Source organism: Ahaetulla prasina, chromosome 1, assembly GCF_028640845.1.
Source record: "Ahaetulla prasina isolate Xishuangbanna chromosome 1, ASM2864084v1, whole genome shotgun sequence".
Lineage (NCBI taxonomy): Eukaryota > Metazoa > Chordata > Lepidosauria > Squamata > Colubridae > Ahaetulla > Ahaetulla prasina.
In genome coordinates this window covers 305,905,684-305,977,772 of record NC_080539.1, presented here as the reverse complement: position 1 = coordinate 305,977,772, position 72,089 = coordinate 305,905,684, and the positions used below count along the sequence as shown (strand labels likewise).

Here is a 72,089-nt window from a genome sequence, read left to right as displayed (position 1 = left end):
AAAACCGGTTGCGGAAAGCTGCCTTGCCTGCCACCCAAATAGATATTGTTCGTTTCGCCAAACGTGAACTGTAAGTATTATATGGCTTAGGTCCTTTGGATTGTAGGAAGTTAGCACTCACCCCTCTCCTAGAAGAATGAAATATTTTAGAAAATATTTAAAAAGGCAGAATATTATATTTTCCTGGATGAGAAATGGAGAAACATATTTTAAAGACAAAGCAGCTTCTCACCTCCACACACCTTTGACAATGGGCCATTAAGGCCTCAGCCAAGCTCACTCATTCCCCCCCCCATACCTTTGTAAATGGACCATCATCTGCAACACAATAGGACTCATCTAGCAACAGAAACTCACCACATGGCAAGGCTCAAACAAGCTTGAGAGACAACCTACAAATTTAGCTAAGACTCCCAGACCACCAGGGAGTTTGACAACCAATCAGGTTGTCATTTCTTATACAGGAACAGGAAATGCTAAGGTGGGGTCCAACAGCATCTTGGTCTCTTTCCTCTTTGGTTCTTCACCCAATATCTTGAAGCATGTGATCGCCTTTACTGTTCAGGAACTCAAACCATGTGATCCTGTCCACCATTAAACCATGCAGTCTCCATGTTTCCAGTGTCTTTTTCCCCACTTGGAACTGAACCCAGAAGGACATTTATTTCTTCCAACAGGATTTTGCACGGAACCATTATTTTGCCTCTTTACCCATCTGGTACTGACAGTTTCTGCAACCAGTATCTATCCAATCCTCCAGGTCCACCATCTCTGAAATTGATTGCAGTTACTGTCTGTTTGATGGATTAATCTATACAGTTTTCTATATTCAGGTACTAGTTTAGGGCACAAGCTACTCTTTGGAGTGTGAATGCCTATGACCCTTGAAACAGGCTCCCAAATATTATTTATTTATTTTATATGCCACCCATCTCACTTTCAAGACCAAACCTTCCAACTTTCTCTGTAGCACCTGGAGGCACTGCTCTCTCATTCAGCATCTTGTTACCTCTGCTGCTTCTTCCTCTTATTTCTTCTCCTTAAAATCTCCAGTGATTATTTTGAAAAAGCAGATCACTGTTTTTTGAGCTTACTGAGTCTATTAAATTCTATTAAATTAAATGCCAAGATATGCATTCATTAAATGCCAAGACACATTCCAGACTGATACCAAGTGGAACCCTTCATGTCATTTGAAAAAATGGGATTATCACAATCTTTCCTTATATATCTTCTATAGACAAATAAATATATTTCACACACACACACATATAAACAGAAAACATTTCTAAAGAGAAAAGAAACATGTCACTGAAATTGCCTCACACCATACTGATGAGTGGAAAGACATACTTTAAATGTGGATTAGTTTCTTAAAGGTTCTTCCATACTTTAGACAGGTTGCTATCAGTACTTCTTTCAAAAACACCAAAAACAAAATGGTCAATTGTAGTATTTGCATAAGGCATGAAGGAAGGAAAATAAGAAGCCATTAGTAATATTTATTCTATCTCATACATATACACAGTCAGTGGTGAGATTCAAGTAATTTAACAACCGGTTCTCTGCCCTAATGATTTCTTCCAACAACCAGTTTGCCAAACTGCTCAGACAGTTAACAACCGGTTCTCCCGAAGTGGTGCAAACTGGCTGAATCCCACCACTGTACACAGTGTAGTTTAACATTATGCAAATGAAAATAAACACGGTGCCACTCTTTTTTAAAGAATAGAATCGAATTTTTTTTATTGGACACACAAGGAATTTGTCTTGGTGCATATGCTCTCAGTGTACATAAAATAAAAGATCATGGCAAATGGTAATGGCAAATTTAGGTAATGTTGTCTCCCTGCTGATATTTATTCCTGAAATTATAACTTCTCAGTCTCTTATTTGCAGACCATGACATTCTCTTTATAGTTGAATGTAATATTTGTTTATGATCTGGAAATGCTAAATGGGGACTTTAGGACCACATTTTAACTCTGAGGTCAGAGGTCGCTTCCTGCTGTCCTATGTAATAACTCTCTTGATCACTCATTTTGAAAGAGTTTAGAAACAAAAAGATTCCATAAGAATCATTTGGGCAGAATATACTTGCCTCAACACAATGAAAAAAGGCAAAAACACATGAATAAAACAAAAACACAAAGAATTTTGTTGAAACAGTAATAGTACAATCCTGTTTAGTCATAGTTAAGTCACCTGGGGTCAAATAGGCTTTATTTTCCAGTAAATGTGCATAGAATCAGAGTTGAATACATTAATGAAAAAAGAACCCAAAAGAACCCAAAGAAGTATTTGTTTTTATTTCTACAATCCAAGAATCTCTGGCATATAATTTATTTTTACAATCCAAGAATCTCTGGCACATAACTGCTATGCCCTGAATAATATTTGAGGATTTACTTTGTTCCACATTTTAAACAAGCCAACTTAATCTGCACCTCCTAGATTGATATGCAAATTAAAATACAATTATCTTTCTAATTTTTTTCTTCCTTTATATTTCCATAACATTCTCAGCTCAAAAGTTAAACTAAAATGAAAATGAAATTAGGTTTCATAAACTAGACAATAATAAGCTGGACATTAATATTCATTGAGGAAAAAAACATTAAGCAGTATATGTTTATTTACTTTCAAGTTAGATTCTTACAGAAAGAAAATGGAATAAGCATATGCAAAACTAGAGGTCCCCTGAAAAGAGGCAGATCTATCCATCTTTAGTCCTGACTCACTCTTTGGGAGTTATTAAAATTAAGATGACTGGATACATGGGGTCATGACTGTTATAACACCTACAGAAGATCTTTCAAGGTGTCTGCTTATTAGAAAACAAATCTTAAGGGAACACCACAGAAATGCATTGCAAAATTCCATGGTAAAATACTTCCTTGTGTACTCAGATATCTGTCATCCCTTCCTTTGCCTCTCTTTACTTTACTGCTTACTTGAGTGTGACTCATTATTATCTACTGAAGTCTGTAATTCGTCTCCCAATCCCTTTCCTGTGCCACCTCTATGTCTTCACTTATGTCCTCCACACCTCTTCCTTTTGCCCTAGTGATTTGAGAGCCACCACACACACCAAGGTAATTAATCTGGTGGGTGGAAGCAGTAGAGCTGCAAAACAAGAAAGCAGTATATTTTTCATCTCTCCTTTAAAAGCAAAGCTGAAGACGTACAAAAGGGTGACTAGACAAAAAAAACTCCAACAGGGTGGAATTATATATATATATTTAAAATATTAATGTTTATTGAAGAATTTTATATCATAGTAAAAAAAATACATTTTAAAAAAATACACAAAAGTGAAAGGAAAGAAAAAGGAAAAAAAGTATTAAAAATGGCTGCTGACCTTCTTTACAGCAATTACAAATCGGTTTATCATCTTTCCTCCTGCTTTATAGTTACATCATGATTTTTTTCTTCCCATATTTTACCATTTTTGATAATCAAATCCATAAATCACTAGTTCGTTTTTTTATATTTTCAACAACAATCTATAAATCTATAAAGCTTTCCAGTTAGTAATAGATGTACTCATTGTCTTTTCCCCAAACAAGTCAATTTTGCCATTTTTGCAGATTCTATCATCTTCACTTACCATTCCTTCACTGTCGGTATTTCCAAACTTTTCCATCTCTCTGCATATAATAACCTTGCTGGAGTTACCATATGTATTGTAAAAACAGACTTCCAAGGGTCGAGTGATATCTAAGTTGGAAGGAATCATTAGAGAGCAGAAGGGAATATATGAGGTCAGGTATGAATGCATTCCATGAAAAATTACTAGTTAGAGAGTGTCTTTCAGATTAGCTGGTATGATGAACATTTGTAAAAATAAAATAGGATACATAAAATATTTTTATTGTTTTAATGTCTTTTAAATTAAACTGTTTTAACTGTTTTAGAATTTTAGAATTATAAACCACTCAGCGTTGCTTAGTTGAGTTGTGCAGCTATCGAAATCAAATGAATGAATGAATGAATTAATGTTTTTGTGGATTGCATTCAGTATGTCAGAAGAATGCTGGTTGCACTTGCTACAAAAGGTTAAAAGGGACTTTAAACTTTACATTTCATGATGCTGCGAGATTGTTGCCAATCTGCCATTAGACAGGTCCGTGTGCCTTAAGAAATGATGCTCTTTGACCTGTAAACTCTTTTGGGAAAGATCAGTGACTCCATGGTGGCATCTGTTCTGTGCTGCCTTGCATTCCATTGTTGGGACAACTTCGCCTTTTTTCAGTAGAAGTGCAATAACAGAAACTGATGTCAAAGCAAATTAAATAAGCAAATGGATTTCAAAACAGTGTTACACTTATGCAACTTCTGGAACTATGGAACTATGAGAAAGTTGGTATCTTGTAAAACTTGAATGCAACTGCGATAGTTATATGGGTAGTTCTGAATTGCCTCCACAATTGAGCCCAAAATTTATACTGAGACATTTGTTAAGTGAGCTTTGCCCCATTTTATGACCTTTCTTGCCACAATTCTGAAGTGAATGATTGTAGTTAAGTTAGTAACATGGTTGTTGAGTGAATATGGCTTCCCGATTGACTTTGCTTGTCAGAAGGTCACAAAAGGTGATCACATGACTCTGGGGCACTGCAACCATCATAAATGTGAACCAGTTGCCAAGCATCTGAATTTTGATCACGTGACCATGGGGATGCTGCAATGGCCGTAAGTGTGAAAAATGGTCATAAATCACTTTTTTTGGTGCCGTGGTAATTTTGAACAGTCACTAAATGAACTGTTGTAAGTGGAGGGCTACCTATACAATGGGTTTGCACCCTTTAGCATCCATATCAGGAGAAACAGCTAGCATATCCATAATGCTTTATTTTTTTGTGGTACGTAGGTTCATGTATCTTTGTTCTTTTCTATGTAACTTGGTTTCTTTTCACACTCTAGACTGGATTTGGACATTATAGATACCATAATCAGATTTTTTAAAAAGATTTGGCTTAGTTTTACATGTCTTGCTTTTTTCTTTTTTTGAAAAAAGTTTTTTATTTTTTTTTTAAAATAGAAAATCATTTTTGAACAGGATATCAGTCAGGTACATCATTAAACATATTTCAAATTTCACCCCCCCGTAGTATTATATCCAATATGTTTCCTTCTCCCTCTTAAAATTATTATTATTTGCACATATCTATCAAAAACTTCTGTTCCATTCCCCCCATTCTGAAATCAATATTTAAATCAAGTCTAGTCCCCATATTTTAAACCCCTTTTTACCCTACCCTCCTTCATTCCAAATATAACAGTAATTTTAATTTCATCAAGACAATTGTTATTACATAGCCCACTACCCAAGAAACGCAACAAAAAAAATCAACATAAAGTTTCTCTTACATACCATTTCAGTTTCAATTTCATGTTTAACTTAGTTCTCTTAATTCCCCAAGACATCATTAGTAATTATTATATTAATTATCTCTTAAGTTTCACAAATCTCAACTTGTTCTGTATTGCTTTTAAATCAGAGGTCAACCATCTAACTAAAAAAAAACCTTTGTTAAAGCTGCCTTGCCGTTTTACATGTCTTGCTTGATACTATGAATAAATTGAACACACTATGGTTAAAAAAAATGGCTTGGTACAAGGGTGGGTAAGCCTTTCACAGTTATGTTAATTTGTTTTTGGGATGCTTGAGTGGGATAAGGCAACAACACAGTAATCTCACTAGAGTAAGAATATGCATTGATTTAAAAAAACCTTTGTTAAAGCTGCCTTGCCGTTTTACATGTCTTGCTTGATACTATGAATAAATTGAACACACTATGGTTAAAAAAAATGGCTTGGTACAAGGGTGGGTAAGCCTTTCACAGTTATGTTAATTTGTTTTTGGGATGCTTGAGTGGGATAAGGCAATGACACAGTAATCTCACTAGAGTAAGAATATGCATTGATTTAAAAAAACCTTTCTTGTTAATTTTTGGAGTGTTAACACTTTTTTTAGAGACGTACAGTAGTTCATCTGTTTACCTGTTGGTTTTGCAAAAAAAAAACAACCTGCTGGAAATTTGGACCATTGTTGTTTGAGATTTAATGGTAGCAGTCCTTAGGGACCACAAAATAGCACTAGAAGGCATGTGCTTCAGCACACAATGGAAGAACTCAGCCAGGAACAACTAGATGAATCCCTCCTTGTTGGGATAAGAAAAGAGGCACTTTTTAGCCATTCAGAAAACCTCCTAATGGATGCAATCAGCCAATCTAAGTCTCTGTTATTAGAAATAAGATGAAGCTGGTGATTGTCATAGTATTCCTAATAATACTATGACACCAGCTCCAACTTATCTTGACCAAGCTGACATAATCTAATAATGGGAATGAAAGACCTGCAGTTTCCTGGATGTTGTCAGACTGCAATTCCAGATAACTCAGGGTAACTTGCAGGATACTGATAGCTCAGCATCTGGAAAAGTATTGGTTCCTTATCTTGTCTTTAATAATGCAAAATGTTTAGCACATTCCACAAAAGTAATCATTCTGATGCTATAATACTGAAAGCAGACATTTCTTTCAAAGAGGAACATGACACATAAGTTAGCTAGTCAATTTATAGTGACAAATTCATGTGTGGTCTTACCTTTGAAAACCATGTTTTTCCCCCGTTCGCAGTTCATGAACAGTGGAATGTCTCACATTCTAGTCAAGACTTGTCTGGAGATTTCTAATTCCTGAAAGTGAATAACCACTCTTATTGTAAGAAGGTGGTTTGCAAAAGAAATCAATATCCCTAGGAAGTGCCCAAGAGTCCTGTGGCTTAATACTATTCTCCAGAATGATGACAATGAGAAATTTATGAGGTTTTTCCAGGTTTAACATCCATTTAACAATTGTCTCAGTTAGTCTGTATTTTATCATGCTATTAATATCACGTCAGACTTTGTTGAAATAAAGTACTCTTTGTCCGTGACATTTCTCTGATTTATTAATCTAGTAAATCTGTCAAAGAAGATAAGGCTAGATTGGCATGAACTAGCTTGTGACCATTTTGGCTTTGTTAGTTGTTGCATTCCTATCAAAGTGCTCATGAACATGCTGTTTAATAATCCGCTTGAGGATCTTGCCCAGTGGAGATGCCAGACTGAGAATTCTGTAATTTCCCAGATCCTCTTCCTTCCTTCCTTCCTTCCTTTCTTCTGAAGAAAGTTAGCATCCTCACCCCTCAGAAGACTGAAATATTTTAGGAAATATTAAAAAGGCAGAATATTATATTTCCCTGGATGAGAAAAGGAGAAACATATTTTAAAGACAAAGCAGCTCCCTGCAGCTCCCTGCCCCCCACCTCCAGCTCCAGGGTGAGACATGGCCCTCAGGACATGATAGGATTAGCCTTCTATCCATCTAGCAAAAGAACTCACCACATGGCACTTGAGGAGATTACATCACCCAGCAAGATTCAACCAAGCCTGGGACTCAAGGCAACCTACAAAGTTACCCCTGCATGGCCCCATGTAAGTCTGATAACCAATCAGAGTACATTTCTTACAGAGGAACAGGAAGCTCCAAGGCAGGGCCCAAGAGAGGGTATAAATCTCTCTCTTTCACCCATGTGTTCATTTTGCCCAGGACCACCTCCTCTCCACCATTAAACTATCTTTCCAAATAGCCTCCGTGTTTCCAGTATCTTTCTCCCCATTTGGAACTGAACCCAGATGGACATTTCTTCCAACACTTCTCTCCTCTTTTTTTTTTTTTTTTGAGAAAAAGAATATTGTTCTCCTTTGGACTTTTGGAATCTTGCCAGTTTTTTAGGATTTCTCAAAGATTACAGTTAGCAGTTTTATGATCACATTCACTAGCCCTTTCGGTGGGCAGAGGTGGGTTTCAGCAGCTTCTGACCAGTTCTAGAGAACCGGTAGTGGAAATTTTGAGTAGCTCGGAGAACCAGTAGTAAAAATTCTGATTGGCCCCACCCCCATCTATTCTCTGCCTCCCAATTCCCAGCTGATTGGGAGAAAATGGGGATTTTTGCAGTAACCTTCCTCTGGAGTGGGGTGGGAATGGAGATTTTACAGTATCCTTCCCCTGCCATGCCCCCCCAAGGCACACACCCCAAGCTATGTCACATACCCCAAGCCACACCCACGGAACCAGTAGTAAAAATAACTGAAACCCACCACTGACCCTGAGATATAATTTGTCTGACCTTGAAGACTTGAATTCATTTACATTAGGTAGGCTTTCTCTCAGATTGTTAGTCCTGAGTTGCAGCTCTCTCCTAGATCTCATGCAAAGGATGGTCAGCTATGAACTATTTTTTTTTCTGAGACAAATGAAAATAAGTTGAAGCATTTGGCCTTCTTACTGACACTTGTTTTCCTTTCACTCCTTTCTGCTAAACTACAGCTTCTTTTCCTTTCACTTTTGAAGTACATAAAAAAGCTTTTATCGCTATTGTTTTGGTATAACCTTGAATTTATTCTGAGCTTTAGCCTTTCTGACACAATTGCTACAGTTTTTGGCAGTTGCCTCGTACCCTTCTTTGCTTATACAATCCTCCTTCCATTTCTCATACATGTCCTTTCTTTATTCCTTTTCATCGTTTTATAAAGATATCTATATCCACACTGAATCTTCAGAATCTTCCATTTTCCTTTCTAGCAGCTTTGCCAGTGTTGGTGGAAGCAGTTCTCTGTGGTTCTCTCTTCTTACACCCTCAATGAAATGATTGAGGAAAGGCAACCTGAGCTCTCCCTTCCTTCACCTCCCTGCCCAAAGGGTCACAATTTTCAGTGGCTTTCAAGAGTCTCAGCAGCCTTTCTGCCCTTGCCTTGCTTCTTACTAGATCTGTGATTTTGGTTCCTCTCAGCAGCACATTTTCCACCACCATAACATGTACTTTCTCCCTAAAAGTGGTTCCTGGGTTTTTTTGACTCACGTGGCCTTCTTGAGTGTCTTCCAGAGGTGGGTTTCACATAATTTTACCACCGGTTCACATGCACTGAAAATCTGAATGCATGCGCGCACCTTTCACACATGCGCTCGGCCTTCCGTGCATGCACTTTGTTCACGCACGTGGCTTGCATGCATGCACGTGGCTTAGAAAACGTAGCTAAATAGGATGGCATACTGCCAGGATGGTGGGCGAGTGCAGGTTGCCACTACCGGTTCATCCGAACTGGTCTAAACCAGCTGAATACCACCACTGATGTCTTCCACAAGTTCTGTGAATCCAGGTTTAGCAAGTCTCGGTCTGGTGATTTTGAGTTATGTTCTAGACTAGAGCAAGAGACTGGTACTTGTTGCTAAGTTCTGTTTGCACTGAGCACTTCCTGGTTTCTCTTTTTTTCTTTAGGTCATAAGCTTCCCTTGTCTTCCTCTTTTGGTTCACTTCTCTTTTCTGCTCTTCCCAAGGAGCAGAGAACTTCTCCTTCACTTCACTTCTCCTTTTCAGGCAGAAGGATACATATTCCTCATACCTTGCAGATTACTAAGAACTTTTGCTATCGGTGATGATTGGAATTATTTGGAATTTCTCCCACACAGCCTACTGCAAATTCCCAGAAAGCTGTTCTTTTCCCCTCCCCCAACCTCCTAATCATATTCACTGCTTTTTTGGAAGAGCTCTAATTTCATCTATTTATAATATGAAATACTTGACTATTGTGTATTTGATGTTTCAAAGAGTTTCCTCAATATTTTGAGGAATAACTCTTCAAAAGAGTTTCTTCAATATTTTCAATTCTCTTTCCTTGAATTGTTGAATAAATACAATAAATACAACTAATTTGCTTGCTTTTGTCCATAAATCTGGGATACAACAATGTTCAACAAAAGAATGATTATATCTTTGCCAATAGTATGCAGATAATCTATCTTGGCTATTAATTTTCAAACTTTATATGGAGCCAATATAAGTTTTTATTGGAGGAATACACAGTGCAATCCTGCCAGTGCTCTTCCAACCTTTCTTCCAATCAATATGTTGGCAAGATTGTGACTACATTGTTCTGGTCAGAGGGCAAAAAAATGACTTATTTCTGAATTTTTCCAAGGACTTTTTTTTTTGTCAAAAGAAGTAGTAATTTGATCACAGATTATGTTTTGGGAAGCACAGCTATACTATTAATTATTTATAGTTAGTTATTTAGATAATTATTTTACTATGTAGCTTTAGACAATATGGTTTGCAGCAAGAAAACGGTTAAAAGTGATTTAATGGCTTAGTGCAGTGGTGTCAAACTCGATTTGTCGAAGACAGGACAAATTCCTGTCGAAGACTACTTCAGCTTCAATCACAACAATACACGAGCACACAATAGATTTAAGCTTAATGTTAACCGCTCCAATTTGATTGTAGAAAATATGACTTCAGTAACAGAGTTGTTAATGCCTGGAATGCACTACCTGACTCTGTGGCCTCTTCCCAAAATCCCCAAAGCTTTAACCAAAGACTATCTACTGTTGTCCTCACCCCAATTTCATTGAGGGTTGCATCAGGGTTGTGTTTGACCTCAGCAGGCCAGAGTGGGCATGGCCAGGGTGGGTGTAGCCAGCTCAACGTCACTTGTGTTGGATGTGGTGGTGGTGGCCCAAGCACTCTGCCAGCGAAAATGGCCTCTTGCAACCCTCTGCCAGCGAAAACGGAGCTCGGGAGTGCCATCAAGCTCTGGTTTTGGCTACAATGGCATCCTGCAACCCTCTGTCAGTAAAAACAGAGCTCAGGAGGGCCGCATGCAGCCCTCCCAAGCTCCATTTTTGCTGGCAGAGGCACCATGGGTCGGTCCTTCATTGTTTCCAGGGTGGCCCCATGGGCTAGATCTAAGCATCCTGTGGGCCGGATCCAGCCCCCGGGCCTTGAGTTTAACACCCCTGGCTTAGTGTTATGTCCGAAACAAAACATGGCTTGTAGAAGGTGAGAATCAGTTTAACTTAGATCACAGGTTAATCCTGTCACCAGTGGAAGAGGGAGAGAATCATGTGTGTCCCTCAACTCTTTGGAGACAGTATACATCTAATAGAAAATAAATAAGCAATTACCTCATTTAGTGCAATCATTTTTCCCTTTTATACTGGGAGGAAATATGTCGGATCCATATTCCTAATTACAATGTGTTTCGTGTTTCCCTGAAAATAAGATCCTGTCTTATATTTTTTGAACCCTGAAATAAGTGCTTGGTCTTATTGCCATGAACTCAAAAGCCCGACTGGGCTTATTATCAGAGGATGTCTTATTTTTGGGGGAAACGGGGTACTTGCCCCTTTCTTATTCAGTTGAGCTGGTATTGAAATGAATTAGATAAAAACATAATAATAGCACTGACTTTTTTTTTAATGGTGCCACTAAAGACCAGGACATGTATTTTATGTCTCTGGCATCACCTATTAAATAATTCAGTTAATTGAAAAAGATTCATGCTTTGTGGAGAGAAATTGTCAAGCACATCCAACACAAGAAACCTGTAGATCTCCAGGTACTGACAAGCTATAATTCTTTCTATGCTTCATTACTGGTCATGCTGATTGGAGATAGTGGAGGAAGTAGAGCAGCCTATCTGGAGGGACACAGCATGAGAAAGTACTGACTATTGACCAACATGAATGTGGTAAGACAATCTGGTATTTCCTATATGCCAGAAAAATTATAATGTGAGAGAGACACTTCATGCTTACTAAGAGCATCAGAAACATTTATCATAAAATTTTATTTAATTATCTTGGCTGACTTCATTCATTATGGACACTGCAATGTGTTTGTTTGATTTTTTTTTTTGGTTAGTATGTTGTGCAAACTCAACCATTGTTGTTTTTAAACCGTGGTTTGCAGTTTTGTATATATTATAAGCCATGAATAAATGGGTCATAGCTCAGTGCCATATGAGAAAGCAGTCCTCGTTGCTGAAATCTCTCAGACAAGCAAGCGTTTTAAAATAGTCCTGATTCACTTACTACCAAACAATAGAGACTGTGCAACAAGCACTAGAAAAACAATAGCTTTATTTGAACAACACACATGAGCTGGCCACTAGTCATTCAGGTCACTGGGAAATCAAGGGTCCCTTTCACGTTTCAGGGAATACCTGCCAATTTCAATTTACCACCTTCTCTGATGAAAATCAGGAATGAAACAGAAGCTGGATTATCTCCTTGGCTCTTTCCCATAGAAAATGTCTTTCAAGCTTCTATTGACCTCCAAAGGCACCATCTACTGCAGCTTTGGGGAACAAAAGAGCAACTTACAGAGAGGGATTCTGGTGAGAATAACAGCATAGTAAAGCAAACCAATCCCTGATCATCACAGTCTCTGCTTTTATCAAATCAAGATCAGCATAAGTCCCTGCTTATATACTCCCATATTCTCTTCAGTATTAATCTTAAAAAAAAAATCAGAATAACTCACGTGCGAATTCTACAGATATCCATAGATATATTGTAATAGTTTTGGAAGGATTTGCAACAAGAATGAATGGTGAAGTTAAGGTTCATTTGCCTAATCCTTTCTAAAGAAAAAATAATGTAAACTCAAAAACTTTGTATTTAGCATTTCTTAAGAAGGTTGTGATGTTATATATCAATTAAATAGCAATGTAATACTATAATATTACTGTTAAATAAATATATCACTTGAAAAAGATATCTAATTAATGATTTTAAAAACCTGTATGTTGAAGAGGGGGAGGGAAATCCTATGTTAAATTCTCTAGAATAGACATAACATAACATAACATAACATCAGAGTTGGAAGGGACCTTGGAGGCCTTCTAGTCCAACCCCCTGCCCAGGCAGGAAACCCTACACCATCTCAGTCAGATGGTTATCCAACATTTTCTTAAAAATTTCCAGTGTTCCAGTGTTCCACATGTTAAATCATATTGCACAGTTTTACTTCTCTATTGGCACAAAGCTGATTCAAAGGCTGAGAATTATACAATTTCACTAAGTCATTATTTTGTGTCTAAGACAGAGGTTCCTAATCTGTAGGCCATAGCCCACTAGTGGGCCGCAAGTGAATTGCAAATGGGCCACAGAAATGGCTGGCAAGCGCACATGTGCATCCTTACTTGCATGAGCAGGCATGCATGCAGTCTCCATTTGTGTGAGAGGCAGGCGCGCATGCAGGCCACTCAGTGGTGGGATTCAAATAATTTAACAACCGGTTCTCTGCTCTAATGATTTCTTCCAACAACCAGTTTGCCAAACTGCTCAGAAAGTTAACAACCGGTTCTCCCGAAGTGGTGCGAACCGGCTGAATCCCACCACTGATCCAACTCACATAAACGGAGCTGTATGCTTCTGTGCTTGCCAGCTGCTCACATGGAACCATTCCCTCTCCCTCGCCCCTCCTCCCGCCGGTCCACAAAGCCAAAAACATTGGGGAACTTTGTTCTAAGATAAAAGCATTCTTTGACTGAGAATATGATCATTTTTGGGGTTGTTGTCCAAATGCAATATATTCAAATTTCTTCATAGAATGAAAGATTCCAAAATATTAGAATGTAATTTAGCAAAACATTTACATTTCAACCCTTCATTGCCTCTGAAAAAGCTGACTCACTAGAGTAATGGGATTTAAAGTTAGGATTTAAAGTTTAAAAAACAGTTAGGATTTAAAGTTAACATGCCTACATCATATAGTATGTATCAAAGTTCCTTCAAAATTACTACATCTCCTATCTAGAGGTGATGAGTTGTAATAATTCATATGGGCTCATATAGGATACTTCAATTCTCTATTCCAAAATTCTTATACACTATCTATGTTTAAAATTAAAAAGAATTACTGTATGGTTAGTTTAGTTTCAATAAAGACCTTCATCAACGAATCTGACACTTTTGATGATGGAATCAAATCCAAACAGCATAGATAACAAATGTTTAACTAGAAGTAAATGACATTTGCTTTGTAGAATCTCCATTTTTAAAAAGATCATTACTTAAAAGATGATCAAGGAATATGATTCTGAGTTCATTTTTTTTTAAAAAGTTATTACCAGCAATTTTAAAATAAGAATTCCTAGACAGTGTCAATTCTCATGAAAAGAAAACCAATTTATATCTCCTACCTATCCTATAAGTCCAGATATGTCTAAGTGCTGGAAAAGTAACCAATTTTCTTGTATGATTAGTACTTGAGAAGTCTGCAAAGGTATTAGATAATAACTTTTAAGGGAAGCCCACAAGACACACATAACTCCTACCATTTCCATTCCAGTGCATGATTGTTAGTGAATAAACCAATGAGATTGTTTAAAATAAGAAAAATAAAACAACCATAAAAGAGGAATTTATCAATTTATTTAAGATATTTAAAGAATCAACCATAAACCTAGCATTCAAATATGTATTGGTTTTGAAGCAAAATTATTTACACAAGTCTCAGTATTCTCTTTCATCTTAAATCTTTTGGAGTGTTTTTATTGATTAAACTGGCTATTTTCCTAGGAAAAATAATCCTCAAGTATTTAATAGCTTCTGGATAAAAAACCTAATTCATTTCTTTTACTCCTTTGAGCCTTCTTATTGTATACCGAGCAGAATATTTACCATGTAACTGTATTAATGTGGTGAGATTGTTGACAGTCATTAAAAAAGCAACAGTATTATCTTTGTTTAATAAATTTTATATTAAAAGCCCACTAAATACATTCCTTTAATTTTACAAGTACAAAACTAAAATAATAAATTACAATCCAAGTAAATTTTATGGGAGCAGTAAAATTCTGCAATCAATGAATCAAAAACTTGATTTGAACCACATCAAAAGCTTATTCTTATTTCTTCTTCTTCTTCTTCTTCTTCTTCTTCTTCTTCTTCTTCTTCTTCTTCTTCTTCTTCTTCTTCTTCTTCTTCTTCTTCTTCTTCTTCTTCTTCTTCTTATTATTATTATTATTATTATTATTATTATTATTATTATTATTATTTGTCATAACAACAATATATACAAGCGTTGCATAAAGGGTTATAAATATATGAATGTATATATGAGGAGAAATGAGGTACTAAAAACGTATATATACATAGGGGAAGAAACAGTAGGACAGGAACGGTAGGCACGTTTGTGCTCTTATGCACGCCCCTTTAGAGTCCTCTTAGGAAAGTGGTGAGGTCAACCGTGGACAGTTTTTGAGTGAAACCTTTGGGGTTATGAGAAGAAACCACAGAGTCAGGTAATGCATTCCAAGTATATACAATTCTGTTACAGAAATCGTGTTTTCTGCAATCTAAACTGGAACAGTTGACATTGAGTTTGAATCTGTTTGTAGCTCTTGTGATATTGTTATTGAAACTAAAAAAGTCATTGACAGGAAGGACATTACAACGGATGATTCTATATGCTAAACCCAGATCCAGTCGAAGGCGACGAAGTTCCAAGTTTTCTAGACCCAAGATATCAAGTCTGGTGGAATAAGGTATTTTATTAGTTTCAGAGGAATGGAGAATTCTTCTCGTAAAATACCTTTGGACACGCTCAACTGTGTTGATGTCAGATATATGGTAAGGGTTCCAGACAGGAGAGCAGTAATCAAGAATTGGCCTAACAAATGTTTTATATGCTCTGGTTAGTAGCGTGGTGTTTTTTGAAAAGAAGCTACGTAAAATTAAGTTGACAACTCTTAGAGCCTTCTTAGCTATGTAGTTGCAGTGGGCTTTGGAACTTAAATCGTTAGATGTAAAAACTCCAAGGTCCTTGACAGGGTGGGGGTCATCTGCGAGGCAATGTCCATCAAGCATGTACTTTGTGATTGGGTTCTTTCTTCCAATGTGCAAGACTGAGCATTTACTGGTTGAAATTTGTAGTTGCCAAATTTTAGACCAGGCAGATAGATGATCAAGGTCCTTTTGAATTGTGGATGCATTGTCAGTGGTGTTGAAAAGTTTGACATCATCAGCAAAGAGAACACAGTTACTTGAGATATGAATACAAAGATCATTTATGTATATTATAAAGAGAGTAGGTCCAAGAACGCTGCCTTGAGGAACACCACTCTTGACAGGAACAGGATTTGAAAGAGCATTACCAATTTTAACTATTTGTTGTCTGTTTGACAAAAAAGCAGATATCCAGTGGTGTAAGGGTCCTGAAATGCCATAGGATTTTAATTTTAGGAGAAGTTTATCATGTACTACTGAGTCAAAAGCTTTGCAGAAGTCTATGTATATTGCATCTATTGATTTAATAATAATAATAATAATAATAATAATAATATTTTAATTTGTATACCGCCCTTCTCCCGAAGGACTCAGGGCGGTGAACAGGCAGATAAAATATAAATACACACAATAATTTAAAACAACCCTTAAAAAACTGATTTAAATGCCCAAAACGTTAAAAACATACTCCCCTGTAAAATAACACAATTTTAAAAACCCATCTAATAAAAATAAAAATCAGGCTAGTCCAGCCATATGAAATAAATAAGTTTTAAGTTCGCGGCGAAAGGTCCTAAGGTCAGGTAATTGTCGGAGTCCGAGGGGAAGTTCGTTCCACAGGGTGAGCTCCACAGAAGGCCCTCCCCTGGGGCCGCCAGTCGACACTGTTTGGCTGGCGGCACCTGAGGAGTCCCTCTCTGTGGGGCGTGCGGACGATGGGAGATAGAAGCCGGCAGTGGCGGTCCCGTAGATAGCCGGTCCTAAGCCATGGGCGCTTTAAAGGTGGTAACCAATACCTTGAAGCGCACCGGAAAACCACAGGTAGCCAGTGCAGTCTGCGCGGGATAGGTGTTATGTGGGAGCTCGAGACGCTCCCTCAATAACCCAGCGCAGCGTTCTGAACTAGCTGAAGTCTCCGGGTGCTCTTCAAGGGGAGCCCCATGTAGAGAGCATTGCAGTAGTCCAGGCGAGAGGTAACAAGGGCATGAGTGACTGTGCATAAGGCATCCCGGTCCAGGAAGGGCCGCAACTGGCGGATCAGGCAAACCTGATAAAATGCTCTCCTGGAGACGGTCGCCAAATGGTCTTCAAAGGACAACCGGCCATCCAGGAGCACGCCCAAGTTGCGTACCTTCTCCATCGGGGCCAATGATTCACCCCCGACAGACAGCCGCATCTGCAGCTGACTGTACCGAGGTGCCGGCATCCACAGCCACTCCGTCTTGGAGGGATTAAGTTTGAGCCTGTTTATTTACCTAGATCAAGATTAGTAGTCCATAGGTTTTTACAGTAGAGAAGTTGTAGATTGCATGATAATTTTTTCCTGAAGCCAAATTGTTTATTTGAGAGAAGGTTGTGCATTTCTAAGTGTAAGGTAATGGATTGGTTGATGATGGATTCCATAACCTTGCAGGCGACGCAACATAGGGAGATAGGTCTATAATTATCAACTAAGCTGGGGTCGCCTTTTTTGAAAACTGGAATGACTGTGGCTAGCGACCAGAGACTGGGAAGGGAACTGGTTCTAAAGGCTATATTAAAGATTATACTTAGGGGTTCTGCTAGATTACTAGAGAGTTTTTTTAAAAAGTAAGCACAAAGACCATCAGGTCCAATGGATAGAGATGGCTTCAATTTACTTAGAGCTTTACCAACATTTTCTTCTGTAAAATCAACATTTGTTAAGTTGTCATGCTCATTGATTGTACAAGTTGGGAATGTGGGATGAGTGCCATCACTGTTGACAAAAACTGATGCAAAGAATTTATTAAAGAGGTTTGCTCTAGATTCTTCATCATTGTATTCATTGCCATCAGGATCTTTTAGAGGTGGCATGCGTCTAGAGTTTTTAAGCTTGTTGTTGACAAAATTATAGAAGGCACGACTGGAATTTGTGCGCAGATCTTCTTCTTGCTTGGTGTGGTAATTTGTGCATTCAGTTTTTATTTGGTTGCATATAGTTCTGTAGCGTTTTTTAAAATTAGCTACATAGCCCTTTTTGTTTCTTTTCCAGAGGGATCTTTTTTTAGATTGAAGCTTTTTTATTGATATGGGTAGTTTGCTTTTCCTAATCTTGATGGTAGTTAGTGGTACGTATAGTTCGATGACTCTGCAGATTTCGAGTAGGAAAACTCTATAGTGGTCTTCAGCAGTTATACAGGTTGAGAACAGATTTTGCCAGTCTAGAAATGAAAGATCATTGTTTATAAAGTCATAATTGGCTTTTTTGAAGTTGTAAATGGGAATGCTATTGATATGATGGTTTAAGTCACAACGTATATTAAGATGGAAGTCAATCATGCAATGATCACTGTTGGAAAAGGGTTCTCTTATTTGTAGTCCATAAATGGTATTGTTATTGTTGCAGAAGATGAGATCAAGGCAGTTGTTTAGTCTTGTATTATTGGTTACAAGTTGTTCAAGACCTAGGTTAGTAACAGCGTTGTATATTGTTGTGTGGATTGGATCAATTGTACTTTCGTTTGTTATCCAGTTGATGAGAGGTAAATTTAGGTCACCCAGGAAGATGAGTGGATATGGGCAAGAGGCAGCCCAAGTTAGTAATGAGGTTAAAATATTAGCATGAGTAATATCGTAGTCGGGGGCTCTGTAGCATAGAATGAATCGAAGTGCGGTATTAGATGATAGATCACATACAATAGTTTCAGGAAGAGAAAGTTTATGGGCAACAAAATTCTGCATCTAGCAACACCAACACTAGGGATTCATGTGCATCAGCGGCAGGGGTGAAATCTATTTACATTCCTTACCGGTTTGGAAGTACATGCATGCGTGTGCATCACATGCTCGCACAGACCTTCTGCGCATGCACAGAAGGTAAAAAATACATTACTTCCTGGTTAAAACCAGGAAGTAATGACACTTGGGCAGGATCCGGTCTGAACCAGGAGCATTTCACTCCTGATCAGCGAACATCAGCTGAGTGTGTAAAATGCCATTGTATCAACAAATCTTATATTAGGTGAAGGTTGATGCTTTTTTTGTGAAACCAGATTGTAGAAGACAGATTATTGTAGGTAATATCTTCTAGCCAATGCAGCTTTAAGAACCTTGGCTCCAATATTTAATAAAGATATCAGGCAATAATTGTAAAGTTGGTAGGAATCTTGCTAATCTTCTAAATTACTATAATAGAGACTTCAAAGCATGACAAGATGTCTGAAATATCTCCAAAAATATAGGAGGTACTTTCTCCTTAATTTTTTTATACTGTTCTGCAGTTCTTCCATGTGATGCAGGAATCTTTCCAGATTTCATTTTATTGATAGAATCATAAATTTCTTGTAAAGCTAATGGTGCAGCCAGCCTGCTTTAGTAATATCGTTGTTTGTTTTTTTTAAAGAATTTATCAGTTTACTTTCTATATCTACTTACATCTATAGAATATACATTTCTATAGAAATAAAAATGTAAATTAATTTTGGACTTTGTTCCTGAGCTTTTTTTTAACTTTGTTTCCAACAAAACACCAAAAAGCTGGTAATTTAATCAAATGGCTTCTGTTGCTTTTAGTATATTGGAAAGATAATAATGCCTTGCAAACATAGGAAGGAACTGGCTCCTTTCTCTCTTCTTCTACAGTATAGATTGCTTAGCCTTTTCCAGTCTCAGCTTCTGAAGAGGGGAGTAAAACTTCAAGTGAAAGATTATTTGTTCCCTATGCAAGATGGAAATTTTGGATGCTACACCAACTCAGATGGGAGACAACACAAAAAGCTACAGCTTACTTCAGAAATTTCATCATGATGTGGTTCCTCATTCAATTTTGAGGTTTTTGTTACTTTAAATTGGCTGAATCATCATTTTTCAGTTTTTCATGATGGACTTGAAACGATCAGAAGAAGATTGAGTGAGATCAAAAAGCAATTAAAAGAACTAAAACCTAAAAGAATAAAACAAAAAATTAAACAAAAATTAACTCCAGCATTTCAATACTTGAAAGGTACTGGTAGCTTAAAGATATCTTGTCAAAGAAGAACATATCCAAGATCAAGAAAACAGGGAGAAAATTGTTTACTCAGATTCTCTTATGTACAACACAACAAACCTTTACCAGAAGCTTTCAAAAGTATTTTTGGATTTGTTTCAGATAGATGTTGCTGGATCTATGCAGGTAGCTTATTGAGATACAATTCTTCACAATCCATTGATCTTGTTAATTTTTTTCACGAAGTTTATTGAGGCAACATACTGCAAGCAGCTAGAATGGCAACATATTTGGACTGTGAGGCAAAGAAATGAGCTATTTCCAGATTTATCTTTCACAAAGATACAGAAGTATAGAGAATTCCACTAAGATCCTCAAATGGCCAAACAAGGGATTAAAAACATTGCTTTTATTTCTAACAGTATTTGGCTTATGGATACAAACTGGGAAGGGGAAATTTAATTAATCAAAATGGCTGTTAATTATAAACAACAGATGGTTATGATGTAGAAAAGCCACAATAGTTCAATCAAAAATGATTCAGTGGGATGGAGGATTAGTTATGTGTTTAATTCCTCTTTCCCATTCTGGATTCTTATTACATGTCTTCTAGAAGTTATTCATTGCCAAAAGGACCCTTTGTGTCATTGAAAGGGAGAGCTAAATCCTTTTATCTTTTGACATCAACTCCACTGATTAAATTGTTTTTTTCCACAAGAAACAAAGTTATGAATAAAAGAAACTTTTAGCAAAAAAGCCTCAATATGAATAGACTTCTATGTAAAAATTCAAAATATGACAAAGGAATGGCAATTTTAGTGAAAACGTCTTCTAGCATGGAAGATTTTTACAATAGATTTTTAGATTCTAAAGATCACTATAGAATTATTGTCACATATGGAAACCACCTTTGATGGAAAATGCTTATAGCCCAACTAAAGATACTTTACGTTGTTTTTGCTTATGGGGTGTGTGTAAAAATAGGTTTGAAAGTACTTTAACTTAGTATTAAAGCCATTATTAGATGGAATAAGATTTCTAAAAAGAAAATGTATCATGAAAGTTGCAATGCTGTCTATAACACATTCAGCGGCATAATTTGGTGATATAGGGCAATTATTAATTCCAACAGACAATTTTTTTTAAATTTATCTCACTTGGCAGTTATTCAAGACAGGATGCTTGTTTAATATCCCATTTGAGAAATATAAAACAGTATCCGTCCAATTTTAATTTCTCATCATGTCCTGGTTTAGCATAATTGAATTTGGGGGGAAATTGTATTGGTGGGAGGTGATATTTTACTGCTTTATGATATTTTACTATTTCTTTCCTGGAAGATTTGAATTTGTAACCTAACAAGAGAAACAACATATAAATATGATTTTTTCAAACAAATAAAATGTAATCTATCAGGGACAGTTTCAAGTATATTTAAACAATTCATTTGTGATAAGATAATATTGTAGCTGATGTATCTGGTGGAAAAAGATGCATGGATCACAATATAGAAAATTTGAATTAGAAATAAAAGAAATGCGGAAATAAAAGAAATTAGAAATAAAAGAAATGCGGAAATAAAAGAAATGAGTTTGTTTTTCATAAAACAAACTCAGGTAGTTTATAACACTTTTAGATCTGCTACATTGAAGTTAGAGCATCTGTCTGCCCTGGACCCAGATTTTTTTAAAGATTTGTCCATTTCTAGGGATACATCCATCAGTTAATGACAAGGGCAATCTGTACAATTCATTACAAATTTTTTGTATATTCTTTAAAGACCTTTCCCATACACTCTTATATTTCATACAATTGGGTCATTGGTTATTGTGGCTATGATTATCACTTTTAGTTTTATGATTTTAACGTTTAGAAACCCTGAAAAGATCTGGCAGAGTAGGTTTATCTGAGTTTGGTATATATACATACACATTACGGAGTTTCAATAAGCGTGGGGTGCTTGTTATCAATTTTATAACTATTTACATCCTGGGACTGTTTTTTTAGCTTTTTATCACACCTTAGCTAGCTCCATTCTTCTAATATATAGTGACCTACTTAAAATGAATTGCTAGTGTGTTTCATGGGCTCTTTTCCTCCATCAATATGAAAAATATGGCTCTAACAAATTTAAATAAATATATAAATGAGAATAATATCCTTTAAATAGGATTGTAATTTTAGTGGTCAGGCAAACATATCCACAAATCTTGTGCAAAGATTTAGGATTAAATTGGTGGCTTTCTATATTTCTTTGGTGAACTTGCTCTAGTATGTGACATTTGCATCCTGCCTTTTCATTAAACAAATTCAGATAGATTTTGATGTTTCTGTTTTTACATTGAACTAGAATTAAAAACGTGTTTTTTTTTCATCTGTGATGATGGTAATAAAGGTGATGCCTTTATTACCCGAGTCCTTTGTTTCTAATAAATATTGCCCAATAATACTTTTTGGGTATATTGGGCAATCTATATGCCTTCTTACACAAAAAACCTATTCCCTACATCCTGCATAAGCAACCACAAAAGCAGAAATAAATAAGAGCCCCTGGGGTTTTTTCCCCATGGGTGAAGTAACTTATGAACTCTGGCCCTTCTGCTTTTTGGGGGGGTTGGGGGGGGAGAGAAAAACCTGGCTTTTACCAAGTCCGCCCCCCTGCTTCTCTCCTGCAGTCAAAACTAAGAAAGACCGAGGCGAGGGCGTCGAATTTCACTTCCTGTCACCTGGCAGGAGTCCTTTGTCTGTTCTTGAAAGCTATTTAAGGGCAGGACGGAGCCGTCGGCCGAATTAGCAGCGAATTAAGAGTTAACTGGAGTTAACTCGGAAAGGGCGCCACCCTCTTTGACGGTAAAGTAGCCTGTGAGTCAGTTTCACCAGAAACTCTACAGGTGAGAAGGAAGCAAAAACGAAGAAGGGGAGAAAAAAAAAAGGGAAAAGGAACTGGAGCCAAGATCCGGAAAGAAGAGCCGAAGGCTCAGAGCGAGAGAGCCGCCCCACTACATCGCAGGGGCTGCCCCGAGAGCTTCGGGTCGAGGCGTCCGGTTCCCCAGCCTCCGACCGTCTGCAAAGAGGGGCGCGGGGTGCCTGCCAGACGTGGGGAGGGGGGGGGCAGAGAGCCTTAAGGGCGGCGATCTCGCCCCGAAGAAGAGGAAAAAGGCAACGTGGGGAAGAGTCAGTCCTTCCTCGCAGAAGCGCTCGAGTTGCGCCCAGGGACCTCACTGGAGAAAAGGACCCTCGGAGGGGACGGAGGTTAAGGCTCCTGCGCGTCCGGGGCTTTTGGGCGGGCCGTGCCCCTCTCCGTTTGTTGTCGACTTCGAAAAGCCCTCGGCCCAGGACACTGCGCCGTTTGGCTCGTTTGGGCTGAGATGGGCCGAAGTAGGAGCCGGCTTCAGGCCGGACTCCTGGTGACTTGGATTTTTTTAACCGGCCTGGTTCTTGGTCAGGAACAAAACGGGGAAGGAGCCTCGTTTGGAGAAAGGTGCCTTGCTCAATTTACGGCCGGGTTTCCGGAATTTGTGCTGGACACGAATGCCTCGGTGGAGAACGGCGCCACTTTCCTGGCTTCGCCGCCGGTGGGAAGCAACCGCGACTGCGTCCGCGCCTGTTGCAAGAACCCCAGTTGCAACTTGGCCCTGGTGGAGCAGAACCCCGGGGAGGACTCGGACGGCATTCAGAGCTGCTACCTCCTCGACTGCCTTTACGACCAGGCCTTGGTCTGCAGGTTTGCCAAGAAGGACGGCTTCCTGAACTATGTCAGACGGGAGGTTTACAACGCTTACGCGACCATGCGAAACCGGGGCAACAGCGGTAAGGAGACCAGAGCCCGCTTCTCTCAGCTAAGGGTTGACCCGAGAGTAGCTGCTGTCTTCTCTCTCGGTCCTGCACTTATGCCCGGTCCGATCTGGTTGGGTTGGTTTGCTTTGCCTTGGTCTGTGGTGTGAACCTGCCTGCTCTGGCAGCTTCTGGCTTAGGACGATGGCAGACGGTCTTAAGGCCCCAAGTGGCCTGTCAATGTTGGTGGCTCTGGGCACCATTGCTGACCATGATTGCTGAAAAATGCTAGGGCAGTTTCACACAGTTTCCACATTTGGGAACATGAAAATGAAAATATAAGGCAAGACCATAAGCATTTTTCACTTTAAAAAAAATAAATACTTGCCCTGATCAATATCCCTAACATGCAATGTCCAAATGACAACAGGTGGGTCATAATGTCCTTGAGAAAAGAGTGCAATTTGATACTTGCCTCTGAACATCAGACACAAGTATGCAAGTTGCATCATTTGTGTCAAGATTCGTACATCGTTATAAGCCATGCTATGGATTCCCATGGCTAGAGTTTGTCCTCAAATCAAGGTCCATTTGCATGTATCAGTAAACTGAACTGGTCTTTAGGGTCCCCTAAACTATGGGCATCTCTTGGTTATTTGGCATAATCTGGTGGACTTGTCTTGATGACAGAATAATTGAACTTTGGCATAGTGTGATCCCCAGCCTCACAGTTCCCAAGTTATGCACAAAGACATTACAGCGAACTCACAGAGGTGTTGCAGGATATTTTCCTACATAATAAATGGAACCGTTAGTTCACTACAGTGTTCTGGGTGCCATGGCACATAATGGCAAGGGATGCTATGAACCAAGAAAGTTCAGGAATCTGTACCCAAGCCGTTGATATGGTACATGGGAGTACAAGGTTGCCAACCACATTGTAGCCTTGGCATGATTATTTGACCATTTGGCACTAAGGCAACAACGGTACAGAGGTGAGGGTGTTATTGAAACAATGTAATGCAAATCAGAAACAAGGGTTAAATGAGTAAACTATGGTACAGTTAAATATGAGTAAGGATATTTGGTGAGCATGGTCTAAATAGTGTTAGACGCAATTAAATGATAAGATTATCAATGGCTGTAAGTAATGAGAATTCCTTTCTATCTCTAGAGTACAACACAGGATACTTCTGATACTAGTTGTTGGGTGACATTAATAGCAAAATGCCTTGTTCCAGTTTGACATCTGAGGTTTTCATTGACTATCACGAAAAATGAATGGTCTTCTAATCACTATATAGAGTGATAGGTTGCAGTAGATGTAATTAAATGTCTATGGCGATTCTCAGCCATCCAGGTTATGGTTGTCCCAAATATGCTTTTTCAAAAGGCAATTGGACTTAAAAAAAACCACCTAAAGTCCAGTTGCTCTTTGGGGTTTCTGATTCTTTAAAAAGACAAATTAATGGATCAATAGGTTGATATGCCACTGTGAATTAAACCTAATGAGTAATCCTATTTTAGGGGCAAATTTTAGAGAATGTTATTTCCTTTTGGATTTTGATCATGAACATTAAAAGCCTCTCTTTGATCCTGTTGGAAGCAGAATAATGAACCTGGTGGACTTTGGTTTAATAAAGAAAGGAAATTATTGTCAGAAATTGATTTGGGTGGGGAGGTACATAAGACATTATTTGTAAGCTAGCATTGAATCTCTTTTCCTTGGAAAAGGGCAAAAGTGCAAGAATGTCCACATTTGTTTCACTTAGGATACAAACTATTCCTTTCTATTTTTAGATGTTATTTGCAGGATGAAAACTGGATTTCTAAAAGCTGTAAAATATCTAGAGAATACCAAGCTTTAAAAGACTGGTAAAATTCCATTCTAAATCCCCATTTGGGTATGATCTGGGCAATTGAAGTCTTCCCCCTTTTTCTATGTGCAATGCAACATATATTAACATATGTTAAAACAAGATGGGTCTTCGATCTCCCATTGTACCAGCTATTTCAGTGTTGTTGAATACCTCTGTGATTCTGTTTGACTTGAAGACATGTGCAAGGAAGGAATATACTATGGTACAGAACAAAAGTATTATGCTGGCAAATGGTTCTAAACAGAGTCATTTGGTGTAGTGGTTAAGGTGTTGGCCTAGAACCCAGGAGATTGTGAATTCTAGGCTTCCTTAGTCATGAAAGCTGGCTGGTTGATTTTGGACCATTCACTCTCAGTCAACCCAACTCACAGAGTTGTTGTAGGAAAAATAGAAACCAGGAATATTAAGTGTATTCCCTGCTGATAAGTAGGTAGGTAGGTAGGTAGGTAGGTAGGTAGGTAGGTAGGTAGATAGATAGATAGATGGATGGATGTGTGTTTGTATGTGTTTGTGTTTATGTATAAAAGAGGTGAAAATCTACTAATGAAATCTTTTCTGCACACTTTAGTCTTTGCTTCAGCCCTCCTATGTTTTTTACATTATTACATTATTGTTCTGTAGTGGTATGCTTCAATTTTAGGGACGTTCTTTCTCTCTCTTAAATGCTACATACTGTTTTGAGACTGCTAGCCAGGTGGTGGTTTGAACCAGGAGTGTTTGCCTCCTTTCATTTTGTTCAGATTTTGAATATTTTGGTGTCTTTTGGTTGCTCTTCAGTCCATTTCATAAGTGGTACAGTTTGTGTGCATAATTGATCCCATAAAATAATAAACGTGCATACCTGCATCAGATTACATTTGTTCTCATGCGTGCTTTTGAATAATTGCTGATCTTGTACCAGTAAGTGTTCTTAAAAACTGTCCCAAAGCTAACACAATGTTGGTCACTCACTCAGTCACATGTCAGCATTAAAAATCAAGTTGAACTTGTATAGAAGCCAGTGCTCTAGGAGATTGCTATGGGTGATTAGATATAGGAAAATACCTTTGCACATCACAAATAATGCATCTGATTGTAGCCATGTTCTAGAAATAGACAATAGTATGCTTCTGTTAATTTTGATCTAAACTCCTCTTTATGCTTGTGATAGCTTTGTATTATTTCATTTTTTTTTAAAAAAAGGGAGTATCCCAGCAGCTAATTGCTGAGTGAAAATATTCTTCCTACAAAAAAGGCATAAATAAACTATCATAGTGAGTGATATTTGACCTAGATCAATACTGTAGCCCTCTAGAATTACAACTACCAGCCTGTAGGTGCTGTAAACTGTAGTTCTTTAACAATTCTATACTAAGAACTACATTGCTAGATCTGGTAAAATTGAAATTACATTTATTTGTTGAATATTACGTCTTTCTAAAAATCATAGCACTTTTGATGAGCATTCATCAAACTTCTGTTTTCTTCACATTTAAATATGTGCATTTTTATGTAAGTTTTCACCTTTCAATACCATAACATTAGCTATTATCACATTATAACTAGCCAGAAATTTAAAAGAATATTTTTTTTTGGCCAAGAATGACGTGCTTATAGATAATTGTCTTTATACTTTTCTGTGTAACCAAATCAATTTAATGCCTAATTTATTAGTGGGGAAGATCTGTCCAATTAGGGAAGAAAGGTGTTTGGATGAAGAACTATGATACATACGACTTTCCTCTTGTTTTAAGGTAATAATCTTGCTCCTTATAAATCTTTCTACGCATACAAAAATCATAATAATGTGAGGCATGGCCGTCAGTTTGGTGCAGTGGTGAAATTAATTTTTTTATTACCTGTTCTCCTGGGTGTGGCTTGGTGGGTGTGGCTTGGTGGGCGTGGCAGGGGAAGGATACTGCAAAATCTCCATTCCCACCCCACTCTGGGGCCAGCCAGAGGTAGTATTTTCTGTTCTCCAAACTATTCAATATTTCCGCTACCGGTTCTCCAAAACCTGTCAGAACCTGCTGGATTTCACCCCTGGTTTGGTGGCATCTAGATGAAGTAATGCTATTCCTAGGGTGATCTGCTTGATGCCTGCTTCCCGTTTTTGATCAGTTTCTAGGCAGACCATGGATTTATGCCTGCATCAGTTTTCAATTTGTTGATCTTTCTTGTTCTGTATTTAGTTTTAATTTTATAGTTACGTTAGCTGCCTTGGAATGGCAGAAGAACGAAAGATGAATCAATCATATTTGAGAAGGCAAGGCATTGCTTTTGAATTGTAGCCAGAGAATATATAAATTTTTTAGCTCTGACATATGGTGAACTGGGTCAGGAAGTGGGGAATAATGTAGAAAGTAGGTGGTTTGTTTGAACAGGTTAAATGAGAGCATCATGAGTTCATTTGTTGGAGACGGGTTTAATAAAACCCCTGAACAGTAAGGTGATGCCATTTACCTAGTTGAAATTTTGGCATTAGTTTTTTTTCTGATTTTCCGGGAACTTTTAGAGACATCTGATCTGCTCCAAGTTTTAAAGCATAGGTGTTAATCACATTCATACAACAGATATCAAATTGCATTCAGGTAATTGTCTTGGGAACGCTTGGGGTAAGTTGGGGACAAATTTGTGTACTTGAGTTACAGCTTTTTCTAACAATCATAGCTAACAGTATTTATAATAATAAATATAAGTAATCCTTATTTAGTGACCAAATTGGGATGGGCAGGAGGTGAAATTGTTAGTTTTTTATTTCCTGTCTACAATTGCTAAAGTCTATGTGTTAACTGTGGGATGCAGTGGCTCAGTGGCTAAGATGCTGAGCTTGTCGAGCAAAAGGTCAGCAGCTCAGTGGTTCAGATCCCTAGTGCCGCGTAACAGGGTGAGCTCCCGTTACTTGTCCCAGCTTCTGCCAACCTAGCAGTTCAAAAGTACGTAAAAATGCAAGTAGAAAAATAGGGGCCACCTTTGGTGGGAAGGTAACAGTGTTCCCTGCGCCTTTGGCGTTTAGTCCAGGGCTGAAATGTTACCAGTTTGGACTGGTTCGGCCGAACTGGTAGCGATGGCAGGTGGTTCATAGAACAGGTAGCAACGGCAGCACGAGGCTCTGCCCACCCACCTGGGGTACCAGAAAGTAACCTGTTTTTTACCCTCTGTGCATGCGCAGAAAGGTTTGTGCATGCGCAGAGGGTTCAAGCACCCATGTGATGCACACGAGCGGAGCAAACGCTTATGCGCAGCATGTGCACTTCCGAACCGGTAGGGAAGGTTAGTAGATTTCACCCCTGGTTTAGTCATACCGGCCACATGACCACGGAGACGTCTTCAGACAATGCTGGCTCTTTGGCTTTGAAATGGAGATGAGCACCGCCCCCTAGTGTCGGGAACGACTAGCACATTTGTGCGAGGGAAACCTTTACCTTTACCTATGTGTTAACTGTTGTGTGTTAACTGTTGCACAGTCATCTAGCAAGGAAAGACTCCTGGCCATTTATTTTTGCCAAGGGTATACTCTACTGAAGCTTAAGTGGTTACAGAAGTGGTGTAAGCTGAATCTGACATTTTCCATGCAAACAATACAAAGTAACTTTTCCTTTCTCCCTCCTCTGGCCATTCCTCAGTTATCTGTCCAGTTAGGTGCTTGTATATTGTTTAGGAAACAGATTCTTGGTTCCCATCTCAGCATATCGGTAGTTGACTTGGCTGACTGAAGCTTCTCACGATAATTGACCTTGGCTGACTGAAGCTGCTTACAAGGCTCAGCTGGCTCCCATTCCCCCCACTTCTTCCTTACAGTCCAATTTTCCCCTCTCTCCTGCCCTCCGACCGCCGGGGCTAATGTTAGGCTGTCAACTCATGAAGTTGAGATAAGAGAGATGCAGTCATGACACTATGTCACCAGCTTTTGTGTTGGTCTTGGGCAGTATTACATACCTTCCTGTAGAGAAGAGCGTATTCTTCTTTTATGTTTGTTTATTGCTATCTTTCCTCCAGGAACATAAGCAGGATATATAAAAGTGATCCTCCAATTCCCTCCCCCGCCAAACTAACAACCCAGGAAGGCCGGTTGAACTGAGAGCATGACTGGCCTAAATCATTCACCAAGTTCATGTGAGTTGAAATTGAACTTGGGTTTCCTTAGCCATGGGCTCAGGCTTGACCAGTATTGCATTTGTCCCCAATTTACCTAGAATACAAACAACAACCACAAGCAAACTATAACTACCTGAATGTAGTTTGATATCAGTTGTGTGAATGTGAGGAATACCTATGCTTTAGAAGTCAGAATAGCTTGTGCTGGATGCATTTAATTTTCCCTTCTTGCCGTGGTACTAAAAACAATTGCCTCTCAGAAGAATGCTGTTTTTGTCAATATCGTAACACAAAAATAGGGTTAAATGCAAGGGTGAAATGTAAAATTTGTTACTACTGGTTCGTGGCTTGGGGGGGGTTTAATGTGACTGGGTGGGTGTGGCCAACTTTTTTTTTTACTTTTAAAAGCATTTTTTCTACAACCTTTTTGGACGAAGAGGTTGTAGAAAAAATTCTTTTAAAAGACTCCTCTGATGATCCCAGCTGAGTTGCCTGATCGTCAGAGGCTTTTCTTTTCTTTTCTTTTCTTTTAAAAGCATTTTTTTTGCCTTTAAAAGAAAAAAAGCCTCTGACAATCAGGCAACTCAGCTGGGATCATCAGAGGAGCCTTTTAAAAGAATTTTTTCTACAACCTCTTTGGCCAAAGAGGTTTTAAAAGCCTCTGTTGATCCCAGCTGAGCCGCGTGATCATCAGAGGCTTTTTTTTTTTTACTTTTAAAAGCATTTTTTCAGCCGAAGAAAAAATGCTTTTAAAAGTAAAAAAAAACAAACTCTGATGATCGCGCGGCTCAGCTGGGCATGGGGGGGGGCAGGGATTTTTGCTGCCGGTTCTCCGAACCACCCACCATTGCTACCGGATTGGGCGTTCCGGTCTGAACCGGGAACATTTCACCCCTGGTTAAATGTTCCCTTGGTTCCATGCCTCCCTCTACCCTTATCCCAATTTAGATACTTCTCTGCTTCTAGGAACTTAGTCTATTTTACATCCATTTTCACTTCCTTTGTGTGTACTTAGGTGGAGCAAAACCATGAAGCAAATACAGTGGAATCGGAAGCAATGGTAAAAAGTCGGAGGAATCATGGGGCCTGCCCAGAGCACCCTTCTTAGCTAGTTTCTGCCTTTAGCTGCCATAGGAATTGCTGTCCATTTCTAGGAAACATAATATTCAAGTGGCATTTGGGTGAATTTTTGCTGGTGGCAACAAGGACGTCTGACCTCTCACTCTCAAGTATTGTATCCAACTACGGTACCGAAATAAAATAAAATCAATGTCAAAATGCCACACAGAGACAATTTATTTTAAAATATTAAATGGGGACAGAGTAAATGGGGGCATTGCTTGGTAATCTGGGTGGGAGTTACGATCCAAAGTTGTCAGTGTCTACTTCAGCTTCAACCACAACAATACACGAGCACATAATAGATACAAACTCAAGGTAAACCGCTGCAAACTCGATTGCAGAAAATAAAGAGCGGTACAGAATCTCTGGGTGATCTTATTTGGAAACCTGGGGCCCTAGACTGCAAGTGGGAGTTTTCTTACTATACTACTTTAAAAATTAGCTTGTGATGGAAAATATTAGACTAAATTCTTTGTTGAATTTATGTCTTATGCTTACTATATGATAGGTAGGTAGGTAGGTAGGTAGGTAGGTAGGTAGGTAGATAGATAGATAGATAGATAGATAGATAGATAGATAGATAGATAGATAGATAGATAGATAGATTGATTGATTGATTTGCATGAGGGGCTTCTGCTATGAAAATTCCCAGTTGCAGAATAAACTTAAAATCAGTTGTATTGTATATGCATCTTTTTTATTGCATTATAAAGTAACTGTGCAGAATTCTGGAATCTGGAATATTGGGAATTCTTTCAAGTCATTTTTTTCTTTATATTTTGTCCCAGCAATTTCAAAGTAAGTCTAGAGATGTTCAAAACCTTCCATGAATGTAAGAGCTGGTTTTGGATGGTTTATGCATGAACATGTGTTTGGGATGTTTTGTTCCAAATAGAATCCAGAGTGGAGCTGATTGATTTTGTATGCAATCCCAAACCCAGAAAAATGGAAAATACATTTTTAATGCTCTGGTCCATGGTGCTTGATTAGATGTTTTATTTCTTGCAGTTGGAGTATTTGGTATTCACTGCCGAGACTGGCTTTTCCTGAGATGAGCAGCTCTGTAAGTTAGAGAAAAAGATAAACGAAGAATATTGTTATCTCTTGAATTCTGCTGTCAGTGCAAAAATGGGAAATTTTGGATTAAATTACACATTGGAGAAAGACTAGGGAGCAGATTGTAAAAGAAGGAATTGCTCCAAGAGATCATTTATTTTATTCCCTGTTAACAAGAGGTTTTTGATTGCCTGTCCTCTCAAGCAACCTCCACAGTTCGCATTTCTTTTTTATTGTGAGAAAGAAAAGAAAGAAAAAGATTACACTGCAAAATATATGAATCACATTAGAATTTGCAAGGTATTTTGTTAAATTTCATCTGTGTGTCAATATAGGATGGCTAGGTGGTGGTTTTAGTGAAACATTTCCTTCCTCTCAGTCTCATCTCTTGCTTTTCAAAACAGCCCCCTTTTGCAGTTAAAATAACATTTGCCCCCCTCCAACCCCCTGACACCTATGTCTCTATATGTCTCATTACAAGGATCAAACCATGAACAGAGGAGCAGCTTTGTTGGTCAAGGAAGGGGAAGGATGATATATAAAGAGGCTTGATGTGTGGCAGCGAAAGTTGGACCATAAGAAAGGCTGAGTGCCAAAGAATTGAGACCTTTGAACTATGGTGTTGGAGAAGACTCCTGAGAGTCCCTTGGACTGAAAGGCGATCAAACCGGTCAGTCCTAGAGGAGATCAACCCTGACTGCTCTTTAGAAGGCCAGATCCTGAAGATGAAACTCAAATACTTTGGCCACCTAATGAGAAGGAAGAGCCTAATGCTGGAAAAGATTGAGGACAAAAGAAGAAGGGGACGACAGAGAATGAGAGGTGGCTGGATGGAGTCACTGAAGTAGTAGGTGTGAGCTTATATGGACTCCAGAGAATGGTAGAGGACAGGAAGGCCTGGAGGAACATTGTCCATGGGGTCGCGATGGGTTGGACACGACTTTGCAACTAACAACAACAACAACCAGGTTCTGTCACAGTGGGATGAAACAGAGAGACCCCAGAGCTCAGTTTATATCATAAAGTAAATGAGTAGAATGATTGGAAAATGTTTCTGGCATCAAATATTTTAAAAGAATTGTTGATAATAGCAGCCTGATTTAAACTGATACAGACTCTTCAGCTTGTAAATATGGACGATTGGCCCCTCTCAATGTCTTTATACTAATCTGTGTGAAAAGTCAAATCCCTTAATTTCTTAACTGCCTCTTTTTTTTTTCTAAATAGTGCACAGGTCCTGAAAACAATGTAGGAATTTGTCTAGATTTTGGTTAGTAAAACTTAAAAATGGTTAGATTGTGATATAGTGGTATTGGAAAAGGACGTATCAATATAGGCTGAGATGTCATTTTACTTCCTCTTTAGTTATCTTGTAGGTCAAGTGTTCCAACTGGTATGTTTGATGTGATTTCTGAGCCCTGCCCTGTTTGGTGGTAACAATCTTCATTCGCTTGGTATGTCCTAATTATAAATGGATCACAAAGCACTGGTAACATTTCCTCATCCAAATTATTTTTTATATCTGCTGTCAAATATAAAGATGAAACCATCGTGTTTTTGAAATCATTTCTCAAGAATTATTTATGTATCTGGATAAAATTGGAATTCATGTCAGTTGCATCAAAATAAAGTGGATGTACCAAGAACAGGGACGTGGTGGCTCAGTGGCTAAGATGCTGAGCTTGTCGATCGAAAGGTCGGCAGTTCAGCGGTTCGAATCCCTAGTGCTGTGTAGCGGGGTGAGCTCCTGTTACTTGTGCCAGCTTCTGGCAGCCCAGCAGTTCGAAAGCACAGAAAAAATGCAAGTAGAAAAATAGGGACCACTTTTGGTGGGAAGGTAACAGTGTTCCGTGCGCCTTTGGCATTTAGTCTTGCCGGCCACATGACCACGGAGACATCTTCGGACAGCACTGGCTTTTCGGCTTTGAAATCGAGATGAGCACCACCCCCTAGAGTTTGGAACGGCTAGCACATATGTGTGAGAGGAACCTTTATTTTTACCAAGAGTGGAGAAGAAGACAGAATTGAGCTTTATACATCGATTCAAAGAGATAGTGCTTTCCTTCTCCCCAAAAAGAAACTTGAATTTAGGAAATTCTACACTTTTTTTCTGTCTGAAGAGGATGTGTGGGAGCAAAGCAAAAACAGAAATCAACACAGATCAAGTATGTAAACAGAGTAAAAAGGGAAGCAAAACAAGAGTTTCTGCTCAAAGTGAAACAGGGTTGATCTATTTTTTCTTTTCATGTCAAGTGTTGCTTCTACCTCTTACTAATCAATCCATAAGGAAAATGTACTACTGTTCCTATACTGAGGTGATAGAGCAAGCATGGATTTGGGTCTGATCTATGGGCTGTTGAGTGAGGAAGGTAATCTTTGGCCTCTCACCAACCTACTCGCAGCTTCCTCTATTTAAGAACCTTAACACGAGCAGGAACATGATACAGTAAATGGAATTTTCTGAGAGCTACTGGGGCTCCTGAAGTAGCTATCAATGCTAGCCTGCTAAGAGAGCAGTACAGCACTCATTTGATTCCTAGACACTCAAAGGCTTGGTTTATATACCATCTTAAGCCATCATGTGTTTGTTTGGTCTTGGCTTAGCATACTGCAGGAATCCAGCCATTGTAGTTTATAAACTATAGTTTATTGTGGGCAGGGGTGGGTTCTAAATTTTTTTACTACCGATACTGTGGGTGTGGTTGGGGGGAGGAGATGACTGAGTGGGCGTGGCCAACTTGACATCACTCACACACTCAGTCACATGACCCCCCCTCACCAAGCCACGCTCACCAAAACGGCGAAAATTTTTGAGACTTTTTGACACCTTTTTTTCCCGACACTCCGGTTCCATATCCAGGGCGGGACACGGTGGGGTGGCAGTGGTCATTTCAGCTTTCCCGCCGTTGCCCTTCCTGGCTGAAAAGCGCCTCTTCACACTTCTGACGGGCCTTCCCCGTGGTTGCAGCTGGAGTGGGCAGGCCAGGGGTGATGGCAATGGCAGAGTCGGGCGCACGGGGAGGGCAAGGTTAGTACGCTCCCAGCCGTGCCCTCCGCCAGCTCAGCTGCAGCCCAGATGAGCCAAGGAACTGCGGGGAGCCTCCTGCATGTTGCACCCCCGCCTCCCAGCTTTCACCTGTGCCTCCGTGCCACTTTCAGGCACCCAGTTTACTGGGCTATCCCTGTCCCTGTCACGGCTCCAACAGTGGGGGCTTCGGGAGATGATGGCAGCACGAAGGTGCGGGGAAAGGCTGGGAGGTGGGTGCAAAACACGGGAGGCTCCCCGCAGTTCCTTGGCTTGTCTGGGCTGCAGCTGAGTCCTCTGCCATGAGCCAGCAGACTGAGGTACCCCTCCCTAGTGAGATCTTCCCGGATTTGACTTGGAGGAAAGTGCAGCTCATGGCTGCTACATTTCGCTGTGCTGGATGAGTGAAGAGGAAGAAACAGCCAGTGGAGAGCACAGAGCTGCTCCAGTCCACATGTTCTCCAGGTCAGCGGCTGTTTCTCTTACTCTTTGTTACTCTTTATGGGAAAGTGTTTGGCGCAGCACAGTGAAATTTAACAGCCATGAGCCATGCTTTCCTCCAAGTCTCATCTGAAAAGCTCTGTGCAGAGAAAAGCTGCTGTTTCCTCTGCCGGCCAGAGCGCTTAGGGGAAAGCTTAGGGGAAAGATCTGGCTGGGAGGGGTGCCTCCTTCCACTGGCTCAGGGCAGATGACTCAGCTGCAGCCCAGACAAGCTGAGGAACTGCAGGGAACCTCCGCACCGTTTTCAAGTGCCCAGCTTACCAGGCTGCCCCAGTCCCTGTCACAGCTCCAATGGTGGCAACTTTGGGAGACTGGGGGCACGGAGGCACAGGTGAAGGCTGGGAGGGGGGTGCAGCATGTGGGGGGCTGAGCCCACTCCCCTTTACCTCCCCACACTTGTTATACCCGTCCCAGAGAGCTCGGGCTATGGGGATGACCCGGCCGCCTTCTTCGCCGGCGTCGCTCCTGAGCGAACTCCTCCGTCCTCGGCTGTTGCAAAGAAGCGGCAGCTCTGGGTGCATCATTCCTGCTTCATTCTCTTTGAGAGCAGCTTTGCAAAGCTGCTGTGAAAGAGAACGAAGCGGGCATGGCGCACCCGGAGCTGTGGCTTCTTCGCAACAGCCGAGGACCTCTTCCTTTGGAGCTCCAAGCTGCGTGGAGGGGGGGGGCAGCTGCAATGCCAGTAGCTTCAGGGAGCTCCTTCAGTGGTTCATTTTCTTTTATCTCGTCTAGGCGGCTATGCCAACTTTCTCCTTAAAGGCTGCTCCGTGCCTTTTGATTTTTCTCGGGCGCGGAGAAAAGCGACCTTGTGAAGGGACCAAGCCTGCTGCTGAACTTGAAAGCTGAGAGGCTTCTTTTCCACCCAGCTGCTGTCACAGGCTGCCGAGAAGACCACCGGTGGCTGCCGCCATCTTTCCGCATGCAAAGCTTTCTTCTCAATGGCTGAAGGACTTTTCGGCACCCTGTGGCCAGGCCGCTGAGAGGCTTCTTTGCCAGCCAGCTGCTTCCCAGCTCTGGTCAGCTTAATGTTTGACTGATGCATCGGGTGGGAGAGCAAGCAGCAACCGGGGAACCGGTTCTGGGGGCATGGCCAGGCTGCCCTTACTACCAGTTCAGAGAACTAGTCCCTAAAGTTACAACTTATTCAGTAGAACTGGACATAACTGGTAGGAACCCACCACTGATTGTGGGTGTATGTAGCCCATAATAGCTTATTCAGCAAACCATAATGAGTGTGATACATGAATTTGATCTGAACTATAAGTTATATTCTTAATCATAGGCCATTATGTTTCTTCTACCACTTTCCCAATAAAATATGAATATTGATTTCCCCCCCTTGATGTATGGGAAGGAATGGAGATGGAGAGTTTAGAAAAACTTTATGGGACTATTGCTGTATAACCCAGAGTTTTAGCTATGACTTCATTGTTTTGTTCTGGATCTAGTCAGACTGGGAGTCAGGGTGACTATAACAATAACCTTGAACTTTTTCTTTGGAAGGGGTGAATGCAGTGTGGAAATCCATTTTTTTTTACTACCGGTTCTGTGGGCATGGGGAAGGATACTGCAAAATCTCCATTCCCACCCCACTCCAGGGGAAGGATACTGCAAAATATTCATTCCCACCCCACTCTGGGGCTAGCCAGAGGTGGTATTTGCTGGTTTTCTAAACTACTCAAAATTTCCGCTACCGGTTCTCCGAACTACTCAAAATTTCCGCTACTGGTTCTCCAGAACTTGTCGGATTTCATGCCTGGATGAATGGGAAAAATACTTCAAACTGACACCATCCTACAAGCAATCTTTTCCCTAAAGGCCATCAGTTTGATATAACTGCTAAATTAGGGGTTTATTTTCAAGAAGATTTTGATTCTGAAGTACGGCAGAGCTCAAATCATTTTGTGGGGGATTTTTTCTTTCCCATTTTCATAAACAACTTCCTGGCAAGTTGCTAATTTCCTCTTTTTTTTACAGACAGTGAAATGTGATAGTTTATTCAGAGTCACTCATTAATGTGTGGGAGATTCCGTTCCCAAATTCTTCAACCAATATATAGCTACTTCTGAAAATTCTGGAAGAGGAAGTTCACACTCTTAAGAGTGTGCTTAAATTGAGGAAGGGGGTTCCCTTCACTATTCCCATGCATTGATCAAGCAGCTATATCATTTCACTAGAGTTGGATTGAAAAAGGAAGACCTGCATATTTATACATACTGAAAATGTGCTCTTTAATCATCTGGAGCCAGTTTGATGTAGTGGTTAAAACAGTGGTGAAATCCAAATTTTTACTACTGGTTCTGTGGGCATGGCTTGATGGGCCTGGTGGGTGTGGCTCAGTGGGCGTGGCAGGGGAAAGATACTGCAAAATGGATATTGCAAAATCTCCATTCCCATCCCACTCTGGTCTTTGAACTGCTCAAAGTTTCTGCTACCGGTTCTCCAAAACCTGTTGGATTTCACCCCTGGGTTAAGGCATTGGGAGGTCATGAGTTCTACGAAGCCAGTTAGGTGACTTTGGCAAGTTACTCTCTCTCAGTGCTAGGAAGAAATCAATTGCGCAGGTGGCTTCTGAAAATATTGTCAAGAAAACTTCAGGGACTTGTCCAATAGTTTCCAGGAACAAATACTGACTCAATGTGTGGGCGGATGGAAACAAACACCATCTGATCAGTTGCCATCACATCATCCGATCATTTTCAGTAACTTGGAGAAGCAGGATAGATTTCTATGGGATCATATCACACAGTTGCCAAGTAAAATTCCTCTATGGTTACTTTTTGGCTGAGCAATACTGCTCCAGTACCAATATCTGGAGATTGGAGGAGAACTATTGCGAATCCACAATGCTGTTTCAAATGATCTGAAGAATTATTATATCAAATATCAATAACAGATCGAAGACAAAAAAGGGAACTTTTCTCCTCTTCCTCTTTTAGATCAACTTGTTAGTCAGTGCAACCAAAATCAGTTTCAGAATGAAATGGGCTAGATAATATATTTTTCCACTTACAGCTAGTCAAAACTCTTCTCCAGAATATTTTTACCTGAGAAAAGAATATTTGCACATTGAGCAAGAATGTTCACATTTTTCGGAGCCAGGCATAAACCCTTTGAAGTAGCGAAACATTCTCTGTGTTGTCTCACTGCAGACATTTTCCGTTGCTGCAGTTAAGTCAGACCGTGGTAGCCAGGATGTCACATTCAGATCAAATGGATGTGCCTTTGAAGTGCCTTATGCAACTGTCAAAAGGTTGATTTCTTGAAAATTCCACCTATCTTCCAACTACTTGGAAAATCTCAGATGCTGTCGCTACCTTTTGAAAGGTATACATCAGGGTTGCAGATTTTGGTCACTATTGTTTCAGAACTTGCAATCCTTTGCATTTCATCCAGGCCATATAATTTGATTATATCACAAGAGTTTTGGAAAAGCCACTAGTTCAGAGCACCTAATGTACGTTTTACAATATTTTAATATGATAAGGTACTGGTGGATTTACTGAAGAAATTTTACACTATTGTAATAATTAAGAAGTCTCCTAATGAAACCTATCAACATTTTTGCCTTTTTTAAAAAAAATCAGTTTTCTTTGGAAGAAGAATGAAGTAACATATATACCAGGATGAACATTGGAAGCCTTTTTTATTTATATAAAAAAATATGTATTTTTTTTTTCAGCAGACAGGTCAACTGCACAATAAAGCCTTGTACTTAAAAGCATTCAAACAAAGCTAACCTTGTGAGTGCTTAATGAAGGTTAAAATCCACTGTGCATTAATTATTGTTGCTAAGAGCCAAAGCAGGAAGTAATTGGATAGTTTCATAAAGCTAAACTTAGATCTGCATTTATGATACAATCATGAGTTGAAGTGCGCAGTTGCCAAAGGTACCATTCTCTGATTTATCATAGAGAAAATTTGTGCTGCCCTAATTTTGATGGAAGAAGCATTTTATACAGGTATAGAGAAAAGGTGTAACTCTGGGAAGAACTTAACAGGTCTTGTAGACCGGTCATTATTTATATAAGACCTGATTAATTCTAAAGTGTCATTTGTTTTCTGTTTATAGAACAAAGCTTTATAGGTATCCATATAGCTTGATTCACGGAATTGTTGTGACCCAGGCCCAAGTAGGTAGTAGCAAATTCTTCCCAACACAATTCCTCAATCTTATCACCAACCTTGGTTTAATTAGGCAAACTGCCAAAGGCCTTTTTTGGCAAAAGTTCAGAAGACACCGATAAGAAACAAATGCAGCAAGACAAAGATATCAATGTTGTTTTCCGGCAAAGAGCTCAAACGCCATTGCTGGTCTTTTAAGCCTTATGGGAGGGGCCAATCATCTCTTGGCCCTACTTCCGAGTCGTCCTCTTTGCTTTAGCTGATCTTGCCTTCTGGCAGGTCTTTTCACGTGTGCATTAGGAACAGTCTTCTCCTGTTCTTCTGCCTCACTACTGTCAGCCTCTGGAGGTTCTGGAGTCTGCACATCACTCCCCGATGGCCCTGGCCCCACCTCTGCCTCCAACGCAAAGCCCTCATCCGGGCCTTCCCCAGCCTGCAGGATTGGCCCATGTTCTTCCTCAGCCTCATCGCTGTCTGACTCCGTTGCCAGCTCCACAGGCTGCTGGCGGACGACAACAGGAATTCTGTAGCAGAAGCTCTTTATTTAATCATATTTAATCATATTTATATACCGCCCTATCTCCCAAGGGACTCAGGGCGGTTTACAGGCACTAAAAACAGATAAATAGAATATAAATACAATATAAAACATTTAAAAAACTTATTATAAAGCCCGTCCAATTAAAAATAGAAATAAAACCCAATTTAAAACCCAAAATTTAAAATCTAGCTCAGTCCTGCACAATTAAATAAGTATGTTTTAAGCCCGCGGCGGAAGGTCCGAAGGTCCGAAAGCTGACGAAGTCCGGGGGGTAGATCGTTCCAGAGGGTGGAATTCTTATTCTTTGGAATAAGAATAGTCCAAAATGACTAAAGCTCAAGAGTTTCCCCAAATCTTGGAAGATTTTTAATGCTTCCATTTTAAATTTACAATTTAAATATTTGTAGGTTTTGAAGTGGCTTTAATTTGTCTTGATGTTGTTAACCACCTTGAATGTTCTACAGTCTTGTCCTCAGAACAGCTGCTTTCATTTCATAGAGAACTGAACTAGAATAATGGAATTTGGAGCTGCTGATATGTGTATGATGTTTTATAAGAATCTCTGAAATATTTAAAAAGGTAAAGATCTCTCCCCGCTCTCCAGTTATATAGCCAGATAAGCCATTTAATTATTAATAGAGTTAGTATAAGAACAAAACAATTCCACGACGCAAAGGATTTTAAGATTACTTGTTATGAGCAACATCCTTTAACTGCTTATGGTAGAAGAGTCATATTTGACATTTCTTGGAGAAAAGTTAGAATACAGTAGAAAATTGTCTAGTTAAAATTTCCAAGCAATCATCAGGGAAATTTGTGGATGATGTCAGATATACTGAAGTCTGGACAACAGCATATTTCCTGATTGGCTAGGGAAAATAATTAATTGTACAATTTTTCCAGTCATGCTATAGGTATTTCCTACCTATAGCATGTTAAAGCTCTTTTGGGAAGTTTCTGGGAAACAATTCTCTGAGAGATGGATCGATACAAATGCCAAGTAATTATGCTTCTTATAATAATTCTACCAAAACCTTCCCTAAATATGATCAGAGTCATACTGTTTAGCTCAGTGGTAGTCAACCTGGTCCCTACTGCCCACTAGTGGGCGTTCTGGCTTTCATGGTGGGCGGTAGGGGTTTTGTCCGATACCGACACTTTCCTTTTTTTAATTTAATTGACTTTTTAAAAAAATTTCATAGCATTATTTAAAAACATTTTCATTAAGTTTTGATCAAATTCCCTGTGACAATTTAAATTTTTGAAAATATACTATTTGTATCGCCTGCACATAAGTTTAGTTCATGTTATGTAAATGAACCTAAATGGCGCTATAGTGCAACCGCAAACAAAAGAGCCTCATCCCAGAATAGCTCGCACATCTCCCCCCACACCACCCAGCTGTAACATACAAGCAGAGCTGGTAGCCAACCCCCCACCCACCCACCCAATCCACGATGCGCGAGAGGCATGCGCAGACGACGATACACGGCGCATTACTGTGGAACCGGTGGGTGGTTAGAAAATTGTACTACTAACAGAGATACAAAAGTGGGTGGTAGGTATAAAAAGGTTGACTACCCCTGGTTTAGCTCTTGAAGCAACCTGAGGAAGTTTTGATTTATAGGGAATTAATAATTATCCTACAGTTTGGTAGTACTTTATATTAGTACAAACGTAATTGTCTCTAGGTAATCCTCATCTTACAATCATTTGTTTAATGACTCTTCAAAGTTACAGTAGTGCTGAACAAAGTGACTTTCGACTGGTCCTCAAACTTATGACCATGATATTGTCACCACAGTCAACCAGAACTTCAGCTCTGTGTTAAGCGGTAACAAGACTGCCTTAATACTCTAATTCTGTAGGTTGAACCTCCCATTAATCTCTGCAACTGGTATAAGTCAACAGGGTGGGAAGCAAAAAATGAGGATGGGTGTGGCAGAAACCAGTGGTAGAGGAGAAAATGAGTACAGTATTTCCACATGTTCAACAGTCTGATCAGTATTGTAAGAGGTAAAGCAGCTACAGAAGTAGCCCATTGTGCTGTTGGCGTTTATGGGGTTGGGAAAGTTTGATCATTAAACAATAGTCATACTCTACAGACATAAATTCCTTGGCAAGGTGTTTGGATGTAAGAGGCATTAGCTTGCAATCTCTGTGAATGATGCCTTTTAGTGGAGAAAAATGGGTTAAAACAGTCTTAAATAGATACGTGCATGACTTCATATATGATATATGTGATAAGATACATCACATCATATATCTCTGTCTTCAAAGGACCATGATGGCAAATCTATGGCACGTGTGCCACAGGTGGCACGCATAGCCATATCAGTGGGCATGCAAGCTCAGGTCTGGCGTGCATGCGCGCACCGGCCAGATGATTTTCAGGCCTTCTGGGCCCACCAGAAGTGGGGAAACAGGCTGTTTACTGCCTCCAGAGGGCTGAGAAATCTCTGGAGGCTGAGGACAGCAAAAAAGTCACTTCCTGTCCAATCAACTGGAGGTTGGTAAACGGGCGGTTTCTGGCCTCTGGAGAGGGGTGGGGACAGCACTTTTCACCCTCCCAAGACTCATAGAGAGGCTCTGGAACCAGGTGAGAGAGAAAAAAGGGCTTACTGGGCCATCGCGTGTCAGGAGCGGGAGGGGGAGTGAGTTGCGTGAGCAAGAGTGGAGGAGGGCCACATAGAATTATGGGTGTGGGCACACGCGCCCACAACCCCCCCGCCCCCCCCTCCTTGGCACATGATGGCTGTCATAGGATCTAAAATCGATGTTTCAGTATCTTATTTTTTTTCCTATGCTCAAATAGCATGAAAGAAGAAAAGACACAAAGTTGATATAATAGCATTGCTGAGGAATCTAGCCTCTCTTTGTTTTTAAAATTGGTATCCTTCACCACCTCCAGTTGATTTTTAATAGAGACAAGGAAAAAGAGAGAAACAGTCTCCAGGAAGCAGGGCTGGGAGTGATATGATTAAAATGAAGTTCCTGATTAAACCTGATCTTGCATCTGTTTCATCGCATTATGCTATTTATTGGGCATACTTATATTTTTCTTTCCTCTTATTTCCTGTCGCAAGATATGTCACTAAATGATGTTTAGGTGCATATGCATAAAAGCTCTTACCTAGCAGCATTATTCTGGTCGCAGCTCTTCGGAGATTCGTAGCATTTTAAGCACCTACATAAGGGAGTTTAATTTGTTCAAGTTTACCTGTTGAACACTGAGAACAGATGGTCACCACTAACTGATCTCATGGGTTTCATAGGACAAGAAGTGGAACAAGAGTACTAGCCAGAGTACTATTTCCAAAGCCAAGTTCGCTCTAAGCGTTTCCTAGAGACAACTTGAAAACAGCTGATGGCATCCATTTTGTTCTATCATGTCTATGTTTTAATTTGCATCTTTGGCCCAATATCATGCGTGTTGCTACTGCTAGCGAAATACGTTCGGTCGAGTGAATGGCTTATTTTGCTTTGAATTAGGGCTTTGAAAAGTGTGTTTTTTGTTTTGTGTACAAAACAAAAACAATATTGTTCAAACAAACTAATCCGGACAGATTACTGTTTAGCTGGGCCAAAACTCAGAACATACTTGTTTCAGGTTTCAGCTAAGGTGCAAACCTCGGGGGTCTTGCAAGATAAGTTGAATGGCAAAAGCTTTTTTGCCTTTTCTTCATCTTTCTTGCTATTAGTCTCTTCCTGTTAGTCACATACACAGCCAGCACAACCATCCTTCCCTAATCTTTCTATACCTTTCTTTCCTTTACCTCACTAGCCACAGCTGATAGCCTTATCCTTTCCACACTGGTTTCCCATCCTAGAACGCTGCCCCCCAGAATACGCATGTTTAGAGTCCTTGCCTACATGATACATGTTGTTGGTCTAGGCATGGACCGTCCTAAAAAGTTATTGCCATGTACAGACAGTTTTGTATCTTCCTACTTTGAGCCTAATAAATCTGTTTTGCCAAGTTCTGAATGACTGGACCGAGGGTCTGCAACCTTAAACACTCAAAGAGCCATTTTTACCCATTTCCCACAAAAAAGAAAACACCGGGAGCCACAAAACCTGGATGGGCGTGGCCAATTCGATGGTACTCACCCAATCACATGACATCCCCCCAGCCACGCCTACCCAGGTTTTGTGGCTCCCGGTGTTTTCTGTGGGAAAGGAGTCTCTCTCACTCTCCCGCTCCCCCCCTCCCCTTCTCCCCCTCCCTCTTTCCCTCCCTCTCTCCCACTCCCTCTCTCCCTCTCCCTCTCTCTCTATCTCTCAAAGAGTTGATGAGCAAAATGGCAAAACTACTTTCAGGACTTTCAGGGACACATTTCACTCTTAACATATACAACATCTTTCTCCCCCCACTTTGCTTCCCTCCCTTTCTCTCTCCCCTGGGGAGGGAAAGGAACCCCTGAACTGGTGCTGGATGGTGGGAATCCGATGTCCAGAGGCCGACAAGACCAGGAGCAGAACGCTGAAAACCAGCTGGTTGGTGGGGAGGCAGGGCATCACAACACCAGCAGCTCAGCAGGAAAAGCAACTGACATATGGGAGGCCTGAGCGAGCCCACAACCGACACTGCTCTTGCCAGGGGCGAGTGGGGCAGGTGTCTTAAAGGGCTCCAGGAGGAGGAGACCCTGTCTCCCCCATTGTGAAGTGCACGATATTTTACTGTGCTGCTCAAGGCGTTGTTGTGAGAGCGGCAACAGCAAATGTACTGTGACGAAGCAGGAATGCTGTTGCGTACAAAGGCAAGTGAAGGGACGCTTCGGTCCTGCACTAAGGCTCTGCCCATTGCCACTGCCGCAACAGGGCGACAGCTCTTTCATCCCTTTTCCACGACAGGGTGACAGGGAGCCGCAGCAGAAAGAGGATGAAAGAGCCACATGCGGCTCTTTTAGCCATCGGTTGCCGGTACCTGGACTAGATTTAGTGATTCTGCTGAACTACTTGCATTGTTTCTTTATCTATATAGTTCCCATAGAGCGGTAGCCCTTACATCTTTGTAATAATTTATGGCTTTGGTTTGAACCAGGGGTGAAATCCAGCAGGTTCTGACAGGTTCTGGAAAACTGGTAGTGGAAATTTTGAGTAGTTCAGAGAACCAGCAAATACCACCTCTGGCTGGCCCTGGAGTGGGGTGGGAATGGAGATTTTGCAATATCCCTTCCCCAGGAGTGGGGAGGGAATGGGAATTTTGCAGTATCCTTCCCCTGCCATGCCCACCAAGCCATTCCCACAGAACCGGTAGTAAAAAAATTTGAATTTCACAATTGGTTTGAACACATTATTATGTCAGGTACTCTGCATTTTTAAAAAGAAAAAGAATGTAATATGAAGCCAACTTTGGGATTTACTGAGTTCTTCTATATGTTTTCTGAACACTTCAAATGTTTATTTTACTAAATGACAGCAAGCATCTTTCTGTCTGGAGGTACTGACTAGAGAACAGTTTTGAATATTCTACCCGTTTGTTTTTAAGTGAAAGCCCTCTGTCCCTGAATTGTTTTGTATTTTTACAGCACATGAGAAACTCAAGAACATGGCTGAAGTTTAATGTGGGTTCACTAAAATTGTGTTGGATTGCAATACGTATTATTCTCGGTCAAGTTGGCCAACGTGAACGTTTATGTCCTATAAGATTTTTTTTGAAAATTAATGCATTCCAATTGTTGTTTTCAAACTAGCTGATCAGCCGCCTAAAGCTAAAGCCTGGATGGATGTGAAGGTCCAGCCCAATGATGAACCAGTAATATTGAATGGCTCAGAAAGTATTGATGATAATGGCATTGTGAATTATGAATGGACACTTCTTTCTGGTGATTCATCAGTGGTAATGAAGGTAAGGCATATCAACCGTACTAAGATTTCCTTCTACAACACTTTTAAATTCCCCACTTAAGCCACAGTAGCCATGTGGGATATAAGAAAAAAAATTAAACTTCACATTGTTATGAAGACAACATAGAGATTATAAGATACTTGAAGATTTTTTTAAAAATTCCTTGGAATTAGCATGGCTATTTAGTAGAGAATGTGATACACTTGAGAGGAGGACCTTTTTCCTCTGATAATAATTTCCATCCATCTAATAGGTAAAGCTATCTTTACTCCTCCAGATCCTTTTGGATCTTTCAGCAAGGATCTGCTGAAATTCCCTGCTGGCTTCTCATATCACGTACATTTTTCCAACTGAACAAAGATGATCTTTTTATAGAGTGGCTAATTTAGTTGTTGTTGAAGTTCTTTGTAAACATTATCAATTTCATTATCCTGACCACTATGAGCTTGAACAATGGGTTATTTCTGTCTTCGGTTCTGAAAAGATCAGCTTTAAAAAGTTGTAAACATGATTTAATGTAGCTATCAAATTAATTTAAATACAGATTCTTATTTCTGGGAGTTCATGGATAGAACAGTATAATATATGTAACATGAAGAGTTCTCATATCACTGAAACACATCAAGACTAATGCATGAATAATTAATTATAATTATATTGGGCATCTCCATGCCTTGACAAGTGCTCCCATTCAAAGTAATGTTTTTGTCCCTTTCCCAGGTAAGCAAGTATGTTACACAAGTGGGAGAAATACAAAGTACAAAGATGGGTGAGGAATAAGATAGGTCTTTCTTCCTTTCTTCCTTCCTTTCTTTTTCCTTCCTTCCTTTATCCTTCCTTCCTTCCTCCTTCCTTCCTTCCTTTCTTCCTTCCTCCTTCCCTTCCCTTCCCTTCCCTCAACCCCAACCTCAACCTTAACCCCAACCCCAATGCCAACCCCAACCCTAACAATTCTATACCACCTTCATAATTCTGGGGTTGTGCTACAAAGAATTCTGAATTTAGCAACTCCCTATATTTATACCTGATGGGATTGTATAATATGATGAGCAATCCTCAGAGCTGCATAGATAAATGTAGATAAAAGTGATGGAAACCAAGGAGACCTACTTTTGGTTACGTCATTTTTATTTCTGATTTTTTTTCTTGCACTTTCAGAAAGAGAACGATATTATGATGCTTTCAAATCTGAATGAAGGGATTTACATCTTCCAATTCACCGTAACAGACACTGCGGATCAGCAACACTCCATCAACATCACTGTCACTGTACTTAATTCTGATCAGACTGGAGGTAAGTCATTTGTAGATGCACCTTTTAGCCTGGAATCAAGATGGGTCAGTGTAGCTTTTGCAGATTGCCAAGACCACACTCAGGAATCCTATAGGATACAAGAAGGAAGACAATAAAAGTGAGCTTTTATGAAGGATAGTAAACTTTTTCTTTTTTAAGTGAATACTCTTCTTAGTTTTTCAATGTTTTAGTAACACAAGAAAATAGCCCCAAAGCTATTCATGGTTTTAACAATGTTATTGCTGATTTTTTTGTGCCAATAACATTTTACTAAAAATAGATGCCATAGATTACCACCATTTTGAGTAGAAAGTATGTAGACTATGCATTAATCCCTAAAATACATTTAAGGCCATTTTTAAGAAGCCTAAAACATCGTTTGTCCCTAAAATATGGAATTTGCAAGGGTTGGTAGATATGAACAATGTACAGGCAGCACTCTACGCAATAACCTATTAATGACTGCCAAAGACATGCAGGCTTCTGGTGATGTGACCACACAACCAACCAACCCGCTTACAGCAACACTCCCCACCTCCCCACCAGTATTTATAGAGAGACGGCAGCTCCAACCACGCTTTGCTCGCACAAGCACGAAGCCGAAAGCACCAGCCTGAAGATGATGAGTGAGACCTTGTCGAAATGTCGCCAAGATACTCTCAACCTTACACGGGAAAAGACCCAAATATGCCAAGACCCATACATACATACATACATACATATATATTATGCCTTCTCTTACCTTTACTGTGAGAATTCAATTTCCTTGTTCTTCCTAGATCATTGCTTGACTCCTTATAAAGTGGGACGCTGTCGAGGCTCCTTCCCCCGCTGGTACTACAATCCGGAAAAAGAGCAGTGTCAGCAGTTCATTTTTGGTGGCTGCAATCCCAACAAGAACAATTATGTAAGAAAAGAGGAATGTGATCTTGCCTGCAAGAATGTTCAAGGTTGGTAAATTAGAAGATATTGTTTCTCTTATTTTAGAGATTTAAGTGGGGAAACCTAACCAATTCAGAATTATTTTGACACTACACAATCTTATAACTTTCAATCGAGTTAGGCTGATTTGGCTGGTTTCATTCTATGTTTTAACCATGATTTATCGAGTAAACCATAGTGCTCCAAATCACACATAACAAAAACAAACATACTTTTCAATACATAGTTATTAAGTTCCAAACTTTTCCAAACTGGAACTTTTACGGTTTGCTGGGCTAAAACTCACATAAATTCCCAATTAGCAAGGCTGGGGCACAACTATTAACTATCATTCAACATCTGGAGAACATTATTATGTTGAAGAAGGCTGAGCCAGGCTATAGAATCAGGGATACTTTGTCTTTATACCAGTACAGGGAAGCATACAATTGGCATTTGATTGAATGAAAAGTATTGCCTCCACTATGTTTCTATGTGTTGGAGAAATAATTGGAAATAGCTTCTATGCATTAGGTGTATGCTTCTGTGCATACCAGAAAAGTATATAAAGGATGTGGTTTGTAGTTCCTGGGCTGGCAGTTCTCTAATCCGTCCCTTTTTTAAAAAACAAAAACAACAACTGAATTGACTGGTGAGGTGGTTGGATTGAATGTTCCAATGATAGCTAGTTGAAAAATTGGAAGGACAATATTCTCACCCTAATTTCCTTCTTTCCAGGTGCTGTTGAAAAACGTCATGAACCAAGTAAGTTCTTCTGTACTTTTCCGTGATAGCATTCAAACGTCTTTTGAACTTCCTTACAGACATGAGGTTTAGTGGTACATCTTTGGTTGATATCTTACTCTCTGCTTTTGTAGCATTGCAGTGAAGCACTTGCAAATACTTTTCTAAGAGTATTCCTCTATTTCTGTTGCTAAGTGAGACAGTTGTTAAGTGAGTTTTGCCCCATCTTATGATCTTTCTCACCACAGTTTAAGTCAGGGGTGTCCAAACTTGGTCCCTTTAAGACTTGTGGACTTCAACTCCCAGAGTTCCTCAGCCAGCTTTGCTGGCTGAGGGACTCTGGGAGTTGAAGTCCACAAGTCTTAAAGGGACCAAGTTTGGACATCCCTGGTTTAAGTGAACCAATGTAATTGTTAGTAAGTAGTTGTTAAGTTAGTAACAAGTTATTAAGTGAATCTGGCTTCCCCTTAACTTTACTTATTAGAGTGTCACAAAAGTTTCAATATGATCTTGGAACACTCCAACCATCATAAAATATGAGTCAGTTGCCAAGCAACAGTTGCAACAACTGAAAAACAGTCATGGGTTATTTTTTCAGTGCTGTTGTAATGGTTACTAAACGAACTGTTGCAAGTAAACGACTACCTATACTCTATTTCTGCTGTGCCCAAGGAAGAAAAACATCTTTTTATCCGAATGCCACAAAAATAAATCATTTTTGCTGAGAACCCTTGAGAACTAACCCATATTTCTCATACAGCATGCAATGGAAACTGCCTACCCATCTATTTCAAATGTGAAGATGGCTGCTGCATTGATAAAATTCTGGAATGTGATGAAACTCTAGATTGCCGAGATGGGTCAGATGAGAAATTTTGTGATTCATGTAAGTTGGTGACCCTTGAACTGTCTTAGAATAATAAAAATAGAGATGGAATTGAAGGCCAAAGGATTGAAGGCCACTCTGCTCACTATAAGAAACTAAATTTAAGCATACCCTAAACATATGACTTACATTTTGCTGTTGAATTTTTGATGGGCATCTAAAGGCTACTGTGAAAATGTAGTTGAGCTGTTGGATAGACCTTTACTGTGATCTGGCCTCTTAATTGTCCTGGGAGAAGATAATATAGTTAGTGTACCTCTAATGTGTGTGTGTGTGTGTCTATCTATGTGTGTCTAGATATAGTTTTTTTGAAATGTTTTAAGTGTCAGGGTTCCCACCAATGCCCTAATTAAATCATGAGCCTCGAGCCAAGTTTTTAAAAAAAATCCAATTATTTATTAGGAGCTTCCAAGTGAAGCCAGCTCTGACCCCACGTAATTTACGTTCCAGCTCTGACCCTGTTTCCCCCCTCCCCCCAAGGTGTGTCATCAGTCACATTCTCCAACTAAGCAGTTTTGCAGGTTGTAGAGATCACTCCCCTCTGGCCACTGTGGGTAACCTCAAAGATGGCCTTGACAGAGATATGGCTGGAATGTGCTGGAATATTTTGACTGATGTGCTGCCTTGCTGCAGAGTTCATTTTCCCATTCCCCTTGCCTATGGCAACTCGAAAATAGGCCAGGGATGCTTTGCGAGTTGACATTAAATTGAAGAGAAGCTGTTCTGACCTTGTAAGTAAGGCTCGGGTTTGAGATTGAAATAAGGTTGTTTTTAGCTTAAAGCAATTTTGGGTAAGGTTGGAGAGCTTCCTAAGAGGTCAGAATAGCTTATTTTGAATTTAAAATAGCTGTTTTTAATGTGCATTTAATTGCACTTCACTGCCATGGATAGCTTTCTGTTCTAAAAAAAAGAAAAACATAGTATATTTATTATGCAAAACAAAACAGCAAATTAATGTTCTGCAAAATAAAATAGAATATTTGCATCATTTAGTTTATGACATATGGTACTTCATAGGAATTATTTCCATTTTCAAATAAAATACATGTCTTTAAATCATTCTGCTGTCTGCTCTTTGTCTCTTTCAGATATTCAAGGATTCAATAAGTTACAGAAAATCAATTTTACTGCCAGAAGTAAGTATGTTATAAAATACATGAAGGATTGCACTTGAAATTTTTTAAAACATATTTTAAAAATCTATATTTGCATCTCTCCGAATATAATTGAAGAAGATGACTGTATTCATGTAGAATTTGAACTGGATTCTGTTAAGGAATTAACTACTCTGGACATATTTGAATATAATCTTGAATAACTTTTATTATTGGGAAATTTGTCACATCAATAGATACGCTCAATTGGCTATTGTCCAGCAGTCAAGTATTTTAAAGCATTGCGTTTCTAAAAACACAGATCTGCTTTAAGTAGCACAGTTTGATAGTTAATGTTGTGTCCTGCGTATCAGCCAATCCAAGCACCGCTCGGTCTGATTGGCTGAGACGCAAGCAACAGAAGAAGCGGGAAGCTGGGAGCGTTATGATTGGCTCCCCATCTGACAGCTCGCAGTTGCTGAGGAGGAAACACGTTCGTTCCTGTCAGAGTTAGTTCTGTTCGTGTGTGTTGGAGCACGGTTCGTGCCTGTTGAAGAGTTTGCTAACATTAAAAAGAATAGTTGTTGATTCAATCGCCTCCGTGTTTATTGAACTTAACAGTTAAGATAGCTAAAGAAAAAAAAAGTGGAACTATAAAGTCAAATATAGTATAAATTTGGATATGTAGTAAATTTGCTTGTGGCAGTCTTGCGTAATGAGGGTAAAGGTTCATTCTCGCCTGGTAACTAAACGTTTGGAAACCAACCCACAAGCTCGGAGAATGAACCTTCATCCCCACTCCTACACCTGAGCTACAGATATTCCCCACTATTGCAAAGTCTTATGTAAGCTGTAATACGTAGAACTTGCTAAAGAAAATAACAATAGCAATCCATTGTTACTGTTAAGCTTATACTCGTTTAAGTTGGCTCTGTTAGTTGTAATCCGGATGCGTCCTAGCCAAGACTTCAGATAGTCTGTGTGAAGCCTCAAGTGCAACTCTGGCGTGAAGAGAAGTCCTTCTAGCATCTGGAAAGGAATCGGTAGCCCTGAGATCTTCCCTAGCCTCTTTTTTAGTTCATAAGCCCCAAAGGCCACCTGGGCCACATCATACTTGCCAGACGGGAGAGTGCAGAGTTTGTCACATAAGCGCAACAAATGAAATCATGAAACCATGTCATTTTCTAATACTGTAATCATTGTTATTATAATTTTTGACACATTTGGTAGATTGTATAAAAAGATTTGACATTTCCTGAATGTTTGCTAACTTGCCTTCACCCTGTAATGTTAGGATTAGCTAACAGTTGCAAAAGAACAATAACCATTATAACAATGGTGAAGTATTTCTCTAAAGTGTAAATTTTAGAGTCCCCGAGAGTCAAGCGGCATATAAATTTAATATGTTTAATATCCTTACTACTTCTATTATAATTAATACAGATAGACCTTCACTTATGATGGCAATTGGGACTGGAACATCTGTTGCTAAGGAGTGCATTGTAAAATGCAACTGCATTGTTTAGCAACCATGATTCCTGCACTCCTGGTTGCCATCGTTAACTGAATCCCGTGGTCATTGTTAAGGCAAGGGAATTTACTGCTGGCTTACTACAACCAAAATCAGTGAGGAAGCCAGCAGGCAGATAAATGACTGGTATCAGGTGAGGGGGAGTGTCAGTGTAGGAGTTTGGAAAGGGTGTGTGCAAGGGTGTGCAAAGACCGAGGACTGGAAGGGTGCAAAGACATGCGCAAGAGGCATTGATTGGGGTGGGTGTAAGGGTGACAAGTGCGACATGTCAAGATGGGTGTGTAGGGATGCACTATTGGTCAGCATGGTGCAAAGGCTAAATGGGTTAGAGGATGGTGCCTGCTGGGGGAGACTTTCTCCAGTGACTTGCTACCTACCCTGCCAGCTTTCCCATTGACTTTCTGGGGAAGCCTGCAGAGAAGGTTACAAATGATGTTCATGTGATTGCAGGGTCAAAAGCAACTGATTGAAAGTGCGAACTTGTCGTCAGGCACCCAAATCTCAAGTCACCTGACTGGGACAACCAGAACTCCAAGAACTGGTCCTAGCTACCATTTGTTCAGCATCATTGTAACTCTGAAAGATCACTGAACGACTGGTTATAGATCAATGATTACCTGTAATACATTCTAAGTTTTAAAGCTAACTGTGCTACACAGGTAGTAGGCCAATTCCCTGAGTGCTAATGGCTTTATCAAATACTTAATCATGATAGGTCAATAGAATTGGGAATACAGTTAATTAATAGCTAACAAAATTTCTTGTTCCTTTCTGATAGGTTATTGTGTGGATATGCCCGATACTGGACCATGTGAAGAAAGTATACCTCGCTGGTACTACAACCCTTCGACTGAGAAGTGTGGTCGCTTCACCTATGGAGGCTGTGAAGGCAACAAAAATAATTTTGAGCAGGAAGAAACATGTATGAAATTGTGTAGAGGTGTCACAGGTAAGAAGAAAAGCTTAAAAGAGGTTTTTTTTTATCATTGTAGTGAGACTTCTACAGCACTCAGTAGTATTGTTTAACTAGAGGCTGGTGTTTTGCTTTGCACTATGCTAGTTTTTATTTAATTATGTTAATTTAAAAAATTCTTTTAAAAGTCAAGTGGCTCAGGAGCCTGGTAGACATCAGGAGAAATGATGTCTCCATTTTGACTTTCCATAAAGCCCTCAAGATCTGGCGATCCTGGCAGGCCTAGGCAGGGGTGAAATCCAGCAGGTTCTGACAGGTTCTGGAGAACCAGCAGTGGAAATTTTGAGCAGTTCAGAGAACCGGTAGCAGAAATTTTGAGAGTTCGAAGAACTGGCAAATATTACCACTGGTTGGCCCCAGAGTGGGGTGGGAATGGAGATTTTGCAATATCCTTCCCCCTGGAGTGGGTGGGGATTTTGCGGTATCCTTCCCTTGCCATGCCCACCAAGCCATGCCCACAGAACCGGTAGTAAAAAAAATTGGATTTCACCACTGGGCCTGGAGCTTGCTGGGGACCAGAGATCTGCCTTGTTGGCTCAACTACTAAAGATGCCAATTTTATCCATCCAGGATTACTGTTTTTGTTTTTATGCTATTTATTACTGTGTCCATTTAGATTTTATCATTTTTATATTGGCTGTTTTATTTATTGTTGTCTGCTGTCCAGAATACCCTTTGGGGGAGATAGGTGGCTACATGAATTTGATTATTATGAGAGCCAGTTTGGTCTTCTGGCAAAGGTACCAGCTAGAAAGCTGGAGGCTATGAGTTCAAGTCCTGCCTACGGCCATGAAAGCCAGCTGGGTGATTTAGCCCAACTCATCTCATAGGGTGGTCATTGTGGAGAAAATAGGAGGAGGAAGGTATATTGGATGTGTTCGTTGCCTTGAATTACCTGTAAGAGTAATAAAGGTGGGATACAAATAAGTACTAATTAACTAATAAATAACCTTCTCTGGGCACAATGGCATCCTTGGGTCCCACCCTGCCCCCCTGGGGATGGTTAATTAATAATAACTTAACTATTAAGTAACTACTAGTAACATAATATTATAAGTACATTGTTGTCTCCATTATTCTGAACATTGTTACATAATCCTGTATTTTCTTTTAATATAGAGAAAGATATGATTGGTGAGAGATGGAGAGGATACGAATATCAACAAGCTAGTTTAAGTATGTAACAGCATTCCAAATAACTCTTGAGTCTCTGTTTTCTGCTTGTTATGATGTTTATTTTTAACAGCAAGTTGCCTGGCATTTTTGGGTGGTGGAAAGAAGTGTGACGTGCTTCTAAATAAAATTATTTCTTACACTGATAACAAAGCATATACCACAAAAGAATAAAAACCATAGAAAATGGGAAAATAAGATGTTAAATAACTTGTACTTTTGCTCCCACAAAAAATACTGGCTCATTCTATTCTATTCTTTCTAACCTTCCCTACCACAAGGACATCTTTTTTTGTTTTTGTGAGGTATGGTATAATTTAGATATCAACATGCAACAATTTTTAGAACCTGAATTAAGACCAGCATTTCAAAGAATTATTTCCTTTTCCACCCCCAGTTTGTTTGTACATATAACACCAGCAGGTGTACACATCTAAGAACGTTACATTATAATTATAGTTTTCTTAAGGTGACCTAGGGCTGGATTTAGACTGATTCTGTACTGGTATTTTTTTTAAGGAAGAGTCCTACAAACATTTTTTTTTACTTTGTTTCTGAATGGATTGGGCAACCTGCATAAAGCAAAAACGTATCTTAATTTTTTTGCATAACAAAGCATTCTAACAATTTCAGTATAATCATGATTTTCTCTGTCCATCTCCCACTCCTGCTCCATCTCTCATAGGTGCTTTTGAAGTGGCTGTTGCTGTGCTCCTCGGTGTTTGCATCATGATAGTGTTGGTAGTCCTTGGCTACTTCTTCCTAAAGAATCGAAAAACTTATAGAAGACGTCGTCAGCCCCCTACTGCGGCTAATTCCACTCTTTCTTCTGTCTTATCAACTGCTGAAGACACAGAACATCTGGTGTATAACAGCACCACAAAGCCCATCTGATTCTATAGAATTATCCTCCATTTCTGGGAAGGACAGTCTTACCAACTGCTTGTAATGCTTATTTGTGGGGGGAGCGGTGAGGGGATCTGTTGAAGGATTTTTCCTTCCTTTTTTCCATGTTTCCTTAGACTATCCATTAGCTGCTTACAAGCTCTACCTGTCCTGATCCTGTGATAGTTTCTAAGGTCACAAGGAGTGACCAGAAGATTAGCCCGCTCTGACACTACATGGATGGCATTTTGAGTTCATGTTTCCCTGAGTTCTGTAATGAAGGTTATTTTAAGTTTAAGGACTTGCTATATCTGTTGAAGGAACCATAGTTTAATCTGGTGAATGGGATTCTTCTTCCCATCAAACTCACTGAAGTGTGTGTGTGTGTGAGAGTATGTGTTTGACAGAGAGAGAGAGAACTTACGTTGCCTTAAAGCCACCCACTGTGGGTTTTAACTGATACAAAAAGTGGACCAATTTGATGGACTAATTAAAGTGGTGTCCTTTTCAGAAATCTATTAATGTCTGTGCTGAGGCCTGAGCTCATCTCATCTATACCAAATATCTAGGCTAAATGGAAAACGGACAACATTGTGATTTGATCTGAATGCATATAAAAGGAAACAGAAATTAGGTCATGGCCGAAAATATGGCCCTGCCTTTCTCTTCTGGATTTCCCCTCTGTTCCTACGTTCTAGTTTAATGTTACTGTTGAGTTCTTCATCCATACCTATTTATTTTTAGAAGGAAATTGTGACCGAAAAGAGGACATTCCCCATTTTCTAATTTGTCTCCAACTATACGATTTCGTTAAGTAGTTAAATAATGTACTTACATAGGGGCAGTTTCAAAATTAGCTTTTCTTCAGAGCTAATTATTACAAGATCCTTGGACAAAAGGAGAGTCATGAAAGTTTACAGACTCTGCTTCTTAAAGCCATCCTTAAATATAGAGAAAGAAGCAGGTGTTGCCCAGAATTTATAAAGATAGAATACAGGTTTGTCCCAATTTTCCACAAATACGTTATATGAAATATATAGGCTGATGCCTGTGATGTTTTCATTTACCTTCCTGTTTGTTTGAGGTAAGATATTTTAATCTCTTTCCTCTTCCCACTTTGACCTACACCCCAGTTTGTAAATTGATGTCTTATATTTAATGGCATCTGATAATTTACAGTAATGCCTGAGTACTGGTTCACTTTATGGATAGAGATACTTGCAATAAATTCTCCATCTCTTTTCAAAAACGTCCTCAAAAAAAAAAGTTGATCAGCTACACCTCTTGATTTCTGGTCATTTGAGGATGCATAGAAAAGTTCTCTGAACTTGTTTATGTGTGGAAGGAAGGCTGTTTCAATAAGGGCTTATGCTTTGGGATCATTATGCGGATCACTCCCATCATCTGGCAAGTTTAATGTGACTTCAAACATTTCTGAGGAAACTGAACCTTCCCAGGAACTAAAGGGGAGGAAGTATTTCACAGTGGTGGAATATATGACAGATTGACCTATAGTTGGCTTGGATTATAATGAATTGCCTAGCTCTTGCCTGACCTTCTTGAGAATCCAATAGCAAAGCTGAATATTACTTTTAAATCCAAATCTTGCTTTTGAATTTGAATCATCTTCCTCTGTCTATATAGCACAGGAGGTTAGCATGTGAAGCCAGTCAGTATATTCCTATCCACTCTGTATGACGTTGTACATAACTTTGGACATACTCTTATGATACGAATGAGATATGATTATTTTGTTTATTCTTTTTTTTGGTAGATGTTATGAGATTTTGTTTTATTGATGTATATAAGATTCTGTGCTTGGATGTAAACCTCTGCTGGCTAAGCTGAAGAGTCATCAGCAAAATGAACAGGAGAAATGATTATTAGGGAATTATCTGAAGGGAAGACAGCTGTTTATTGCGCCAAGGGCCAAACCACCTCAAGCATGAAACTGGCTGAGCATCTATGAGAAATCGCAAAATGGGGTAGGGAAGGAAATGACAGAGCTGGTTATTGTGTCTTACAGGGAGGAGACGAGAGATTACTCATTGTGCTTTGCAGTTGGCTTGGTTATTCCATGTTGCTACAGCTGTCAACTCTCAACTTTTCCCTCCCTTTCTGTACCTCTTCACTGCTTTCTGAGCCTTCAAATTCTGAATTTCCTCTCTGACAGTGAAATTTTTAATAAAATATTTTCTTTACAACTTTTGCTTGCCTGATCAGTTTTTTCCCCCCTCAGTCCCAGGGTATTTCTTGCCAGCTTGAGAAAAGTTTAGGATCTTGTTGGTATCTTTGTGCTCAGAGAAAGGAAGAAGCTCCAGATCTTTCATAATTTAAGAAACAAGTACAATGGCATGTCAACATCAATAGGTTGAAATTAGGCTTGAGAGACTGTGGGTTGGAGAACATTTCCTGTACATTGGGACAAAATACTGAAGAAGGGAAGGACACTCATGATTTCAGCTGGTTGGACTAGTTTGGAATTAGGAGCTTAAGAACCAGAAAGCATTCGCTACTAATGAAATGGCTGTCCATAGATAATTATAATACACATTATATTAATCAGTGACTAGTGGGTAAAAAATTGACTCATTTTACTTCCATCATAAACATCCTTTAGTATTTTTTGACTGTAGTACTTTTTGAGGAATTAACCATGGCTTTGGGGCCTTGATGTTCTATTATAAACATGTAAGTTCAGTGCAATCTTATTTGAAACTACTGAGAAGTAAGCACCATTTAATGTAGCTTATTATGATAATAACAACCTGGTTGATTAAAACAAAAGTTGCATTTGGTCTGTTCTTCTATTGTTACAATGGCCAGTCAGATATCTTTGAGAAACTACCAAAAAAACAAAACAAAAAAAACTGTGGAACCATAGTTTACTCAACTAGTATAAAGCTGAATTTGAATAGGATTGCAGTTTTAAAATAAGACAGCTACAGTGACATTATATTAATAGTAAAATAAAAGACTTCATATATTGTATTGAACAACTAGTAGAAATGTCCTGAAGAATTCAGACTCTCCTGATTTATTACAACATATAAAGCCATAATAAACGGAGTGGTGGTTTAAGTCAGTTTTGACTCCTGGAGACAGCCTGGTCAAGTCCCTGCAGTTTTCTTGGCAAGATTTCAGAAGTGGTTTGCCATTGCCTCTTTCCTAGGGCTGGGAGAAAGTGATTGGCCCAGCAGGCATTATACCTAAGGCAGGACTAGAGCTCATGGTCTTCCAGTTTCTAGTTTAATGCCTTAACCATTTCAACAAACTTTAGTAAACCATAGCTGATAAAATATACTTGGAGTTGTGCACATACAGTAGATAAGTAGCAATAATTTGCTGTATCGGATTAAGTCTGGGTTCACCCATAATTATCATAGGTACTATTTGTAAAGTACACTGGATGGCTTCATATATCAATAAGCTGAAATCAAGCAAGTTATATTGCAGTTTACTGCGATGTGTGAGTTCAATCAAAGAATACCATACTAGAGCTGTTCTGAGTATTTCTGTCTTCCCTGCCATCCTGGTATATGTTTTTCCTATAGCGTGGTCTTTGAACTTTCAGTCTGTATGCTCATTGAGGCGTTATTTGCATATTTGCCCATAAAATGTTAATGGAGGGACACTTGGCTCTTGATAGCTTGTCAATGTGTCTTGACCGAAAAATAGAAATCGACAAATATTAGAAAGGTTACAATTTTGAGAGATAGTCTCCGTAGATTATGGTCTTCACTACTCAACAGAACCCTAAAGCAGAAAATGGTGTAGGGTCTCCTGCTTGAGCGGGGGATTGGACTAGATGATTTACAAGGTCCCTTCCAACTCTGTTAATCTAAATGAAAATGAAAAATGATAAGCTGCTGGCTTATTTATGTAGAAGGGGGCTAGCAAGTTAGTTCCCAATCTGTTGTTAGCAGCATGGAAATGGTAAGATTTAATAGGGTAGCCAAGCAAAAGTCTCTTTTCTTGCCCGCGCTCACATTTATGAACCGGTAGGGAAGATAAGGGAATCCCACCTCTGGCTCCATCCCACTCTGCATTCCCCAGGCCCACTGGCAGAACCAGGTTTTCAGTGCCTTCTGGAATGGCTAGAGTGGGGGCCATTGTAATCTCTGGGGAATGATGTTCCAGAAAGAGGGGGCCACCACAGACAAGGCCCTTCTTCTGGGTTCTACCAGATGTCCCTTCTTAGGGGATGGGACCTGTAACATTCCTTGTCTCCCCGCTCTGGTGGGTCAGGTAAATGTGATCAACAAGAGATGGTTCCTCAGATAACCTGGGCCCAAGCCAAGAAGGGCTTTAAAGGTGAAAACCAGCACCTTGAATCGCACCCAGAAGCAAATCGGCAACCCATGCAGCTCCCACATTTTCCTATACCTTTCCTGTTCAACAAGTGATGAGAGAAAAAAGAGTGTGATTGTGGCAAGACCATAAGAGGATAAAATATAGCTAGTATGATATTGCTACATTTTGTAGACTAAAATGGGAAAGTGATAGCAAACGATTTCCTTATTGTTACGAAGAAACTGCATGAATGTATCCTCATTGTCATGTGCAGGAGCTGAGTTTGAGGAAGGGTTTCCCTTCCTTCTATGAAGGCTTGTTGTTGGAGATAACAAACTTGTAGAGTTCTGAAAGAATGGGAGCCGACACAAAACCACTGAGAAATAGAAGGAAAATATTACTATGCTTGAGAGACTCCATTGCCACCGCACCCCTGCTCAGGTCCACAGAAGTTGAAAGGAGAGCATTCAAGAAAGCAAATTTAATGGGACAATAAACACAACGTTCTCCAAATACTCCGTTGAGGACCAAATAAGTCAGCAGGGAGGTGAAACAGTGGAATAACACTTGGAAAAAACAGGGGTGTGGACAGTGACAGGGAATTTTGGTAGCAGAGAAAAATTGAATCTTTTTGTTTCAGTGAAATTGTGAAATCCTGAACAAGAGCGCTCCCTTGGGGAAGAAAAGATAAACTACAATATTTTATGTTGTTTTGTTTCAGGGCTGTGTGAATTCTGCTTGGAAACAGTACAGAAATCAAGGCTAAAAAAAGTGCTGTTTGATCCAGTGACCTGTCCCAGGTTGTCAAGAGCGGAGTTGCCTTAAATAGGTCGATTTCTCCAAGTGTCACTAGGGATGAGGCAATGTTATTGTCAGCCTGTACAAAGAAGTAGAGATTCAAATGTTCAAACAGGCCACAGAGTGTCACTAGTGGGCTGCGGTTCCTTAATTTAAAAATTATTAAAAGAGAATTGTAGCACTTCAAAGACTAAAGCAAATCATGGTGGCACAAACAATTGTGAATTGAATCCCACTTTCGTTGGCCCCACAATAACCACCACTTTTAACATTTATTTAATAGATCTATATAGTTACCCATCTCAAGTATCTGCTTTCTGGATGGCTTACACGTAAAACTCATAGTGGCCAAGGCAGTTCACACATTTGCATGTCATCCTACAATATACCTTGATCTTTTGCAAAATGAGAATTAATCCAGTTTTCCTAGTAAAAATTGCACGAGTGATAGAGGGAGCCGTTTGTGGCTCCCATGTAACACCACTCCTGCGCAGACTGCACTGGCTACCTGTGGTCTTTTGGGTGCACTTCAAGGTTTTGGTTACTACCTTTAAAGCGCACCATGGCACCGGGTTACTTACGGGACCGCCTACTGCTACCGATTGCCTCCCACCGACCTGTGCGCTCTCACAGAGAGGGATTCCTCAGGGTGCCGTCCGCCAAGCAATGTCGGCTGGCGGCCCCCAGGGGAAGGGCCTTCTCTGTGGGAGCTCCCACCCTCTGGAATGAACTTCCCCAGGACTCCGTCAACTACCTGACCTTCGGACCTTTCGCCGCAAGTTGAAGACTTACCTATTTATTCGCGCAGGACTGGCATAGAAATTTTTAGCAGTTTTTAATATTCTGATGTAAATTATTTGGGGTTTTATGGTTTTAAATAGTTTTAATTTGGCCTGATATTTAATAAGATTTTTAATAATTGTTTTTATTATGTATATTATCTACTGTTTTATTTTGGCTGTGAACCGCCCTGAGTCCTTCGGGAGAAGGGCGGTATAAAAATCTAAAAAATAAAAATAATAAAATAAAATAAATTCTGTTATTCTGTTATGCTGCCTGCTCAGATCCTGTTTCTCTTAAAAATGGATAAATAAGAACATACAATATATTGTTTATTTTTTATTTATTTATTTTATTTTGTCACAACAATATATGTAGGTATCATGCAAAAAGATTATATAGTATATAAACACATATATGAGTAAATATAAGGAGGTATAAGCATATATATATATAGGAAGAAGAAAAGAAAAACAATAGGACAGGAATGGTAGGCACGTTTGTGTGCTTATGCACGCCCCTTATGGTCCTCTTAGGAATGGGGTGAGGTCAATAGTAGAAAGTTTTTGGTTAAAGCTTTTATGATTATGAGAAGAGACCACAGAGTCAGGTAAAGTATTCCAAGCACTGATGATTCTGTTACAGAAGTCATATTTTCTGCAATCTAGATTAAAGCAGTTGACATTAAGTTTAAATCTATTAGTTGCTCTAGTATTATTGCAATTAAAGCTGAAGTAGTCTTTAACAGGAAGGACATTACAATAGATGATTCTGTGAGTTAAACTTAGGTCTTGTCGAAGGCGACGGAGTTCCAAGTTTTCTAAGCCTAGGATTTCAAGTCTGGTGGGATAAGGTATTTTATTGTTTTCAGAGGAATGGAGAACTCTTCTTGTAAAATATTTCTGGACACGTTCAATTGTATTGATGTTAGAGATGTGGTGAGGGTTCCAAACAGGCGAGCTGTATTCTAGAATTGGTCTAACAAATGTTTTATATGCTCTGGTTAGTAGTGTGGTGTTTTGCTGAATCAGTGTCCTACCCATCTAGTCTAGCAATCTGTTCTCACAACTGCACAAAGAAGCCCTTTAGTCTCCTGTAGATGGCCTTCAGAATTGGTTCTAGTACCATCAAGGCCAATAGTCATTAATCCCCATGACATCTATGAATTGGTCCAACCCTATATCAATACTAAAGGTAAAGGTAAAGGTTCCCCTCGCACATATGTGCTAGTCGTTGCCGACTCTAGGGCAACGTATTGTCTACGTATTGTCTAGGGCAACGTATTGTACGTATTGTATTGTAACGCATAGTATTGACTCTATCAGCAACTATGTATCAGCAATTTCTCTAATCTCTAATCTCTAATTTCACTTAATTGTCAGCCCATCATCCCCTTATTGCCTTCATGTGTTGAACAGTTTGCTTTTAAAAGGATGAAAGTAGTACTTGTGAATTATTCCATAAATGTATTTTATGTTCAGAACTATTAGTGAAATTTCAAAGCTCATGGGGAAACGAGGTTTGGTGGTAACACAATTTATTTGTTGCCTAAGGATTGAAAGACACACTCTCTCCATAGATGTCAATCATTTACTGCTCATGGATCAGCCTTCTTTCTCAAGTGACCATGTCCTACAGGCCACAATAAATGAATATTATGGATATTGGGGTCCAAAATAGCTGGACAACTCTACCTTGGGAAAATCTGCTTTTCATGAACCCAGCCATTATGTTTTATTAAGTGTAGTTTGTGGGTTAGTGTGCTGTGCAAACCTATCCAGTTGTGGCTTTTGACTAAAACAAATCACTGTTTAGTGAAAAAGCCAATAATAGGAGAAAATCATAGAAGGTAAGGTTGGCCTATATCTCAGAAATCTCTGTTTGTATAGCAACACTATGTCGATACAGGACGTTCTCATTTAGCAACCAAAATTGGGACCAGCAACTCAGTTGTTCAATTACATGGTTATTAACTAAGCCAAAACTGTGCTTATTATCTTATTTTAATTTTCCGTGGTTTACGGATCTTTGAAGATCATAAATATGAGGATTGGGTTAAGTCACTTTTTCATCACTGTCAAAACTGTGGATGGTTGCTAAATGAGGCAGTTGCTAAATAAGGACTACCTGTACAGGAATCTAGTAGTATATAGCCTGTCAAATCATCTTCTGTCCTCTGATGAAGTATTGGCAACAAAGAAGAATCCATCATCAACCAAGGCAGTCTGTTCCTGTAGGCAAACAGGCATAGCTGGTGGGGGTTGGGGTTGGGGACAGTTAAGTGCATCATCAGCTTGGAATCATTACATTGTCACAAACGGTTCAAGTCCAACCCCTCTTGAATTCTCTTGACCCTTCTCTGGTGCCAATTTTGCATTGAACTTCAGTTAATTAGATTCCTGTGTACAGACTTGAGCAATAAATCTATGAACTATAACTTAACATATAGTCCTGATCCTTTCCAAAAAGCCCTTAAGACTTGGCTTTGCTTTCAGGTCTGGAGTTAATCTGTTTGTGGGATCTCTCTTATGTTTTTATTGTTAAAGCTGTTTCAGTTCATGCTGAAACATACTGGTTTATGCTTTTTTAAAATATTTTTAATGTGTGTTTGGATTTTTGTGAGCTATCCAGAGTCTGCAGAAGTGAACAATCACAATAAATTTAATAAAACAAATACTGTTGTTCAGATTTTGAATATGCAATACTTTGCAGTTCTTGCATACAACTCAGGAATTTCATCCTACCAGATTTATCTAATGCCTACTAAATCAGGTGCTGGCTGGGGAATTCTGGGAGTTGAAGTCCACAAGTCGTAAAGTTGCCAAGATTGGAGACCCTGTACTAAATTGCATTCGTAACTTGTAAGCCACCCACAGCCACCTTGTAGGGGAGATATGCAGCATAGAAATGTAATAAATAAAATAAATATATAAATAAAATAAATATATTTAGAACTTAGAACTAAGGAGAAATTTCCTGACAGTTAGAACAATTAATAAGTGGAACGACTTGCTTGCAGAAGTTGTGAATGCTCCAACACTGGAAATTTTTAAGAAAATGTTGGATAGCCATCTGACTGAGATGGTGTAGGGTTTCCTGCCTGGGCAGGGGGTTGGACTAGAAGGCCTCCAAGGTCCCTTCCAACTCTGTTGTTATATTATATTATATAAAAATAATTTGCTTTCCTCCAATGAAATTTCTAATTCTTCCTATTAGTTCCCCATACTCTGTGCATTTGCACAGGATAGTGGAAACCTTGGGTCATACGATGTTGCTTCTTCTGTCTTGTATTCACATTAGTAGGTGTCTCCGTAACCTGTGTATCAATCCCAGTCCTGTTCCCAGTGCATGGCACTTCACTCTTGAGGGCAGGAAGAGGGTCTCTTCTCTCTTCCCTACAGGAGTCAGTTTAAAAGCCCTCTAGACCAGAGGTCTCCAACCTTGGCAACTTTAAGCCTGAAGGACTTCAACTCCCAGAATCCCCCAGCCAGCAAAGCTGGCTGGGGAATTCTGGGAGTTAAAGTCCTCCAGGCTTAAAGTTGCCAAGGTTGGAGACCCCTGATCTAGATCAATTTTTCAAGGTGACAAATTCTTCTCAGCTTTTCTGAGGAACAGCACATTTCTTACTACCGGTAGGAGTCCCTTCACCATAGATATGCTGTACATCCCAAGGTTGAAGTATAGAAGCCATTCAATTGATATAGCCAGTTATTTGCTTCCAGTATTCTTCTATCTCCTCCTAGGTTGCATAATTAAAAAAAAACCTGGAAAAATGCAACTGGAAGTGGCATCACTAGTGTGTCCAGCTCTAATTGGAAGTAGAGATGAGGATGAGGAGAGGAAAATGTCACGGGGCTTAGACACTTGGGAGTTTTTCTATCGCATTCTGAATGTGAGCCCCAGAAAGGCAGCGAAGTTTTCAGAACGAATCTTAACAGAAGTTAACCTTTAGCTGCTTTAGTCTTTCTTTTTTCTAAAACAAATACTTTTATTGAAGAGATTTTTAATAAGATAAAAACAAAGCCATTATTAGAAAAGAAAATAAGAAAGCTACTGTGTTTCCCCAAAAATAAGACCGGGTCTTATTTTCTTTTAGGCTTGAAAATAAGCACTTGGCCTTATTTTTGGGGAGGTCTTATTTTATTTTTGAGGTGCAGGAGGTGGCGAGCACAGTCACCTCATGGCTGCTGGGCCCCTTAATCGCAGCCCGCAGATCAGCTGATCCAGCAAGGGCTGGGAGTTCTGTCTTTCCAGGTGCCTGGAGATATTTCTAGTGCACTCTTGCTTTGCTTCAGCCCTGCCCAAGGCACCAAGCAACCTTGCAGCTGAGGGCCCCTCTATTCCACATCTCACCTTGTGCCTATGGAGTAGGCGGCAAGCACGGTTTGTGTGCTGGAGCTCGGGTGTTGCTTAGGTGCTGCTATGATGAGGCAGAAAGCCATGCGGTCTGTCAGAATTGGCATCCCCCCCCCACCTCTACCTGGCTGCTGCTGCTTGAGAAAAGGACAGGCAATTGAGGAAGATTGTAGGAAGCATGTGCTTACGATAGAAGCATAATCTTCTATCTAGGCACAAGTTGAGCTGTGGAACAGAGTGGCTCTTGGCTGCAAGGTTGCCTGTTGCCATGGGCAGGGCTGGAGCTAGCAAGAGAATAGAATAGAATTTTATTGGCCAAGTGTGATTGGACACACAAGGAATTTGTCTTGGTGCATATGCTCTCAGTGTACATAAAAGAAAAGATACGTTCATCAAGGTACGACATTTACAACACAATTGATGGTCAATATATCAATATAAATCATAAGGATTGCCAGCAACAAGTTATAGTCATACAGTCATAAGTGGAAAGAGATTGGTGATGGGAACTATGAAACGATTAATAGTAGTGCAGATTCAGTAAATAGTCTGACAGTGTTGATGGAATTATTTGTTTAGCAGAGTGATGGCCTTCGGGAAAAAACTGTTCTTGTGTCTAGTTGTTCTGGTGTGCAGTGCTCTATAGCATCGTTTTGAGGGTAGGGGTTGAAACAGTTTATGTCCAGGATGTGAGGGATCTGTAAATATTTTCACGGCCCTCTTCTTGATTCGTGCAGTATACAGGTCCTCAATGGAAGGCAGGTTGGTAGCAATTGTTTTTTCTGCAGTTCTAATTATCCTCTGAAGTCTGTGTTTTTCTTGTTGGGTTGCAGAACCGAACCAGACAGTTATAGAGGTGCAAATGACAGACTCAATAATTCCTCTGTAGAATTGGATCAGCAGCTCCTTGGGCAGTTTGAGCTTACTGAGTTGGCGAGTGCAGGAGAATTATCTCCAGGCACCCAGAAAGACAGAACTCCCGGCCCTTGCTGGATCAGCTGATCTGCAGGCCGCGGTTAAGGGGCCCCGCAGCCAAGAGGTGACTGGAGAAGGGAAGGGCTGCCTTCTGTGCTGGCCGTGCCCACCCTCTTCACTTGGGCTTATTTTTGGGGCAGGGCATATAATATATTAGGCCCATCCCAAAAAATCAGGCTAGGACTTATTTTGGGGTTAGGTTGTATTTTGAGGGAAACACGGTAGGAGAGAAAGCAAAGAAAGAAAACATAAAAAAGGAAAAAAGAAAAGGGAGAGGTTATAAGGAAGTTATTTTCAATTTTTTTACAGTCTTTATAAATGAATTTATATTTTAGACTCTCTACGTTTACATCATAATTTTCTTGTTTCCATAGACTACCATTTCTAATCACAGAATAAATCATTTTTAGTTCGTTTTTCATGTTTTCAGCAAGAAGTCCAAAAAGGATTTCCTGTCACTGATAAATTGTTTTTTTTTTTTTTTTTTTTTTTTTTCCAAAAAAAGTTTTTATTGGTCAAAAAAAAGTTTATACAAATACATATCAGGTATGGTAAATTTTCATTTTTCTTATACGTGATAAGAATTTTACTCAAAATTTTAAACACATACAACAGCCATATGGCAAGCAGGTAATACGGAGTAGCTAAGTTTACCAATCTTACATACGCAATAAAGAAGGGTCAAGAATAATCAGAATATCATACGAAAGAGAATAAGTAAAACCAACACAATACCAAATATCTTTGTCACCTCCTAGTTTTGGATCTCAGAACTCTGGGTTCAGCCTGACCCAACTCCAGGGCCGCAACAGCGGCAGCCGCCTCCGCCCCATGGTCTATAACCTCCCCTTCTTCAATTCCTGGGTCATCTGATTCCAGGAGGGCTTTGTGTTCCTCCACATAGGCCGTAGCCTCCGCAATTGTACTAATTTTTTTCGTAATGCCCTCCCGGAAAATCATCAATCCTCTGGCATCAGCCATCTGAAGCCTACTCCTTCTGGTACAATTTGCTTGACAAAAGTAATATTTCTTTCTCATTTCACGTACCTGTCTGGGAATCTGCCTCAGAATGGCTATCTCCTGCCCCTATAAGTCAGTGCCCCACTCCTATGTTTTCTAAGAATTTCATCTCTCGTCTCTCTTTTCACAAATTTGACATGAACCTCTCTAGGAACTGCATGCGTGCGTGCATATTGTGAATTAACTCTATAAACTCGATCCACATCCCAATTCATAAAATCAACACCTCTCCCAAGAAATTCTCCCAACAGTTTAGTCACAACATCTCTCAAATCTTCTTGGTCCACTTCTTCCAAATTTTGAAACCTAAGGAAATAAGACATTTTATCCATCTGTAATCCAAGCACAGCATTGCTTGTCGACTCCCCTCTTTTCTGCACTGCCCGCATCTCACCCTCCAAACCTTCCACTTTCTGCTTATTTTCTGCTGAGACTTGTTGAGTATCCTTTAAGTCCTTTTGGATAGTCACAATTTCCGCTCTTATTTCATCCAGTTTCTTGTCCATATTAGATAACTTTTCCAAAATTCTCCATTTCTCCAGCAGTTGGTCTCTGACCTTTGCCATTAAAAAAATTTTAAAGTCCTCAGGCAAGCACAGTATCCTTATAATTTCCTCCGGATCCACCAGGGGGCACTCACAGGAGCAACGAGTCCAGAGTACAGTTAGTCAACCAGGAAACCGAAGGGAAGTGATGTCATCAAGATTCTCATAGTGAAGGCGGAAGCTGGACGCCACCATTGTTCCCCAGAGGGAGGGGGGGCCTCAAACCCTCCCTCCTAAATTTCTCCATCACCTCTTCTCTCCAGAGCTCCACAAAACCGTAATCTTGTTATTTTAAGTTCTAGTCCTGTATCCGGATTCGGACACTGGAGGCAGGAGAAGCCTTCCAGACGTCCGTTGCCACCGGATACCGGAAGTCGTCTGCTTCGTTCTATTCTGGATGGTGTTCGGAAGTCACCCTTCTATTGACCTCACTGAGGCTTACCTGCACATTCCTATTCTCCCCGACCACAGGAAGTTCCTTTGTTTTTTTGTTTTTTTTTATTCAAAAAGTTTTACAAAATTTTTTTCCCCCTTTCCCCCCCTCCCCTCCTTCGCAACCCCTCCCCGGACTTCCCGGAACGAGCACAAGGTATAGTTAAAAATAAAACAAACATATGCTAAAAAAATTTCGTCCCAACTTAATTATACCCCTACAATCATCAATTCCTAACTTCCCCCAACAGCAATCAAAAATAATACATCATAATCATTCAAAAACAGTCTGATAACTCTTAGTCTGATATCTACGTTGAATATAGTCAATCCATTTTTTCTATTCCTTTAAGTATCTTTCTTGCGTATTGTCTTTCAGAAAGGCTGATATCTTCGCCATCTCAGCCAAATTGGCAACTTTCAATATCCATTCTTCTATTGTTAGTACTTCTTTTTTCTTCCAATATTGTCCTATTAGTAATCTTGCTGCAGTTATTAGATTTAAAATCAATTTAGTCTCAATTACTGTACAATCCGTAATAATTCCCAACAAGAAAAATTGCGGCAGGAACTTTATCTTCTTTTTCAAAACATTTTGTAAAATCCACCAAGTTTTTATCCATTCTTCTATTGTTAGTACTTCTTTTTCTTCCAATATTGTCCTATTAGTAATCTTGCTGCAGTTATTAGATTTAAAATCAATTTAGTCTCAATTACTGTACAATCCGTAATAATTCCCAACAAGAAAAATTGCGGCAGGAACTTTTTGTTTTTTTATTCAAAAGTTTTACAAAATTTTTTCCCCTTTCCCCTCCTCCCCTCCTTCGCAACCCCTCCCCGGACTTCCCGGAACGAGCACAAGGTATAGTTAAAAATAAAACAAACATATGCTAAAAAAATTTCGTCCCAACTTAATTATACCCCTACAATCATCAATTCCTAACTTCCCCCAACAGCAATCAAAAATAATACATCATAATCATTCAAAAACAGTCTGATAACTCTTAGTCTGATATCTACGTTGAATATAGTCAATCCATTTTTTCTATTCCTTTAAGTATCTTTCTTGCGTATTGTCTTTCAGAAAGGCTGATATCTTCGCCATCTCAGCCAAATTGGCAACTTTCAATATCCATTCTTCTATTGTTAGTACTTCTTTTTTCTTCCAATATTGTCCTATTAGTAATCTTGCTGCAGTTATTAGATTTAAAATCAATTTAGTCTCAATTACTGTACAATCCGTAATAATTCCCAACAAGAAAAATTGCGGCAGGAACTTTATCTTCTTTTCAAAACATTTTGTAAAATCCACCAAATTTTTATCCATTCTTCTATTGTTAGTACTTCTTTTTTCTTCCAATATTGTCCTATTAGTAATCTTGCTGCAGTTATTAGATTTAAAATCAATTTAGTCTCAATTACTGTACAATCCGTAATAATTCCCAACAAGAAAAATTGCGGCAGGAACTTTATCTTCTTTTTCAAAACATTTTGTAAAATCCACCAAATTTTTATCCAAAAGGCCTTTATGTCCTTACAAGTCCACCAAATGTGAAAATATGTAGCGTCATCACAATTACATCTCCAACATTTTGCTTGCATATCTGGATACATACACGATAATTTTTTAGGATCTAGATGCCATCTATAAAACATTTTATAAAAATTTTCCCTCAGATTCTGTGCCTGCGTGAATTTAACATTTCTAACCCAAATTTTTTCCCACGTTTCCAATAATATTGGCTCCTGAAAATTTTGTGCCCACTTTATCATACAGTCCTTTATCAAGTCCCTTTCAGAATCTATTTCAAGTAACACATTATACAATCTCTTTATATGCTCCTGAGACTGATTTCTAATTTGCTTTACCAAATTTCCCTCGTTCTGCTCTATACCAATTTTCTGATCTCCTTCCATCTAGCACGTAGTTGCTCATATTGAAACCAAGTATAATTTTTCCCTTCCTCTCTTAATACTTGCAGAGATTTTAACTGCAAATTACCTCTTTCAGTATACAAAAGATCTTTATATGTAATCATTTCCTGATTCTATTCTATGTTTATATTTTCTATTGTATGTCTAGGACTTGCCCATATAGGAACCTTATAATTTAGTTTATAAGAGTATTTTTTCCAAACACGCAGAAGGGCATTTCTTAGCACATGATTTTTAAAGGCCTTATCCACATTTTTTGTCATAAATTAAATATGCATGCCATCCATATAGCAAATCATAACCTTCTATATTCAAAATTCTGTCCTCTGTTAAATTAAACCAATCACTTATTGCAGAGAGAGCAGCTGCTTCATAATATAATTTAAAATTAGGCATTTTTAAACCTCCCCTTTCCCGAGAATCTTGAATTATTTTCATTTTAACCCTAGCTTTTTTACCTTCCCATATAAATTTGTTAATTCCCTTCTGCCATTCCTCAAGATTCTTATCTTTCTTAATTATTGGTATCATCTGAAAGAGGAATAAAAATCTAGGTAAAACATTCATTTTAATAGCAGCAATTCTCCCAGCAATGATAATTGCAATTTTTTCCAAACAATCAACTCCTTCTGAACTTTTTGCCATAAAACCTCATAGTTATTCTTATACAATTTCACATTTGACGACGTAATATAAACCCCTTAACCTTCTTTACAATTTCAAATCCTGTTACTTCCTCTAGTTTTTCTTTCTGTTGTCTGGCCATATTTTTTATTATCACTTTTGTCTTTTTCTGATTTACCTTAAACCCTGAGACATTCCCATATTGATCAATTATTTCCAACAAAGATTTACTAGAATTTATAGGGTTTGTTAAAGTAATCACCAAATCATCTGCAAAAGCTCTTAACTTATATTCATATTGTCTAATTCTAATTCCTCTATCTCCTTTACTTCGTATTTTATCCAATAATGGTTCTAGAGTTAAAATAAACAATAATGGTGATAAAGGACATCCCTGTCTTGTTCTTTCGCAATCTTAAAAGGTTCTGTTAAGCTACCATTGATTATAATCTGTGCTGTTTGCTCTCCATAAATTGCCCTAATTATTCTTAAAAAACCATCTCCAAATTGCATCTTTTCTATTAATTTAAATAAAAAATCCCAATGCAATCGATCAAAAGCTTTCTCTGCATCGAGAAAATAAATGCTGCTGGAATAAAATTTTCTTTTCTAAGTACTCCAGTAAATTAACAATCTGCCTAACATTATTCCTCATCTGTCTCCCTTTTATAAATCCAGATTGATCATTATGAATTCTTCGCTGCAGAATCAACATTAATCTATTAGCTATTATTTTAACAAAAATCTTATAATCATTATTTAAAAGTGAGATTGGCCTATAATTCCCAGGTTTAGAACAATCCTGTTCCTCTTTTGGTATCAATGAAATAAAAGAGGTTCTCCATGAGGGGGGAATTCCCCCTCCTAGCTGTATCTGATTAAATAATTTCTTAAGTGGACCTAACATCTCATCCTGTAAATTCCTATAATAACTAACTGTGAGCCCATCCGTACCAGGAGTTTTCCCCATTTTTAATTGTTTAATTACCAAGATAATTTCTTCCGAGGTTATAGGCCGATTCAGTTCATCCATTTGTTCTAAAGTTATATTTTTAACCTTATATTCCTTCAAATAATTATTAATAT

At 39.4% G+C, this 72,089-nt stretch overlaps 1 protein-coding gene across 1 annotated transcript; it reads left to right on the top strand.

Moving 5' to 3' along the window:
• The first annotated feature begins 22,544 nt into the window (after positions 1-22,544).
• On the top strand, positions 22,545-57,449 carry SPINT1 (serine peptidase inhibitor, Kunitz type 1). The gene is made up of 10 exons (XM_058162074.1): positions 22,545-23,602; positions 45,590-45,744; positions 46,903-47,038; positions 47,818-47,988; positions 48,698-48,724; positions 49,464-49,589; positions 50,678-50,725; positions 52,993-53,163; positions 54,307-54,363; positions 55,046-57,449. The coding sequence occupies exons 1-10, from the start codon at positions 23,161-23,163 to the stop codon at positions 55,252-55,254; spliced, it is 1,542 nt and encodes a 513-aa protein (XP_058018057.1). The 5' UTR covers positions 22,545-23,160; the 3' UTR covers positions 55,255-57,449.
• The last annotated feature ends 14,640 nt before the right edge of the window (positions 57,450-72,089 follow it).

Excerpts from the sequence above, each read along its gene's own strand:
- SPINT1 (XM_058162074.1), top strand. The coding sequence starts at position 23,161 with ATGGGCCGAAGTAGGAGCCGGCTTCAGGCCGGACTCCTGGTGACTTGG. Across the intron at positions 23,603-45,589 it reads GCGAAACCGGGGCAACAGCG|CTGATCAGCCGCCTAAAGCT; the intron begins GTAAGGAGACCA and ends TTTTCAAACTAG. Across the intron at positions 50,726-52,992 it reads AATCAATTTTACTGCCAGAA|GTTATTGTGTGGATATGCCC; the intron begins GTAAGTATGTTA and ends CCTTTCTGATAG.